Here is a 72,089-nt window from a genome sequence, read left to right on the forward strand (position 1 = left end):
GATTGCTAAAACGAAGTGGCAGAAACACTCGGGTAAGTGCTGTGCCAATTCGTCTCTGATTGTCTTTTCTCAGCTTTCCTCGGAGTGGTGTACAGGCTCAATTGAAAGTCTATGAGTTTGAGGAAAGCCGATTAAAAACAAAGCGGCAGAGCACCCACCTGAGTGCTTCTGTCACTTAGTTTTAGCGATCGTGGGGGTCTTAGCGTTTGGACACCCACCGATCAAAACTTCTATGGTATTTTTGGCGTTCTTTGATTAAAATTACAAGAAAATATGTTTATAATTTTTCCCCCAAAAAAACACATGTTAATGCAAAATAAAGCAAAAACCTAGACAAAAACATCACTGACATTATTGTTATCTAGTATACTCGGTTGATGAAGGAAGTTGAGGCATAAGGGTATGTTCATACGCTGCAGATTTGATGTGTATCCGCCCAGCGGCGTAGCTAAAGGCTCATGGGCCCTGGTGCAAGAATTCAGTGTCACGGCTCTGGGTGTGGGACCCATAATGCAATGTCTATAGTTCAGAAAGGGTACCTGAGGCAATGTAGACAGTAGCGGTGGAGTCAGGCTAAGATGAAGTTCCGACAGTAGACACACACCCGGCGGGGTGCGACACAAGAGAGACTCCAACTCTTGAAGGCACCATAGCACGGACACAGGGTACAGGCAGCAGGAACGGGTAACACTGGGAACTGGAAAACACTAGGAGACCATTTTCAAGGACAAACTTAACCCCTTCCCTCCGCAGCCATTTTTCGGATTTTCACTTTTGTTTTTTCCTCCCGACCTTCCAAAAGCCATAACTGTTTTATTTTTTCATCAATATTGCCGTATAAGGGCTTGTTTTTTGCAGGACGAGTTGTAGATTTTCACAGCATCATTTTTGTTACCATATAATGTAGTGGGAAATGAGAAAAAAAATATTTGTGGGGTGGAATAGGAAAAATATAGCGGTTCCTCAACCATTTGGGTGGTTTTATTTTTACGGCGTTTACCGTACGGAAAAAATGGCATGTTAACTTTATTCTGTGGGTCAATACAATTACAGTGATACCAAATATATATAGTTTTCTTTATGTTTTACTACTTTTACAAGGGAAAAACTGATTGTTAAAAATAAAATTTTAGTTTTCTCGCCACATTCTGAGAGTCATAAAGTTTTTTATTTTTCTGTCGATTTACCCGTGTGAGGGCTTATTTTTTGCGGGGCAAGCTGCAGTTTAGGTACGTGAGAATTTTGAATCACTTTTTATGTAATTTTTTGTGGGAGAAGAAGTGACCAAAAAACAGCATATATGATGTTTTTAATTTTTATTTTTTTTACGCGGTTCACCGTGCGGACTAAATAATGATATATTGTAATAGTTCAGACTTTTACAGACGCGTCGATACCAGTTATGTTAACTTTTTATTTTTTTTACATTTTGCTTCAAGGGAAAATTGGAAAAGGGTTTTTTTTTGAGCTTTTAATTTTTCTTTTTTTGTATTTGTTAAAAAAAACGTTATTTGACTGTTTCTTACTTTTTTTACTTGTCCCCCTAGGGGACTTTAACCAGCGATCGTTAGATTGCTTGCACGATATACTGCAATACTAATGTATTGCAGTATATCGCTATTCTGACAGTCTCCTATGAAGCCCTTATAAGAGTACAAAGATCGCGGACCCGGGGCGACTTCGTCAGACTCCCAGGCAGCCGTGCCGTGCCAACCAATGGGGGGGGGCATAGGGACGTTACAGGGGGTCGCCCCACTGTTTTTTAGTAATTTAAATTCCACATTCGCTATTGAACACGGCATTTAACGGGTTAAACAAGTGCGATCACGCTTGAACGGGATCCCGCTCGTTACCCGCAAGTGTCGGCTGTAACACACAGCCGACACACTCGCTCTATGGAGTGGTCTCAGCCCGTGAGCCCGCTCCATATACCCCCACCAGGCGTGCACAGTATATATACGGCGGATGTCGGGAAGGGGTTAAGGTAACACAACAATGCTCAGGCAAGGGTCGAGAGGGCAGAGCCCCTTTTATAGTCCCAAAGCATTCTGGGCTAATTGCAGTATTCTGCAACTGTGCGCGTACTTGCCCTTTAAGGCCGTGAACGCGCGGGCGTGCGCGCCCTACGGGAGACAGTGTCCGGACTACTCGCTCGTCCATGACCGTGGACATCAGAGCGTGAGTCAGGATGACGGTCCGCAGCCATAGATGTTACAGTATCCCCCCTCTTACGCCTCCTCTTATGCCCCCTCTTCTTGGGGCCAGAGCGGGAGAGAAACTTCTTCAGGGAGCAGGAGCATTGATGTTCTCCTCTGGCTCCCAGGACCTCTCCTCTGGATCAAATCCTCTCCAATCCACCAAATAAAACGTTCTTCCTCCTCCTACTCTCTTGGTGTCCAAGATCTCCCTCACCGCGAATGTCCCTGACGAGTCGCCAAGAGCCACTGCGGAACTAGGAGTCCTGTAGTAGCGGTACAGGACCACAGGCTTCAGCAAGGAGATGTGGAAGGAGTTTGGGATCTTGAGGGTGGGAGGCAGACGAAGCTTGTAAGAGACAGGATTTATTTGCAGCAGAATCTCGAGGGGTCCGAGGAACCTGGGAGCAAACTTGCAAGATGGCACCCTTTTAGTCGGATATCTTGGAAGACAGCCAGACCTTGGTACCTGGAAGAAACTGGGGAGGTTCTCATCTTCTAGTGTCTGCCTTTCTCTTCATGCGGTCGACCGCCAGCAGAATAGAAGATCGGGTCTGATGCCATATCTGCAGAGGGTCCCTGAAAGTAGAGTCAGCTGCAGGCACCTGGGACATAGTGGAAACAGGAAGAGGTATTCGTGGGTGTTGGCCATAGACAATGAAGAATGGGCTGGAGGTGGTGGACACACTAGTATGGTTTTTATTAAGAGAACTCAGCCCAAGGAAGTAGCTGCACCCAGTCATCATGCTGCCTGGAGATAAAGTGCCATAGATAGTTCTCCATAATCTGATTAACCTTCTCGACTTGACCATTGGACTGGGGATGGTAGGCCGAGGAGAAGTCCAACTATACACCGAGGAGACCGCAGAGTGCTCTCCAGAACTTTGAGTTGAACTGAACCTCTCGATCCGAGACAATATGCAGAGGCATGCCGTGCAGACGGAAGATGTGTTGGAAGAAGAGGCCGGCCAGTCGGGAAGCAGAAGGCAGACCAGTCAGTGGAACAAATTGAGCCATTTTGGAGAATCGATCCACCACCACCCAGACCACACTACATCCAGCAGAGAGAGGCAGATCTGTGACAAAGTCCATTGCAATATGTTGCCAGGGGGCATCGGGCACAGGAAGTGGCTGGAGCAGACCAGCTGGTCTGGAGTGGGCAACTTTATTTGCTGCACATGCCGTGCAGGAAGAGACAAAATCTGTGACGTCTTTGGGCAGCGTGGGCCACCAGAACTGACGTGGCAATTAGGTCTCATCAGGACGATGAAGGATTGATGCTGACGTGAAGGCCTTCTTTAAGCTCTTGAATGCGGTCTCTGCTTTTGGAGTCCACACCTTGGCATTCATGCCCTTTTTGGTGAGGGTAGGGATTGGAGCTGTCAGTGAGGAGAAGTTGGGAATGAATAGCCAGCGTCTCCCAGGAGGGAGTTGCTGCCGGGAACTCGCTCGTCCATGGCCGCGGCCGTCAGAGGTTGTCAGGATGACGGTCCGCGGCCATAGATCTTACAGTATCCCCCCTCTTACGCCCCCTCTTCTTGGGGCCAGAGACGGAGAGAAACTTCTTCACGAGGGCAGGAGCATTGATGTTCTCAGGAAAATGGTCCGCAGCCATAGACGTTAGTCAGCTTGGGCCCCCTTACCCTACCCAACACCCCAAGACCTCTGCACGCACTTATGCCCAGCTGCCTTGCCCAACAGCCCCCATCGATACCCACACAATATAATGCCCCCCATAGCCGGCCCACACAGTATAATGCTCCCCATAGCTGCCCCCATACAGTATAATGCTCCCTGTAGCTGCCCCCATACAGTATAATACCCCCATAGCTACCCCCATACAGTATAATACCCCCATAGCTGCCCTCATACAGTATAATGCCCCCCATAGCTGCCCCACACACAGTATAAAGCCCCGATAGCTGCCCCCACACAATATAAGGCTTCCCATAGTTGCCCCCATACAATATAATGCCCCCGATAGTTGCCTCCATACAGTATAATGCCCCCATAACTGCCTACGCAGTATAATGCCCCCTTTGCAGACCCCATAAAGTATAATGTCCCTCATAACTGGCCAACACAGTATAATGCCCTCATAGCTGCTCCACACAGTATAATACCCCGATTGCAGACCCCACACATTATTTATGCTCCCCATAGTTTCCCCCATACAGTATAATGCCGCCATACAGTATAATGCCCCTCATAACTGCCCAATACAGTATAATGCCCCCCATAGCTGCCCCCCACACAGTATAATGCCCCCATAGCTGCCCCATGAGTGACTCGGCCCAGACAGGCACGATGACATCACTAAATCGTGCCTGTCTGCGCCGAGCCGCAAGTGGCTCACGGCACAGTTAATGCTGGAGCAAGGAGCCGTCAACTCCTTGCTTTCTCATTAAATTTAACTGTATCTGAGGACGCATATACAGTTGGAACTGGGACCTCGGTGAGTAGGTCACAACCCCCCGGTTGCAATGTTTTGTATCATGCAGTTTGTGGTGGGGAGAGGAGAGGGGGGCCCTGTAATTTAAAGCCCCACCCTCTCCTCTCTCCACCGCAAACACAGACAGCACAATAAAACACACATACATTACGGCCCCCTCTGCAGCTCACCTGCAGTCTTCCGTGCTCTTCCACACCTGCTCTTTCACACTGGTTGGAACGCCCCTCACGTGACGTCATGGTCACATGGTACACGTCTAAAGGAGCCCTGCCAGTAACCAGGAAGTTCCGGCGTCACGGCATATATAGAATTAGCATTAGCGCACTATGGGCCCCCCTGGTTTAGGGGCCCGGTCGCAAGTGCGACTGTTGTGACCCCTATAGCTACGCCTCTGCATCCGCCTCAATTTACTGTACAATTTGTGTAGATGGGATTTTATTTTTTTCGACAATGTTTTGGGGGAAAAGGGAAAAAGTTTTTTTTCTTCGAACTGTTAATATTTTTAATATAATTAATATATGGAAAAATGTATTTAACTTTTATTATTAGTCCCTCTAGGGGACTTCAACCAGCGATCGTTGTATCGCTTGAATGATAAACTGCCATACTATTGTATATCTCAGTATATCGCCTGAGGCAGGGTTTAATAGGATCACAAAGGTGGCAGACCTGGGGACCTTCATTAGGCCAACAGGCTGCCATGACAACCATTGACACCCTGCAATCGCATCACGGGGGGGAAGCAGGATCCTTCTTGTTGCAGTGAAGTGTCGGCTGTTTCATACAGCTGACACACGCAAGTTATTTGCGGGCTCGTGAGCCCGCTCTATACTTTCCCTCTCGGCCTCCACAGTATATATATGGCAGATGTCGGGAAGGGGTTCAAAACCTCATTTACATGTACTGGAAAAAAAATCAACACTGAAAAACAAGTATGCTGTTGATTTTCAAATCCACGGCATTCCTACGTTATGGATTATGACCGCAGATATCGTCCATTTAATGTATCAGGTGAATTCCACTGTACAATCCATTTAAGAAGTGAAAGTTTTGCTGCAAAATCACTGTGATTTCAGCTGCGGATTTGTGGCAGGATATGAGGGTGAATTTTTCCACTGCATGTGAACTCAGCCTAAGGGCTTGTCCGAACGTAGCGGAATTGCTGCTTTTTTCTCGTCCAGAATTGAGGAATGAAAAAACGCAGCAGAATACAGTAGCAGCAAAGTGGATGAGATTTAACAAATAATGAGCGGAAAAAACGCTCAGAAATGGACCTGCGGTGCAGAATTTTATTCCAGAGCATGTCAATTGTTTTTGCATAATCGCTCCGTATTTTCTGCGGGTTTTCTTGAATTCAATGGGGAGGTAAAACCCTGCAACAAATAACAGTAAAAAAAACACCATGCTTACCTAGGAGTCTGTGTTTCTTCCACCAAGCAGGCCTCCTGGGATGACGCTTCAACCCATGTGACCACCACTGCAGCTAATTACAGGCTGCAGCAGTCTCGTGGGATGAAACTTATTTAGTATGTTTTCCATTACTTAGAGTCCATCTTGTTTCACCAAATTTTCCATAAATCAAGTACAAGTGATGATACATTTTGTAAGGCCTTGTTCACATCTGCGTCGGAGGCTTTGTTAGGGGTCTCCGTCGTAGATCCGGCTGAGATCACCGGAGATCAGCATGCTGCGCTATTGTCTCTGGTAAAACCACCTGACTATGCCCCTGATGTACTGCTGCCATTGTCGCTTCCAGTAAAGGACGGACAGTTCTGCGCATGGAGAGTGTCAGTCTTGAGACATCTGGCAGGACTATGATGTCGGTACCATTGAAAGGGACAGCCCCCTTCTCCCAGGCTCTCCGGGCAATCTCCTCTTTCTGCTTGTAGAAATGTACTCTACATATAACGTCTCTGGGACGGTTGCCATCTCTATTCTGGGGGCCCGCCAGTCTGTGAACTCTGTCCATCTCTATAGGCATATCCCGCGGACGCTCCAGTAGCTTGTTAAAAATGTTTGTCACAGCATCGTAAAGTCCATCTGGGGGTACTGACTCGGATAAACCCCTCAGTTTCAAATTATTATGCCTCCCCTATTCTCAACATCATCCAAATGTAGGGAGAGGTCCCGGAGTTGCCTAGCTTGGGTAGCCAAGGACTGAGAGAGGACCGATATGTCCAGGGAAGACACGGAATGTTGGCGCTCTAATGTTTCCAACCGTGTGGCCAGGGCTCGTACATCTTGTGTGACCTCACCAATGGCCCGGTCATGTTTCTCCTCTAACCAGGCGAGGCGGAGGTCCAAGTCGGTTTTTGTGGGCAATACCCTGACCATCTTCCAGAGTTCTGGCAGGGTCCGTTCAATTGAGAGCGGGGGGCCCGAGGACAGGCCTGTGTGGTGATCCCCTGTGTGCACTGGTGGGGTGGGGGTCCCCCTGAAATTGTCCGGCATTCCCTGACTCTGCTGGCTGTCTGGTGTTGTCGCCTGCCACTGCAGAGGCGGTAGATATGGCGCCTCATGCACCCTGCCCAGTGGCGCCGTGTTAGATGCCCCGCATCCGGGTGCTGGCTGGGGCTGGAGGTGGGGAATGGCCTCTGCCGGGGCCGGTGGGGTTGGCCTTGGGAATTCCGATCCACACTGACCGCTTTCTGCGGACAACATCTCCCCTCCAGGGGCTCGGGCTCGGGAGCGGTCGCCGGTCTGTAGCCAGCCGGAGGGGGAAGAAGGCGGAGTGTGCCCACGCGGCGATGGAGTCTGGGTGTGGCCTGCTGGAGGAGACGATGAGGACCGCTGCGGAGTGCCGTCCAGAGTGGACCGGAGAAACCGGCCGATGGAAGGGGTGCCTGAGGCGTCCGGGAGATTCCTGCGGTGTTTCTCCCTGGTCATTCTGAGTCGGGAGACCAGTGAGTAAGCCCTGTCGGGCGATTTTCGGAGTGGTGAGTCCGGAGCTACAGACACACGCGTCCTCACACCGCCATGCCTAAGCCATGCCCCCTCTTATTTAGGCTTTTTTTATACAGCGTTCACCATGCGTTATAAATTACATTTTAGCTTTATTCTGCGGGTGAGTACGATTCCGGCGATACCTAATTTATAGTACTTTCTTATGTTTTACAACTTTTTGCACAATAAAATTACATTTGTAAAAATAATTTATTTTTTCTGTCGCCAAGTTGTAAGAACCATAACTTTTTAACTTTTTTGTCGACGGAGCTGTATGAGGGCTTGTTTTTTGCAAGACGAGCTATAGGTTTTATAGGTACCATTTTTGGATACATGCGACTTTTTGATCACTTTCTATTCCAATATTTGTAGGACAAAGTGACCAAAAAACAGAAACTCTGGTATAGTCTTTTAAGGTTTTTTTTACGCTGTTCACAGCGTGCAATAAATAATATAATATTTTGATACCTCAGGTCGTTACGGTCGCGGCAATACTAAATACGTATGGTTTATTATTTTTTTTCAATAATAAAGGACTTGATAAGAGAAAAAGTGCGATTATTTTATTACTTGAAACTTTTATTGCTTTCAGACTTTTATTTTTTTCACCTTTGTTTACACTTTTTGATACTTTTTTTTTTTACACTTTTTCAAGTCCCACTAGGGGACTTGAAGGTCCAACTGTCTGTTGGTTTTTTTTCTACTATATTGCACTACCTACGTAGTTCAATGTATTAGATCTGTCAGTTATTCACTGACAGCAAGCCGATTAGGCTTCGCCTCCCGGCGGGGTATAATCGGCTTCCATAATGGCAGAACAGTAGCCAATTTTGTCTCCTGTTGCCATAGCAGCAGTCGCCAGTCCTGATTGCCTGCATCGAAGGGGTTAATGGCAGGGATCGGAGCTAGTTCCAATTCCTGCCGTTACAGGTGGTTATCAGCTGTAACATACAGCTGACTTCCACCGCTGATGACGCCGGATCACCTCCTGAGTCGGCGCCATCTTGCCGGCGGCTACGGAAGCCGATCAGGCTCCGCCGCCGGGCGGGTGCTGACCGGCTTCCATGCTAGGCAGACCGGGAGGCCAGTATTAGGCCTCCGGTTGCCATTGCAGCCACCGGAACCCCGGCAATTTCATTGCTGGGGTTCCGATAAGCTGCAAACACCTTAAGTGCATCGGTCGCGTTTGAGCGCTGCACTTAAGGGGTTAATGGCGGGGATCTAAGCTAATTTCGGTCGCCGCCATTACAACCGGATGTCATCTGTAAGATACCGCTGAGATCCGGTGATTATGGCACCGGCTCAGCTTCTGAGCCAGTGCCAAACATTTGGCGTATGGATACGGCAATTTGCGGGAAGTCATGGCTTTCCATGGCGTACTCATACGCCAAATGTCGGGAAGGGGTTAAAAAAGGCTTAGATAATTTCCTGGAACAAAAAAATATTAGCTCCTATGTGTAGAAATTTTTACCTTCTCTTTTCCCATCCCTTGGTTGAACTTGATGGACATGTGTCTTTTTTCAACCGTACTAACTATGTAACTATGTAAGAAAGTAGGAGAAAGGATCCAGCACTGAGACTAAATATGTCTGTTAAAATTGGAAACTTCTTCCAAGTTTTATTTTGCAAGTAAAGTAGATTAAAAGTGGATAGTCCGTGTTTCTTCAAAGTCCGTGGTTCATTGGGAAGAATGGGCAGGTGCCTACGCGTTTCAGACGCGATCTGCGTCCTTAATCATGGCTTTCTGTGAAACTCTGTCAGATGTCAGTGAACTTTATATCCTTTTAATTCACAAAAATATGGGTGTGGTAGGTATACGTTCACTTGTATTGACTTATATTTACAACTGCCTGTGTAAACGTTTATATCCGGTCAAACAGGTGGATTTGATTACGGTCCAGGCTAATTGCTGTGCTGGAACGCTTCGTCATTTTTGTTCTGACGATTGATCCAATAGATATGAAGACCGGAACCCAGGAGCGGCTAATTTGGTGTAGTATTTTACTTTTAATTTATATTCTTTGATTAACTACGAGTTTAAAAGTTATTTTGGATCATGCCGCAACCTTGATTATTGGTTTGTGGGGAAAAATTTATATAACTCTAAACAGAGTTTGTTGAATAATAGACGGATTGGGTTAAAATACATATATGTGAGAAGTGTTGGATAAAAACTTTGTTGATTGTTGTTGGAGATATAGAAGATGTCGGTATATTATATTGTATATATATCATATTTAATGCTAAGAAATGTATCAGTTTGTTAATTAATTGGAATATATCTTGTAGAAATCCTTTAATTTGTAGCAATTTGGTAACATAATGGCACTGGATTGTATTAATAAAATGTTCCTCATTGGTTATATTTCCGTATTTTAATATTTGTAAAGTAGTGTTATAGGACTTGTATAATAATTCAACAATGAACATATTGTTAATGTATTGATAATTTTATTAATATACATTGTGTATTTATGTCGGCAGTTATTGTCGACATGCATAATGTATTTCCGTTATTTGTTCCCGTTGGTTACATTTAAATTGGTTGGTTTAGTTGTTAGCATTAATTTAAATAGTGGAAACCTAATATTTTGTTTAGTTCGTTGTATATTTCAGTCAATAATGGAACTGTTGTTCCTTCGTCTAGTTGAGATCTTTTGGTACCCTGGTTTGTAACCTGGGAAGCTAATGTGCCTCTTTTATGCGTTTCTTGTGTGTGATATTTCCCCATCTTTTGGGAGGTTGTGTTTTTAAAAATTTATGAAGTAATAGTGTTGAACCCGTACGATGGAAATTTGATACTATACAAATTCGTTATTGGGTTGGTAATTTCGTCAGCATATATTGTGAGTTTGTGTTATATTTTTATTTCAGTTGATATACTAGTAGAAGTTTCAAAAATGAACTTATTTATTAATAATTTTTTAGTAATTTTTTCTATTAATTCCCGGGACATACGTTATACATTTGTGTTTTGTATATTTAATTCTCGTTAGTTAGATTGGATTTATCAATTTATTGTTAATATTGGTTTAAATAATAAGACCCAGGTAATTTGTTTGGAGTGAGGGTAATTGACGATAAGTTGATGATGTTTAAATTGGATACTTGTTCTTGCGTGTACGGAGGTGACGGCTCGGTTCGTGATCCATGCGGTTTATGCTTTCTACCGCCCCTTCTGCCTCGTTTTTTGATGTATAGTTGACATTGACTGTTTTGTGATTATGTCTGTATCCCCCTCTGGGTCCTTCACTATCCGATCCCTCATTTCCCCCGTCTGTCGACTCCAATTCAGTAGAGCTGAAGCTTACTCTGTTTGAATATCCATATTGTTTTCTCTGATGTTTTCGGTGTTTGAGTATAGGTTTGAATTGATTATATTATCTTCCTCGGTTTTTTCATTCATATACCTCGTTATTTGCATAGTCTCGAGTGTCCCATTGAAATGTGCCTCGTTTAACTTCTGCTATTTTTTTATCCAATTTGTCTATATTCTGGGTAGTAAGTGCCTCCAGCAATGTGAAATCAGGTGAGCTAGAATTAGAGTCCAGCGTGCTTTTTATTTTGGAAATGTCACTTTTTAATTCCAATAACTTCATTTCTTCCTGTTTGATGATTAATTCCATCATTTTTAAGGAGCAATTTGATAGGATTTGATTCCATTCTTTGCTGAACTCTTCGAAGTAGTTGAAGGTAGGGGTTTTTTTTCATATGCAGGCCTCCTGGTATCATTTCTTTAGTGGTATAATTCCTGAGGGTTGTCAGGTCCCACCATATTTTAGCCTCCTGAATCATTCGTTTTTCCAGTTCGTGGAAAAGATCTTGTATTTCCACCTTATTTTCTCCCAAATTTTCTATATTACCAAATACTTTAGCAGCCATTTCGGCTCGGGTGTATTGTGCTTGCTGATTCATGATATCCAGTTGATATTTGACTCAAACTTGATTATATCTCCAATGTATGGTTAAAAACAGGTTCGCTTACATCCAGACAAGCTGTATACAGAACATCCTATTATACCCATTATCCATGCACTCCCTAAAATACATAAAAACACTTTTCCCCCTCCTATGAGACCTATAGTGTCTGGTATAGGATCATTCTCAGCGAAAACATCAGAATGGGTAGATTCTCTACTTCAACCTATAGCTCAAAATACCCCAGGATTCCTAAAGGATACAAGAGATGTGCTTCGTTCTTTTCACAGCAAAATATGGTCGGATACCTACACATGGTTAACATGTGATGTCATCTCGTTATACACCAGTATCCCTCACCACATAGCATTGTCAGCACTAAAACATCACCTGTCTATACATAGCACTTACACTGAGGTGTTGCAGGCATTTATCTTGGAGGCATTAATGTTTTTAATGTCACATAATAATTTTTCTATTCGATAGCAATTACTATTTACAATTGAAAGGTGTCTCCATGGGAGCCAATTTTCTCCCTCCCTAGCCAAGTTGGTGATGGCATGGTGGGAGGAAACATCCATCTTTTCAACAAATAATCCCTTTGCAGTCAATATCCACTGGTACGGAAGTTATATTGATGACCTCCTATTTTTATGGGATGGGGACATCTCTGCCATCCCAGATTTCATAACCTTTCTAAATTCTAACACATGCAATCTTGGATTCACCTATACATGGAACAAAGACAGTGTTACGTTTTTGTATCTAGAGTTAATGGGAATGGCAGGAACTCGAATCTGCACAAGAACCTTCCGAAAACCATTAAGTGGTAATACGATATTACATGCAACAAGCAATCATTCCAAGCACACAATTAAATCTATCCCAATCGGGGAAATGAGCCGAGCCAAACGTAATTGTAGCTCAGACATCCACTACGAAATGGAACAAAAACAAATTCATACAAGACTACAGAGCAGAGGATATCCCAATTGGTCTTTAAAAAGAGCACAAAATGCTACCCATAGAAAATCTAGAGACATCTTATTGTTTAAAGAAAAGCCACATACAGCATCGGAATCAAACAAACCAACTCTGGTCCTTCAACAAAACAACCAGTTCAAGGACATAAAAAGGATCATCACTAAACGTTTACCCATGCTTATGGAAGATAACACTCTGGAAGACATCCTCAAAGATGGGTGTAGAATAGTGGCTCGAAAAGCCCCATCTCTAGGCAGCTCCCTCTCACCGTCCTTTTTCAATCCTAAAGAAACTAAAACCACCTGGCTGGAGCAGAAAGGCTTTTACAAATGTGGGAACAATCCATGTAAAGTTTGCCTATATGCACTCCCAAAGAAAGTGTTTCACGATACAAATAATACCAATACCTTCACTATTAATAATTACATTAACTGTAATACAGAATCGGTAATTTATATCATTGAATGCACCCAATGTAACCTTAAATATATAGGATGCACCAATCGAAAATTCAAAACAAGAATTCTAGAACATCTAGGATACATACGTAACCCAAATATTATTAACATCTCAAATGTTGCTAAACACTTCATTCACCAACACAACAGATCGACCAACCATTTCAAATGCTACGTTATTGAAAAAATCCATACTCCCAAAAGAGGGGGAGATATTATACACAAGACACGTACAAGAGAAGCATATTGGATTTTTAGGTTACAGACCAGGGTACCAAAAGGTCTCAACTTGAGGAAGGAATTAATGTTCCATTATTAATTAAAATTTACAAAACGTAGATAGTAATTAATCCAAACAAATTACCTGGGTCTTATTATTTATACCAATATTAACAATCAATTGATAAATCCAATATAACCCCTTAAGGACGCAGCCTAGTTTGGGTCTTAAGGCTCAGAGCCCATTTTTCAAATCTGACATATTTCACTTTATGTGGTAATAACGTCGGAATGCTTCAACCTATCCAAGCGATTCTGAGATTGTTTTCTCGTGACACATTGGGCTTCATGTTCGTGTTAGAATTTGGTCGATATATTCAGTGTTTATTGGTGAAAAATTGCAAAATTTAGAGAAAATTTAGAAAAAATAGTATTTTTCAGAATTTAAATGCATCTGCTTGTAAAACAGACGCTTATACCACACAAAATAGTTACTAGTTCACATTTCCCATATGTCTACTTTAGATTGGCATCGTTTTTCGAACATTCTTTTATTTTTCTTGGACGTTACAAGGCTTAGAACATAAAACAGCAATTTCTTATATTTTTAAGAAAATTTCAAAAGCCTTTTTTTTAAGGTACCTCTTCAGTTCTGAAGTGGCTTTGAGGTGCCTATGTATTAGAAACCCTGATAAAACACCCCATTTTAAAAACTAGATCCCTCAAAGTATTCAAAACAGCATTTAGAAAGTTTTTTAACCCTTCAGGCATTTCACAGGAATTAAAGCAAAGTGGAGGTGAAATTTGCAAATTTCATTCTTTTTGCTGAATTTCAATCTTATTCAATTTATTTTCTGTAACACAGAAGGTTTTAGCAGAGAAACACTACTAAATATGTATTGTCCAGATTCTGCAGTTTTTAGAAATGTCACACGTGGCCCTACTGCGCTCGTGGACTAAAACACAAGCCCTAGAAGCAAAGAAGCACCTAGTGCATTTTGAGGCCTCTTTTTTATTAGAATATATTTTAGGCAGCATGCCAGGTTTGAAACTACACCCCTCAAGGATTTCATTTATGGTTGTTGTTACCATTTTGACCGCACAGTTTTTTCACAGCACCTATTTGAATTGGGCTGTGAAATTAAAAAAATGTCATTTTTTCCAATAAGATGTCATTTGTGATCAAAATTTCTTATTTTCACAGGGAACAAAATACCCCATTTTGTTGCCCAATTTGTCCTTAGTGCGGCAATACCCCATTTGTGGTGATAAACTGCCGTTTGGGCCCGTGGGAGGGCTCAGAAGAAAAGGAGCGCTATGTGTTTGTTGGAGTCCAGATTAGCTTTATTGGTTTTCGGGTGCAATGTCGCATTTGCAGAGCCCCAGAGGTATCAAAGCAATGGAAATCCACCATAAGTGACCCCATTTTGGAAACTACACCCCTCAAGGAATTCAAATATGGTTGTTGTTACAATTTTGACGGCACAGTTTTTTCACAGCACCTATTTGAATTGGGCTGTGAAATGGAAAAAATTATATTTTTTACAATAAGATGCCATTTTTTCGAAATTTCTTATTTTCACAAGGAACAAAATACCCATTTTGTTGCCCAAATTCTCCTGAATGCAGCAATACCCCATTTGTGGCGATAAACTGCCGTTTGGGCCCATGGGAGGCCTCAGAAGGGAAGGAGCGCTGTGTGTTCTTTGGAGTGCAGATTTTGCTGATTTGGTTTTCAGGTGCCATGTCGCATTTGCAGAGCCCCAGAGATATCAAAGCAATGAAAACCCACCATAAGTGACCCCATTTTGGAAACTACACCCCTCAAGGAATTCATTTATGGGTAATGTGACCATTTAGACCCCATGGTTTCTTCACAGAACTTATTTGAATTGGGCTGGGAATTAAAAAAATAAAACTTTTTCCAATAATATGTCGTTTTAGCTCAAAAATTCTTATTTTCACAAGAAATAAAATACTCCATTTTGTTGCCCAATTTGTCCTGAGTGCGGCAATACCCCATTTGTGGTGATAAACTGCCGTTTGGGCCCATGGGAGGGCTCAGAAGGAAAGGAGCGCTATTTGTTCTTTGGAGTCCAGATTTTGCTTGATTGGTTTTCGGGTGCCATGTCGCATTTGCAGAGCCCCAGAGGTATCAAAGCAATGGAAACCAACCAGAAATGACCCTATTTTGGAAACTACACCCCTCAAGGAATTAATTTATGGGTGTTGTGACCATTTTGATCTCATAGTTTTTTCACAGAACTTATTTGAATTGGGCTGGGAATTAAAACAAAATTAATTTTTTCCAATAATATGCAGTTTTGGCTGAAAATTTCTTATTTTCACAAGAAACAAAATACTGCATTCTGTTGTGCAATTTGTTCGGAGTGCCGCAATACCCCATTTGTGGTGATAAACTGCAGTTTGGGCCCATGGGAGGGCCCAGAAGGAAAGGACCACCATTTGGCCTACTGGGGATTTTCTGGTGCGAAGTCATGTATGCAGAAGCCCCTGAGGTACCAGTACAGTTGAAACCCGTAAGAAGTGACCCCATTTTAAAAACTACACCCTTAAGGCATTCATCTAGAGGTGTAGTGAGCATTTTGACCGGAGACATACACCCCATAAACTGTAATGTGGGCTCTCACGGGTATTGCAATACCCTACATGTGGCTGTTATCAGCTGCCTGGGCACACAGCAGAGCCCAGAGGGGAAAGACGAGGGGGGATAAGCTGTGCGGAGTGCATCAGGGTAAGTAAAATAGGGGTAAATTATAAACCAAGGGATGTATGATAAATTTGAAAACACTCTTTCATACAGAGCTCTGGTTTTCCGGGACACGTGTCACATTGATATATTGTGTCCTCCCTTATCCCCCTCTTATAGCAGACTTTGCACCTCTTTTGACTTTTTCCCTTCTTGCCAGTTTGGGGAACTTCTCCTGGAAAGTGTTGCCCTGGTACGATGCGTGTGGCCTCGCTTCCAGAAGTACTGGGTGCCCCCCCCCTTCTTGGTCCCTAAAGATTAGGTGCTTGATAATCACCTCTTGAAATTCCAGGAAAGCTCCCGTCTGGCCTGCACATCGACGTAACACGTACGCATTGTACAATGCCATCTGTATGATGTGCACGGCCAGCTTCTTATACCACACCGCATGGCGCTGTAGGGCTTCAGGACTTGATCTTACAAGTCCACCACTCCAATATACCTATTGTAGTCCAGGATGGTTTGGTTTGGGGGTCTATGTACTGGTACCTCGTACTGGTACATGGGTACTGGTGTGGCCATGTATTGTTGTCAATACAAGGTCATCTCTCTTGTCCTTATACTTGACACACAATATATTGCTGCTGGATTGTGCCTTTCTCTCACCCCTTCTTGTTTGCCCAAGCAGAGTCTTAGGGAGGCCTCTCAGATTTCTTCCAAATCCCACACAATTTTTGCATTAACTCCCAGTAAAGGGGGGCATTCTGGGGGCTGAATACTGCTGTCCTTCCCTTCATATATCCTAAACCTGTAGGTATACCCTGATGCACTCGCACAGCTTATACATCTTCACGCCATACCTTGCCCTCCTACCCGGCAGGTACTGGCGGAATTGAACCCTCCCTTTAAAATGTACCAAGGACTCATCAATAAAAATACACTTCTCGGGGGTGTATGCTTGGGAAAACCGGGCACTGAAGTAGTCTAATAGGGGTCTCCGTTTATACAAACGGTGAAAACTGGGCTCATTGCCAGTATAATGTAAGAAGCGAAGTATTGCCTAATCTATTTATTTTTTTAGGTTCCAGTTCAGTTCTGAAGTTGCTTTGAGGGGCCTATATATTAGACACCCCCATCAAACACCCCATTTTAGAAACTAGACCCCTCAAAGTATTCACAACAGCATTAAGAAAGTTTATGAACCCTTTAGGTGTTTCACAGAAATTTAGAGCAAAGTAGAGGTGAAATGTACCTATTTTTTTTTGTCCGAAAATCCTCTTTATACCATTTTTTTTATAACACAAAAAGTTTTATCAGAGAAACGCACCCTAATACGTATTGCCCAGATTCTGAAGTTTTGAGAAATATCCCACATGTGGCCCTAGTGCGGTAATGGACTGAAGCACCGGCCTCCGAAGCAAAGGAGCACCTAGTGGATTTTGAGGCCTCTTTTTTATTAGGCACCATGTCCGGTTTGAAGAGGCCTTGTGGTGCCAAAACAGTGGAAACCCCCCAAAAGTGACCCCATTTTGGAAACTAGACCCCTTGAGGAATTCATTGTAGTTTTCCTGGGGTGCATGCGGCTTTTTGATCAGTTTTTATTCTATTTTTAGGTGGCGTGGTGACTAAAAAACAGCAATTCTACTATTGTTTTTTTATTCAATTTTTTTTTTACAGCGTTCACCGTGCACTATAAATGACATATTCACTTTATTCTGCGGGGCGATACGATTATGGCGATACCATATGTTTATAGTTTTTTTTTATGTCTTGTGGCGTTTGCACAATAAAATACTTTTTGTAAAAAATCATTAACTTTTTGTGTTACCATATTCTAAGAGCCAGAACTTTTTTATTTTTCCAACAATAATGCCGTGTGGGGACTTATTTTTTGCGTAACGAACTGTAGTTTCGATCAGCACCATTTTTATGTACATGCGACTTTTTGATCTCTTTTTATTCCATTTTTTGGGAGGTGAAGTGAGCAAACAATTGTGATTCTGGTACGGTTTATTATTATTTTCTTTTACGGCGTTCACCGCGCGGGATAAATAATGAAATAATTTTGTAGTTTAGGCCGTTATGGACGCGACGATACCAATTATTTATAGTTTATTTGTTTGTTTATATATTTTTATTAATAATAAATGACTGATAAGGGAAAAGGGGGGATTTTTACTTTTATTACTTTGAAATCTTTTATTTTCTTATTTTTCCACATCTTTTTTAACTTTTTTTTTAACTTTATTACTTTGTCCCATTAGGGGACTTGAGGGAAGGAGGCCCTGATCGCTATTCTAATACACTGCACTACATGCGTAGTGCAGTGTATCAGAGCTGTCAGCTATTCACTGACAGCAAGCATAGTGGGTCCTGACTTCGTCCCACCAAAAGATCTCAACTAGACGAAGGAACAACAGTTCCATTATTGACTGAAATATACAACAAACTAAACAAAATATTAGGTTTCCACTATTTAAATTAATGCTAACAACTAAACCAACCAATTTAAATGTAACCAACGGGAACAAATACATAAAACGGAAATACATTATGCATGTCGACAATAACTGCCGACATAAATACACAATGTATATTAATAAAATTATCAATACATTAACAAATATGTTCATTGTTGAATTATTATACAAGTCCTATAACACTACTTTACAAATATTACAATACGGAAATATAACCAACGAGGAACATTTTATTAATACAATCCAGTGCCATTATTTTACCAAATTGATACAAACTAAAGTGCCAACATATTATCAAATTGCTACAAATTAAAGGATTTCTACAAGATATATTCCAATTAATAAACAAACCGATAAATTACTTAGCATTAAATATGATATATATACAATATAATATACCGACATCTTCTATATCTCCAACAACAATCAACAAAGTTTTTATCCAACACTTCTCACATATATGTATTTTAACCCAATCCGTCTATTATTCAACAAACTCTGTTTAGAGTTATATACATTTTTCCCCACAAACCAATAATCAAGGTTGCGGCATGATCCAAAATAACTTTTAAACTCGTAGTTAATCAAAGAATATAAATTAAAAGTAAAATACTACACCAGATTAGCCGCTCCTGGGTTCCGGTCTTCATATCTATTGGATCAATCGTCAGAACAAAAATGACGAAGCGTTCCAGCACAGCAATTAGCCTGGACCGCAATCAAATCCACCTGTTTGACCAGATATAAAGTTCACTGATATCTGACAGAGTTTCACAGAAAGCCATGATTAAGGACGCAGATTGGTCCGCGTCATACACTCCTCTGTACAACGCCCACTTGGTCTAAAGTAAAAACACGCCCACTTGGGCATTAAGAAACTCATTAGCATAAAGCTAAAAATCGCTCATAAAGTGGTTTAAAATAGATTGTTTTTCGAAATAAAAAGCATTATTGTCACCTACATTACAGCGCCGATCTTCTTATATAGGAGATAGGGCACTTATAATGTGGTGACAGAGTCTCTTTAAATAGATGCAGATGTGTGCAGTAAAAGTAGATCTGGTTTTGCAAACCAGTTGAGTTAGAATTTTCTTTAAAAAAATGGCCAACAGTGACATAATAAACTTAGCAGAGGCAACAATAAGCCTTTCAGGAGGCTCTTGTAGATTTTCATGAATCTTAGGCAAAGTATAGAAAACATGATCCTGTTTGTGAAGAATAGAGTATTTATTTTTTTGGCTATATTGCCTGTTCTCAATGCCTCCTCCAAGATTTTGTCAATGTTAATCCGTACATCATATGTAGGATTGGATGTTACAAGTTCATAGGTAGTATGAACAGATAATTTTGATTTCATTTCATTAATATAGAATTCTCTCTCCATAACAACGATTGCACCACCTTTGTCAGCAGGTTTGATTATAAAACTCCTATCCCATTGTACAGATTGTAAAGCAGGGGATTACCCAGCACTAAGGTTAGAATTCAAATGGAAATGTCTCATTTGATTAAGCAGAGGCGTAGCTAGGTTCTCCTGCACCCGGGGCAAATATTCAGATTGGCGCCCCCCCCCCCCCCCCCAATTCATTTCCCGACATCTCCTTCCCCCTCACCATTTTTTCTTTCCCTACAAATCAATGAGGTGTAATTTTCACAATTTTTTTAATGTAACTCGAGTATAAAAGCATTTCTACATTTTACAAGCGATGTAGTTCTATAATGTAATTAACATAAAAATAAATTAAAAGAAAATAAATGAAAGAGGCCACACACAGCCCCCTGTAGATAGCGCCACACACAGCCCGCTGCCCCTTTGTAAATAGCGCCACACTCCCCCCCCCCCCTTGTACTTAGCGGCACACTGTGAACAGAGTGGTGAGCGGTAGCCTACCGCTACCACTCTCGGCTCTGCTTGGTGTGACTTACCGGAGGAGCTGAGGAGGTCATTCGGCGCAGGCAGCAACGGAGTTCCTTCTGACTAGGGTTGGTGACAGCCAGGGCCGGCCTTAGCTTGGATGGCGCCTTGTGCGGGACTCTCTATTGCCGCCCCCTACACAAACCAAAAATTAACCACATATATGGACACGCTGGAACATATATACTCTACATACATAAAGACAGATATTTAGACATACAGGCAAATATACATACACACATTCTGGAATATATACATACAGGTAAATATATAGGCGTACAGACACATATACACACACACACACACCGGCAGATAAATACACAGACAGGAACATATACAAATACATAAAAGGCACAAATATACAAGCACAAAGAGACATTCACAAACAGACCCATATATACCCACACAGGCACATATGTACACAGCACAGATAATGTAGTAGATGTTACCTGCAGTCCTATGTAACACCACAGATAACACAGTGATAACTCTGATGACAGATAATGTAGTAGATGTTGCCTGCAGTCCTATGCAACACCACAGATAACACAGTGATAACTCTCTGAGTACAGATAATGTAGTTATGTCACCTGAAGTCCTATGTAACACCACAGATAACACAGTGATAACTCTCTAAGTACAGATAATGTAGTAGTATTACCTGCAGTCCTATGTAACACCACAGATAACACAGTGATAACACTCTGATTACAGATAATGTAGTAGATGTAAGAGACAAACACATGCAGAGACACAGACAGAGAGACACACACACACACACACACACACACACACACACTGTAACATATACACATACAAACCCAGAGACACACACTGTATACACACTACACACACATAAACACACAGACACTCACCATGTCTCCTTGCTGACAGCATCACAGGTCAGGACGGGCTGTGGGCGGAGCTTCCTCTCTGCTTCTCGGCAGAGCACAGAGTAGAGGCAGAGCTGGAAGGCTGCAGCACGGGAGTGGACCTGCCCCTGACCAGAGACATCTGACCTCATGTCACTGACGTGAGGTCAGGTGACAGGTAAGGTGACTGGACTGGTCCACTCCCTGGCCGTCACAGACCCCAGTCAGAACGCTGTAATTTCCTGGCTCTTCCTAAAGCTGCTACAGGTGTCCGACATACGGGGCGCCTATCAGCAGCGATCAGCTGCTGATAGGCGCCCCCCCCCCATTCCCTACCACTGGGTTGTGCCCGGGGCACATGCCCCGCCTGCGCCCCCCCTAGCTACACCCCTGGGTTAAGTAGATGGCTGATATCTTTGGATGCCGAGCTAATAAATTTCTCTACTATAAGATGAATTCTGGGAGGTTTAAACAAGCTTTTGAAATGAAGTCCCAATTAAGATATAGATAATATGTTCAGATGTGTAAATTCTGGATCAGAATTACTAATAGCTACCATGGAAATTCTTGCTCTAAAGTAAAAGAATCCAGAGTTGTTCTTGGTCAGAAAGACAATCCCTTCTGAGGGAGAGCATATTGTAATGGAGTTGCTATATTAATAACCATGTTTGGGCTCATACCTTGGATCGAGTCTAAATCCCATGACTCGGTTGGGTGGCGGTGTCTCGTGCCATGACTGGTTGGTTTCTGCAGGATCCTTCACTTGGTCTGTATCACAGTACCAAATATTGGAACATATTAAGATGCTGCGGTTCCAGAACGTGGTAGTAACCGCATGTCTATGTTGAAAAGATGTGAATCCCATTGGATTCACGACTTACAGTCTCTTTCCCCCAAAGGTCTCAATTGTGAATTCGATTTTTATTTTTGAAGTAACTGATGACATAAATAATAAGTTAGATTTGTTCTTTTTACAGATCTTTTCAGACCCAGTAACTTTGCCCAAATAGCAGGTATTGATATCCATTTGTTACTTTATGTAAAATAGTGCAATATATGTCATTTTTGCTGCATAATTGAGACAGTAATATATTACATAACTTTGCCATTGTTGTTTAAAGCTTTTATACGGTGCCAGCGCGTACATGCATAATATTTATTTTCACCATGGTAACCTCCGGCGCCGGCGTTAATAGGTTTTGCAGAGACTGATCTGTGTGCGTAGGCATCTATGACGCAGGCGCACTGGACATTTAGAGACGCCTTAGAGAGTATCTGTTGTAAGATATTGTTGCTTCTATTTTTTCATAGCAGACCACAGGTATGTAGCTATTACCATGTATACTTGATTTAGATCTCTTATATTGTGTATTAACAATGAGAAATGCTGCCCAAGAAATAATATATTAATACATGTGTACCACAAAGCACCTTATGTATAGTTATTTATATTGTTGATACTTCCTTGTTTCAGGTCACTCAATCACTACTGATGATATGCTGCTAATCCTTTTGAATTAAAGGGCTTGACCAGTTTTTATTTATTCTTTTACTTATTTGTAGAATAGGCAATCAGAGTTTTCTATTATACATGTATTAGGAATTCTGCTCACATTACATCACAGTAGAATGGCATAGCCCACAGATAAGTCCTGTGTAATACATCCACAGGCTAGCTGAATATGACTAAACTTGGCATCAGTCATGTAACCCACCACACATACACACACACACACACACACACACACACACACACACACACAATGTGTTGGGGCAACATGGGCTATGTGAATAGGACTAATGGTGGTATAATGATAAACAATCACCGTCCCTATATGATTTATAAAATAACTGCCTGTCTCTAGGTGATGTTGTCATGTTGTTAATAAGGTTACATTAAAAAACAAACACAGAGAACACAATGAGTGAGAAGAATGAAAGACAGCTCCTCACAGAGACTTACAAACATGATGATGAGATGTTGCTATAGGTAGAAATACTTTATAACTTCCTCTCCTCAATTTGTATTTACCTGTCAGATACCTGGACAGTGTTACATGTATGCCAGTGGCAGTGGCAGATTAAGTAGACCATTGGCCCTGGGCTGTTACCCAAACTTGGGCCGCCCTTCTCCACTGCCGCCCTGCCGCGCCGTAAATATTGTTAACACTACCTTTTTGTGCAAGCTTTAACAAATGGGTGTTACAATTCCCCTTGTCAAAGGGCTGTATCCCTACATACTGACAGTATCACACTGTGCAGGGACACATGCTCCTGACAAGGGGAATGGTAACACGCATTTTTCTTATTAGTCATGGACTGCACAAATACTTTTTGTGAAAGTATTTCCTATAATAAACATGTCAGGAGGTGACAGATTCTCTATAAATCTAGTGAATTACAGGTGATGACTTCTCAGATTCTAGTATTTTTTTTCCTCTTTTCTTCTTCATACGGTCCAGACTTCATTACGACTTCTCCCGGCCATGGCCCATTTCTGCAGAATTTGCCACTCAGATGTATTCGACTCCTCACTTGTCCAATATTTCCACACCTGTAAATGAAGATAAAATTATCATGGTGCCACACCCTATGCCCCTAAATATACAAGCACCATACACTGTGCCCCTGAACATAATGGTACCAAACTCTGTGCCCTGAATATAATAATAACAACCATACACTGTGTCCCTGAATAAAATAGTACCAAACACTGTGCCCCTGAATATAATTGTGTCACACACTGTAAAGTAAAGCACCACATGCACACAGCCCCCTGTAGACAGCGCCACACACTGCCCCTGTAGATAGTCACACACCGCCCCCTGTAAATCGCGCCACACATATCCCCCTGTAAATCACGCCACACACATCTCCCTGTAAATCGCGTCATACACATCTCCCTGTAGATAGCGCCACATTTCCCCTATAGATAGCGCCACACATAGCCCCCTGTAGATAGCGCCACACACATCCCCCTGTAGACAGCATCACACACAGCCCTACCTATAGATAGCGCCACACAACCCTCCAGTAGAGAGTCACACCCCCCCTGTGGATAGTGCCACATACATTGCCCTGTAGATAGTGCCACACATAGCCCCCTGTAGATAGTGCAACATAGCCCCCTGTGGATAGCGCCACACACAACCCCCTGCAGATCATGCCACACACCCACCCATGTAGGTAGCATCACACACAGCCCCCCTATAGATAGCGCCACACAGACCCCCTGGAAATAGCTCCACTCAGCCCTCCCCCTCTTGTAAATAGTGCCACACAGCCCCCCTTGTATATATAGTGCCACACAACCCCCCTTGTATATAGTGCCACACAGCCCCCTTTGTATATAGCGCCACAGAGCCCTCCTTTGTATATAGTGCCACACAGCCCCCCCTCTTGTAAATAGTGCTACACAGCCCCCTCTTGTAAGTAGTGCTATACAGGCCACCTTGCATATAGTGCCACACAGCCCCTCACTTGTAAAGAGTACCACACAGCCCCCCTCTTGTAAATAGTGCCACACAGCCCCTCTTGTATATAGTGCCACACAGCCTCACTTGTATATAGTGCCACACAGCCCCCTGGTAGGTAGTGCCACACAGTCACTTGTAGATAATGCCACACAGCTCCTTGTAGGTAGTGCCACACAGACTCCCTCTTGTAGATAGTGCCACAAAGCCCCCCTTGTATATAGTGCCATACAACCCCCCTTGCATATAGTGGCACATATCCCTGCTTTTTTTTTTTTTTATATATATATTGTAATGGCAGGAAGGAGGTGAAGGGAACAAGTGAGCCCTAATCTACCCACCGCCCTGTCCCTGCCTACTTGCAACGACCCGCCCTAGGCGACGGGGTACAACTTGGCGGCGGTCCCTACGCTGTCTAAGTGCAAGGGAGTACAAACAGGGAACACGCAAGGGAAGGGGCAGTAGCCCACGGAACGCCACGAGGAAATGGAGCGGTGAATGAGACAGTCAGGATCAGGATGTAGTGGAGTATACCAACGAGAGCACGGAGCAGGAAGCAAGCCAGGGGCAAAGCGAAGCAGGATAGCGGAACTGAAGCAAGGCAGAAGCACGGCAGAAGCAGGCTGGAGCAAGGCAGCAGTGGGGCCAGGAATCCAAGAAGAATAACAAGCACTGAGGAAGAGAACATGGCAGGTATAAAAGGACAGGGGGCGGAGCTAACTCCGACTGACCAGGCCGCGATAGGCTCTCCCACTCCTGAGCCTGCCACCCTGGTTGGTGGGAGCCGGTGTCAGTCTAAGAGGTCTGGCCTCAGGTGTCGACTGATTAATCCCGGGAGTATACACAGACGTAGTACCTGGCAGATCCTTTACAGTACTCCCCCTTTTATGAGGGGCCACCGGACCCTTACTAAGAGGACCCGGTTTAGTGGGGAAGAGTAGGTGGAACCTCCTGATCAATACCCCAGCATGAACATCACGAGCAGGTACCCAAGTCCTCTCCTCCGGCCCGTATCCTCTCCAATGGACCAGGTACTGGAGGGAGCCCTGGATCATCCTACTGTCCATAATCTTGGCCACATCGAATTCCACCCCCTCAGGGGTGAGAACGGGAACAGGAGGTTTCCTCGAGGGGGACCAGGACGGGGAGCAGCGTTTAAGGAGGGAGGCATGGAAGACGTCATGTATGCGAAAGGATGGGGGCAGCTCCAGACGGAAGGATACAGGGTTGAGGACTTCAATGATCTTATAAGGTCCAATAAATCGGGGAGCAAACTTCCTGGACGGGACCTTAAGGCGCAAGTTCCTGGACGACAACCAGACCAGATCCCCGACGACAAACCGTGGGTTAGCAGAACGTCTACTATCAGCCTGAATCTTTTGTACGCTCTGGGACGCCTCTAGGTTCTTCTGAACCTGGGCCCAGACTGTGCACAGTTCCCGATGAACGTCCTCTACTTCGGGATTATTGGAGCAACCAGGAGAAACGGAGGAGAACCTTGGGTTAAACCCGAAATTACAGAAAAACGGGGAGAGCCCTGACGAGTTACTGACCCGGTTATTCAGGGAAAATTCGGCGAGGGGAAGGAATGAGACCCAATCAAATTGACAGTCAGAGATGAAACACCTTAAATATTGTTCCAGGGATTGGTTAGTCCTTTCCGTTTGGCCATTAGTTTCGGGATGGAAGGCGGAGGAGAAGGACAGATCAATCTCCAACTTTTTACAGAAGGCTCTACAAAATAAGGAAACAAATTGTACCCCTCTGTCAGAAACGATATTGACTGGGGCCCCATGGAGACGCAGAATGTGTTTAACAAACAAAGAAGCTAACGTCTTGGCGTTAGGTAGTTTCTTAAGGGGCACAAAGTGGCACATCTTGCTGAAGCGGTCTACTACCACCCACACCACCGACTTGCCCTGAGATGGAGGCAAATTGGTGATAAAATCCATGGAGATATGGGTCCAAGGTCTCTGGGGAATGGCCAAGGAATGTAGTAAGCCCGCAGGTCGGGACCTAGGGGTCTTGGACCTAGCACAAACCTCACAAGCGGCGACGTAAGCCCTAACGTCTTTAGGCAACCCAGGCCACCAATAGTTTCTGGTAATGAGGTGTTTGGTACCCAAGATGCCAGGATGACCAGATAGTGCGGAGTCATGGTTTTCCCTGAGTACCCTTAGCCGGTATTGCAGGGGGACAAACAGTTTGTCCCCAGGGAGGTTCCCGGGAGCTGAACCTTGATCAGCCGCGATGTCAGAAGCTAAATCAGAATCAGTGGCAGAAACGATTATACCAGGGGGTAAAATACAAGCAGGATCCTTCACGGAAGGAGGATTGGCCATGAAACTACGTGACAGTGCATCAGCCTTAATATTTTTGGACCCAGCCCTATAGGTAACCAAGAAATTAAATCTGGTAAAGAATAGTGCCCAACGAGCTTGTCTAGGATTAAGCCTCCGGGCAGATTCTAGGAAAACCAGATTCTTGTGGTCAGTAAGGACCGTTACCTGGTGTCTGGCCCCCTCCAGGAAGTGACGCCACTCTTCAAAAGCCCATTTAATGGCTAAAAGTTTGTGGTTGCCAATATCATAGTTACTCTCCGTGGGCGAAAACTTCCTAGAGAAGTAAGCACAGGGGCGGAGATGGGTGAGGGAGCTGGTACCCTGGGACAAGACGGCCCCCACTCCCACCTCGGATGCGTCAACCTCCACAATAAATGGCTCCCTTTGGTTGGACTGAACCAGCACGGGGGCCGAGATAAAGCACTTCTTGAGGGTCTCAAAGGCCTGGACAGCCTCAGGGGGCCAATGGAGGACATCAGCACCCTTGCGAGTAAGGTCCGTAAGAGGCTTAGCGACGACCGAGAAGTTGGCAATAAATCTCCTGTAATAGTTAGCGAACCCCAAAAAACACTGTAGCGCCTTCAGGGATACAGGTTGGACCCATTCCGCCACAGCCTGAACCTTGGCAGGGTCCATGCGGAATTCATGAGGAGTGAGGATTTGACCTAAAAATGGTATCTCCTGTACCCCAAACACACATTTTTCGGTCTTCGCAAACAGATTATTTTCCCGGAGGACCTGGAGGACCTTCCTGACATGCTCCACGTGGGAGGACCAGTCCTTGGAAAACACCAGTATGTCATCAAGGTACACTACAAGAAAATTACCCAGGTAATCTCTCAGAATTTCATTAATAAAATTCTGGAAGACGGCAGGGGCATTACACAACCCAAAGGGCATGACCAGGTATTCGAAATGACCTTCGGGTGTGTTGAACGCAGTTTTCCACTCATCCCCCTCTTTGATGCGGATAAGGTTATATGCCCCCCGTAGATTGAACTTAGAAAACCATTGGGCCCCCTTGAACCTGATTAAAAAGATCCGGAATCAAAGGAAGGGGATACTGGTTCCTTACGGTGACCTTATTCAGGTTCCGATAATCAATGCACGGCCTAAGACCACCATCCTTCTTCCCCCGAAGAAGAAGCCAGCAACTACAGGAGAAGTCGAGGGGTGAATGAAACCCTTGGCCAGGCATTCTTGGATATACTCCCTCATAGCTTCACGTTCAGGACATGAAAGATTAAATATCCTACCCTTAGGAAGCTTGGCAGCAGGCACCAAATCGATGGCGCAATCGTAATCTCTATGAGGGGGCAACACCTCGGAGGCCTCCTTAGAAAACACATCAGCGAAGTCCTGAACAAACTCAGGAAGCGTGTTTACCTCCTCCCGGGGAGAAATAGAGTTAACCGAAAGACATGACATCAGGCATTCACTACCCCATTTGGTGAGATCCCCAGTATTCCAATCAAACGTGGGATTATGCAGCTGCAACCAGGGAAGACCTAATACCAGATCGGACGATAATCCCTGCATCACCAGTACAGAGCACTGCTCCAAATGCATGGAGCCAACAAGGAGTTCAAAAACAGGAGTATGCTGAGTAAAATAACCATTAGCAAGAGGAGTGGAGTCGATACCCACTACCGGGATAGGATAAGGCAAATCAATAAAAGGCATTTTTAGAGACATAGCAAATTCCACAGACATGATATTAGCAGATGAGCCAGAATCCACGAAGGCACTGCCAGTGGCAGACCGGCCAGCAAACGAGACCTGAAAGGGAAGCAAAATTTTATTGCGTTTCATATTAACGGGAAATACCTGTGCGGCCAAGTGACCTCCCCGATGATCACTTAGGCGCGGAAGTTTTCCGGCTGTTTATTCTTGCGCCTGGGACAGGTGTTAAGTAGATGCTTGTCGTCCCCACAATAGAAGCAGAGACCATTCTTCCTGCGAAACTCTCTACGTTGTCGAGGGGACATGGAGGCCCCGAGTTGCATAGGTACCTCCGCGTCCTCCGTGGAAGAGCGAGGAGACGGGACCTCGGGGGGAATCGCAGGGAAGTCAGAGGGGAACACATTGAAACGTTCAAGCTGACGTTCCCTGAGACGTCGGTCAAGTCGTACTGCTAGGGCCATAACCTGGTCTAGGGAGTCAGAAGAGGGGTAGCTAACCAGCAGATCCTTCAGGGCATCAGATAATCCTAACCTAAACTGGCACCTTAGGGCCGGGTCGTTCCACCGAGAAGCTACGCACCACTTTCTAAAATCAGAACAGTATTCTTCAACAGGTCTCCTACCCTGACGTAAGGTCACCAGCTGACTCTCGGCTAAGGCAGTCCTGTCAGTCTCGTCGTAAATGAGTCCGAGGGCAGAGAAAAAACAATCAACGGAGGAAAGTTCAGGGGCGTCAGGAGCCAAGGAGAAGGCCCATTCTTGGGGCCCTTCCTGGAGTTGGGATATAATGATACCCACCCGCTGGTTCTCGGAACCTGAGGAGTGAGGTTTTAGGCGGAAATAAAGTCTGCAACTCTCCCGGAAGGAGAGAAAAGTCTTACGGTCCCCTGAGAACCGGTCAGGTAACTTGAGGTCGGGTTCTAGAGGTGAGGTGAGGGGTACTACTAAGGCAGCGTCACCCTGGTTGACCCTCTGAGCCAGGGCCTGGAGCTGTAGGGAGAGGCCCTGCATCTGCTGGGTCAGGGTCTCAAGGGGGTCCATGATAGCGTCAGCGTAGGAGAAATGGTAGACTAGGTATGGGCTTGTTATTATGTAATGGCAGGAAGGAGGTGAAGGGAACAAGTGAGCCCTAATCTACCCACCGCCCTGTCCCTGCCTACTTGCAACGACCCACCCTAGGCGACGGGGTACAACTTGGCGGCGGTCCCTACACTGTCTAAGTGCAAGGGAGTACAAACAGGGAACACGCAAGGGAAGGGGCAGTAGCCCACGGAACACCACGAGGAAACGGAGCGGTGAATGAGACAGTCAGGATCAGGATGTAGTGGAGTATACCAACGAGAGCACGGAGCAGGAAGCAAGCCAGGGGCAAAGCGAAGCAGGATAGCGGAACTGAAGCAAGGCAGAAGCACGGCAGAAGCAGGCTGGAGCAAGGCAGCAGTGGGGCCAGGAATCCAAGAAGAATAACAAGCACTGAGGAAGAGAACACGGCAGGTATAAAAGGACAGGGGGCGGAGCTAACTCCGACTGACCAGGCCGCGATAGGCTCTCCCACTCCTGAGCCTGCCACCCTGGTTGGTGGGAGCCGGTGTCAGTCTAAGAGGTCTGGCCTCAGGTGTCGACTGATTAATCCCGGGAGTATACACAGATGTAGTACCTGGCAGATCCTTTACATATATATTGCCACACAGCCTCCCCTATTGTAAATAGTGCCACACAGCCCCCCTTGTATATAGTGCCACACAGCCCCCCTATTGTAAATAGTGCCCTACAGCCCCCCTCTTGTAAATAGTGTCACACAGCCCCCCTTGTATAAAGTGCCACATGCCTCCCTTGTATATAGTGCCACAAAGCCCCCTTGTATAAAGTGCCACACAGCCACCCCTTGTGCATAGTGCCACACAGCCCCCTCTTGTAAATTCTGCCACAAAGCCCCCCTTGTATATAGTGCCACACAGCTCCCTTGTATATAGTGCCACCCAGCCCCCCTTGTATATAGTGCCACCCAGCCTCCCTTGTATATAGTGCCATACAGCCCCCTTTTATGTAGTGCCATCCAGACCCCTTCTATATAGTGACACCCAGCCCCCCTTGTATATAGTGCCACACAGCCTCCCCTCTTGTAAATAGTGCCAGACAGCCCCTCTTGTATATAGTGATACACAGCCCCCCTTATATATAGTGCCACACAGCTCACCCTTGTATATAGTGCTACACAGCTCCCCCTTGTGTATAGTGCCACACAGCCCCCCTTGTATATAGTGCCACAAAGCGCCCCCTTGAATATAGGGCCACCCAGCCTCACTTGTATATAGTGCCACCTTTGTATATAGTGCTACCCAGCCCCTTTCATATAGTGCCACACAGCCCCCTTGTATATAGTACCACACAGCCCCCCTTGTATATAGTGCCACACAGCCCCCCTTGCATATCGTGCCGCCCTGCCCCTCTTGTATAAAGTGCCACACAGCCCCCCTTGTATATAGCGCCACACAGCCCCCCTTGTATATAATGCCTTGCAGCCTCCCTTGTATATAGTGCCACATAGCCCCCTCCTCTTGTATATAGTGCCACACAGCCGCCCTCTCCTTGTATATAGTGCTACACAGCAACCCCCCTCCCCTGGTATATAGTGCTACACAGCAATCCGCCCGCCCCTTGTATATAGTGCCACACAGCCACCCCTCCCCTTATATATAGTGCCACACATCCCCCTCCCCTTGTATATAGTGCTACACAGCAATCCCCCAACCCTTTCGATATAGTGCCCCCCTCCCCTTGTATAAGCAATCCCCCCTCCCCTTGTATACAGTGCTACACTGCCTCCGGGCGGGACACATGCGCAAACCAGCGTGATGCGGTGACCTATCACGGCGGCCTGTGCAGGGAGTCTTCCCAGTGTCTTATAGGCTGCAGGCCTAACTTGGCCATTTGTATTCATTTGTATCTGCATCCTGAGGACGCAGATACAAGTGAATGTGGCTGTCGCTAGCACCGGGGCCCTGTCAAGTGCTGTCGACGCCACCGGGCATGAGGTGACCCGTGCATTGGGCCCCCTGCAAACTGCCCTAACGATGATCTGCCATTGGCCAGTGATCACATGATGTGGGTCCCATGACTGTCTATTCAGTTATCTTATGGGTGCATTTTTATTGACAAATCTGTGGGTTATACCTTTTTTATATTTTTAGATAGAGACAACTGTACTGATATAAGAAAGTTTTGTGAGCAGAATTTTAAATACATGTATATTAGAAATCTGTATGATTTCCTATTCTATAAATAAATTACTAGAAAAAATAAAAAAGTGGAACACCCCTTTAATGTATCCTGATAATTTATAGGTGTTCTCTGTGTTTAGGTAGATATGCTTCGAGATAGACATGTATTAAGTATTACTGGAATGTTCTGCTCTTTCAAATAGTTATTCTTTTTATTTTTAATGTGAATTGTAATAGTATTAGTAATTGCAATATTTAGGCGTTTTCACAGAGTATTGCCGTGATCAAGGTCCTGGAAGGACTGAAACATTGGCAGCCTTTCACTACTGTGGCATTTCTAATTCTAAGTTCCATATATATTGAAGAGTACCAATATCTTGAATAAGTTTATCCACCAACAAAAATTCTCCCTTGCATTAAAGAGGATTGCTGTGGTTTTTCTAGTCTACATATATGATGAACAGAGTTCCTACCATGTGGCACCATTATAGTACAATCTGGAGTGCTGACAATAAATTTAATTTTGTGTATTTAGTAATAGTCTTGTTCAACATTCATTTGGGGGTTACTAGAGAAATCCCACGTTACACACTCTTTTGGAAAGGTTTTTCACAAATTTTGTATTATGTGGGAATTTGTGCCCATACAGCCAAAAGGGCATTTGTGAGGTCAGACACCGATGTTGGACGAGAAGGTCTAGGTTTCAATTAGTGGAATAAATAAAGTTAAAAAACAAGGATATCTGGGCGCTGCTGGATGAAGAACATAGACTGAAATTAATTTCATAGGGCTATGTGTTTCAACACCGAACAGGTGTCTTCCTGAGGCAAGTGCTAGATTTTATGCACAACCAGCCAAGGAGGAGCTGCAATTGGTCCTAAACTGCTCAAAGCTAGTGTACAGAGTTGTGCCGGTTATTAGCACATCTCGCCCAGGTGAGCAGTTATATCTTCCTCTGTCCATTCTCAACATAGCAAAAGATTTCTTCACTATGGAGCGCCGTGTTTTTATTTCTTAAAGGGGTTGCCAGGAATAATTTTTATTTTGACTTAATTTCCCATTTACAAACATTTTTTTAATAGACTACGTGTTTCACTGTCCCAGCATTCCTGTGTTTTTTTAATGCGGTGACGTGACCACACCTGCTGTGAATTTTTTACTTTCTGTGATGTTCCGTGCTTCTGCCCAGGTAGCACTTTTTGGCTGAGCCAAGGCATGGCTCGTCATCAATTATGTGTAGAGGCAGTGGGTCGGTGGATATTCCCTGAGCTCTTCAAAGCTCCACCTCTGGTCCCACTGCCTGGGGATTACAGACTTAGTTCGAGGAACGTTGTGTCCTAGTATAAAAGGGGTTTTACCATGAAAAGACATTTATGACATATCCACAGGATATGTCATAAATGTCAGATAGATGCGGGTCGCCTATATGCCTGCATCGCTGGAGGACAGTGTGAAAATCGGGACAGGTGAGTATATAGTGTTTTTATTTTTAAGGCACTGTGTGTGGCACTATCTACATCTACAGAGGAACAGTGTATATGGCACTATCTCTGTACTTAGCTGTATTGGTTCTGAATATATGTCCTGAGCTTAGTTTTGGTACTTTATATATGTACAGAGCTTTGTTCTGGTGCTGTATATATGTACAGAGCTTGTTCTGGTGCTGTGTATATATATATATATACTGGGATTGATTCTGGTGCTGTATATATGTACTGAGCATGGTTCTGGTGCTGTATGTATGTACTAAGCTGGATTCTGGTGCTGTATTTATATACTGGGCTTGGTTCTATTACTGTATTTGTGTACTGAGCTTGGTTCTGGCGCTGTATTTATGTACTGAGCTTATTTCTGGTACTGTATACATGTACTGAGCTTGGTTCTTCTGCTGTATTTATGTATTGATCTTTGTTCTGGTGCTGCATATATGTACTGAGGCTGGTTCTGGTGCTATATATATGTACTGAGGTTGGTTCTAGTTCTGTATTTAGGTAATTATCTTGGTTCTGGTGCTGTATATATGTCTTGATCTTCTATTAGTGTGGGAACCCACTCTAACAGTTTGCTGAACCCGTCTATTTGTGTTTGCCCCGCCTACAACATGAGGCCACTTTTAGCTTTTCTTCCAGGGCCACTTTAGGTTCCCAAGCCGCCCCTGCTTATAGTTGACCAGGGCAGATCTAACAGATAACAAATTTCACAAAGTAACATTCTATAACAATGCCATGTTCATAGTCACTGAGCTCTTCAGTACAACTCATACTACTAAACATGTTTGTCTATGAATATTGCATGACTGTGTGCTTGATTTTATGAACCTGTGTGGCTGAAACACCTGACTTAGTTAATTAGGTAGGGTGTCCACATACTTTTGGCCATATAGTGTACATTCTCATTTGTCCATTTTATTCAGATGTTAATACAGTTTGAAACTGGAACACGTTATTTGTAATAGAAGTCTTTATTTCCTCTCCAACTGGGCTAGATGTTCTGATCAGATATTTAATGGTGGTTAAACACCAATAACCCTTTTCTGCCACTAAACTCATATCTACTTCCTCAAGCTTGGACTACTTGATACACTCATATACTTTAACAGTCCAATTCAGTAGTATAGTCCTTATTTGCAGCAATGTCCCCATGGGCCTCTACCCACTATAGCCTCAATTTCTTGTTCTTAGCAGGCAGAAGAGGAATTTAGTGTGGTCTTCTGCTGTTGTTGCACCTCTACTTCAAGGTTTGATATGATGTGCATGTTTATTTGAGTTATTGTGATGGTTCTTTCAGCTTGAACATTCTCTTAGTAAGTGATAATTTTTCCCCACATAACCAGCACTCGCTTATAGTTTTCTTTTTTTGTTTACCATTCTATCTAAAACAATTTCTGGCATACTGAATCCACCTTGTCTGGCACAAACAATCATTCCAAAGTCAAAGTAAATCAGAAAATATCACTTGCCCATTCTGGTGATTGATCTGAATAGATGAACCACATACTGTGTTTGTAGGTTTTTATGTATTGTGTTGCTGCAACATAAGTTGATCAGATATTTATATGGACAAGGAAGAGTACAGATGTACTATTAAATGTGTCTCTGCACAACGGAATCATTTTAATGCATTATTCCACCCTTTTATGGTACCGTTGACACAACAGATATTCTTTGTCTGAGTTTTAAGTTGCATCATAAAAATAACCTTATGGTTTAATTCTATCTACTGATATGAAAACCATAAAACTACACACTAGACACAATAAATTGATTACACAACTTTTATTAATGGCACATCAAACGACTCGGACATATACCAATTCTGCATACTGATTTTTACTTTGGTAGTACTAAGTGATACAATCACACTGATGACCATTTAGATCAGCATGTCTATGCCGCACTAGCAAAACCAACTTGATTGTTGCCCAAATCATACACAGAGTAGTAAGACCTGAGGAAGACATCACCAAGGATCCATAATGGTTGTCCACTCTGAGAAGGCAGGTAAGTTGGCATAATACCAATGGTGCAGTATCCATTGCTCTAAATATGAAAGCACAATAAAATGTAATATTAATAATACTATTTGATTTGTGGCACATAATAAAAAATTGTCTTTTAAGAAAGAATTCTACCTGAAGAACATAGGCAGATGGTGGAAGTGGAAATGAAACTCCACTAATGGTAAAGCTAATTGTGGGGAGACCCTGAATGTTACTACAGCTCACAGCATACTGCAAGAAGAAATAAAAATATTAATACAATTTAAGGTGATCAAGTTAAAATAAAATATCTACACACATAATGAAAACAGTTATATGATCTCTGTGAGGAGAAAAAATGTGTATGTGAGTGCATTTGGAACCAAAAATGCATATTGTAGAATGGTAGAAATTGCTTTTTGTTAAATAACAGTAAGTAGACATTGCTTATCTAATGTTTTGCATCCCACATTTCATTCTTAGATAGATATACAGAAAAATAAAATTTTTAGCATTCCAATGACTACCTTCTGTTCAGACTATTCAGCATATCCAGCTAATATAACTTACCTGTCCATTCTGATCTTCTTGTGCCCCAATGTATTGCATGAGGGTGGAGAAGACTCCTTGAGGAGCAGTCAGCAAAGAAGTTCCAGTGTCTACGATACCCTGGCATCCTTGGCTACACCAACCAGAAGCTTGTCCATTGATGGAGAACCTAAAGAAGATAGATATATTTAGCTACTGAATCAGTAACAATGTTAACATTAAAATGGTTTGCAACAATGTGTAGTATTGGAAAGTGTGGAGAACACATTTTTTTTTTTCAAATCTATTTCAAAACTTGAGTAACTACCCTTGTATTCCAATTTGCCAGTATGTTTGAGATGTGACAGGAGTCCAATAGATTTGTCCTGAGTAGTAGTTTTGATCAACTCCTCCAAAAGCTACTTCTCCACCGTTCTGAGAGTTCTCTCTGCAAGATGATGCAAATGAATTTATGTTCAGGTTACGTGTTATAACATAGAGTAACTAAACAAGAAACTACAATCTTACCCACTAAGGTAGAAACCAAACATAGGTTGATCAATGAGATTCTGTTGGATCATTCCCTGCATCACAGTGGTAGCTCCTCCCTCGGCAATAGATGGATAAGCCAAACCCAGGATGCCATCAAACTGAGCGTAGACAAAGTTGGTTCCAGGTTCAGTCTCACTCAAGCCAAACTCTTGCTGGGAAATAGCTATATTTTGGATCTATGAAAAAGCAAATTATTTGAGATGAGAATATGTATTAACCATTACCAGGACATTTGTAGTTTAAGCATAACTCTGTTAAGGAAAACTAAGCTGAAACTTAACATTTATGTTTGAAGTGTATAGAAATTTGTAGGCTCATAAAGAGGGGGTCTTATTGCACTACCTGACAGCAACAGACATTTATCCACAGCTGGGACGGTAGTATCACAGGTTGATTTTGCCACTGATTTAGTATCACTACCTGCAGTATAAAGCCTTTCCATCCCTAATGCGTACTACATTTATTCTTTTCGGAGAATGAGAATTCTAAAAATGGGTACACGTATCTGCTGTCACCAATGATTGTAATTGAGGGATTGGCTACAGGCCACCAATCTATTTAGGAAGTGTCCCATGGATAGCAAAGAAAAAGGACAATGGTGGTAGTAAAAGGGTAGACGAAGACCAAGCCTATACCAGCTATTGGTAGTGACGACATGGTCTGCAGTCCGAATTTTTAATGAATTGTGGAAAAACCTCCATAACCACTACTAGAATCTATATATATATATATAGTTGAATTAACAACTGTTCGCTGTTTTTTTGTAACTGGGATAATGGCCAGCAAGATTGGAGGTTTTCTTCAGTGCACAGTTTGCCATATGTATGCATGACTGGAGCCTGAGTTCCAGGGTGAATTTCTCTGTGGCAGATCGGAGCATGTTAGTCACCTGGAAGCTCGCATTAGAGATCTCGAGGAGAAAAATGCAACACTGAGGGCGATAGACAATCTTGAGCAAAGCATGCTGCTCACGGAGCATGCAGTTAGTGGTTTAGAACTGGAGGGTGAAGACATAGGTTAGCAGGATCAGGCCAGTAGCTGGGTTGATGTAGTTAGGGGCAGTAGAAAGGGGTCCAAGAAAAGGAAGGCCAATCCTGTTTCTGACATTCGAAGCAAAATTGCCAAGTTGAGTGATGATGCGAGGGTGTCAGTCTCAGAAATGGCAGCACTAGTGGATACTGATCTCCCTAACAGCTGGGAGAACAGCCCAGCTAGTAGTCGGCGGGATGGTAATGCAGGTAAGCCAAGACAATTAATTGTCGTAGGGGATTCTATAATCAGGAAGACGGATAGAATAATTTGTCGCCAAGACCACGTCAACCGAATGGTTTGCGGTCTCCCTGGTGACAGGGTTCGGCATGTGGTACAACGGGTGGACAAATTGCTGGGAGGGGCTGGTGATGATCCAGCTGTTGTGGTCCAGGTCGGTACCAGTGACAGAATAAATGGTAGGTGGAGGAGCCTTAAGAATAATTTAGAAGAACTAGGCTACAAGCTGAAGGGAAGGACCTCCAAGGTTGTATTCTCAGGAATACTGCCTGTGCCATGCACATCACAGGAAAGACAGCGGGAGCTCAGGGAGTTAAATGCATGGCTTAAGTCTTGGTGTAGAGGAGAAGGCTTTGGGTTCCTAGAGCACTGGGCTGACTTTTCATTGGGGTGCAAACTGTATTCTGAAGATGATTTGCACCTAAATGGAAGGGGGTCCGCTGTGCTGGGGGAGAGAATTCTATCTGGGGTGGTGGAGTATTTAAGCTAGGGCTGAGGAGGGAGGTCAAAGTAGAAAAAAAAGGGATAGTCAGGTTAGAGAGGGGTCAGACTATATTGGTGGGGGGAGAAACAATGTGGGGAGAGGACTAGACAACAGGATAAGGAGATCCTTTTGTTAGAAAACAGCAGTGTAAATAAAAAAGCACAAATAATGTCAAATCACATTTCTGATAATAAAAAGGCAAGTTAAAGTGTATGTTCACAAATGCCAGAAGTCTAGCAAGCAAAATGGGGGAGCTGGAGGCCTTGGTACTGGAAGAAAATATAGATATAGTTGGTGTTGCTGAAACATGGCTGGACTCTTCACATGACTGGGCTGTAAATCTACAGGGTTTTACACTGTTTCGGAAAGACAGGACAAATAGGAAAGGCGGTGGTGTATGTCTGTATGTGAGAAGTGATATGAAGGCGAGTGTGAAAGAGACAATAGTGGATGAATACTGTGAGGAGGTGGAAACCTTGTGGGTGGAACTAGAAAGGGAGGTAAACACTGAAAAAATTACTTTTGGTGTAATCTATAGACCCCCCAATATAACTGAGGAGATGGAAGGTCAGCTATATAAACAGATGGAGCGGGCTGCACAGGCGGGTACTGTAGTGATAATGGGAGATTTTAATTTTCTGGATATTAATTGGTGTCATGGTTCGGCTTTAACTGCAAAGGGGAGACATTTCCTCAACCTGTTGCAGGAAAATTTTATGGGCCAGTTTCTGGAAGACACGACTAGAGGTGAAGCTCTGTTGGATCTGGTCATTTCTAATAATGCAGATCTTGTTGGGAATGTCAATGTTCGTGAAAACCTTGGTAACAGTGATCACAATATAGTTACATTTTACCTATACTGTAAAAAACAAACGCAGGCTGGGAGGGCAAAAACATTTAATTTTAAGAAAGCCAATTTCCCTAGGATGAGGGCTGCAATTCAGGATATAGACTGGGAAGAACCAATGTCAAATAATGGGACAAATGATAAATGGGAGATTTTCAAATCTACTTTGGGTAATTATAGTGCAAAATTTATTCCTATAGGTAAGAAGTATAAACGACTAAAATTAAATCCCACATGGCTTAAACCTTCTGTGAAAGGGGCAATACATGACAAAAAAAGGGCATTTCAAAAATACAAATCTGAGGGTACATCTGCAGCCTTTGTAAAATATAAAGAGCTTAATAAAATCTGTAAAAATGTAATAAAATTAGAAAAAATACAAAATGAAAGGCAGGTGGCCAAGGATAGTAAAACAAATCCCAAAAAATTCTTCAAGTATATAAATGCTAAAAAGCCAAGGTCTGAACATGTAGGACCCCTAGATAGTGGTAATGGGGAGTTGGTCACAGGGGATCAAGAGAAGGCAGAGTCACTAAATGGGTTCTTTAGCTCTGTATATACAACTGAAGAAAGAGCAGCTGATGTAGCCGGTGACAGTGCTATTAATATATCAGTTGATATACTGAATTGGATGAATGTAGATATGGTCCAAGCTAAATTAAATAAAATAAATGTGCACAAGGCCCCGGGACCAGATGGGTTAAACCCTAGAATTCTTAAAGAGCTTAGTTCAGTTATTTCTGTCCTCCTTTTCATAATATTCAGAGAATCTCTAGTGACTGGTATAGTGCCAAGGGACTGGCGCAGGGCAAATGTGGTGCCTATTTTCAAAAAAGGCTCTAGGTCTTCCCCGGGTAATAATAGACCAGTAAGCTTAACATCCATCGTGGGGAAAATGTTTGAGGGGCTATTGAGGGACTATATACAGGATTATGTGACAAAAAATAGTATTATAAGTGACAGCCAGCACGGTTTTACTAAGGACAGAAGTTGTCAAACTAACCTAATCTGTTTTTATGAAGAGGTGAGCAGAAGCCTAGACAGAGGGGCCGCTGTGCATATTGTGTTTTTGGACTTTGCAAAGGCATTTGACACTGTCCCCCATAGACGCCTAATGGGTAAATTAAGGACTATAGGTTTAGAAAATATAGTTTGTAATTGGATTGAGAATTGGCTCAAGGACCGTATCCAGAGAGTTGTGGTCAATGATTCCTACTCTGAATGGTCCCCGGTAATAAATGGTGTACCCCAGGGTTCTGTGCTGGGACCACTATTATTCAACTTATTTTTATTAATGATATAGAGGATGGGATTAATAGCACTATTTCTATTTTTGCAGATGACACCAAGCTATGTAATATAGTTCAGTCTATGGAAGATGTTCGTGAATTGCAAGCAGATTTAAACAAACTAAGTGTTTGGGCATCCAGTTGGCAAATGAAGTTTAATGTAGATAAATGTAAAGTTATGCATCTGGGTACCAACAATCTGCATGCATCATATGTTCTAGGGGGAGCTACACTGGCGGATTCACTTGTTGAGAAGGATCTGGGTGTACTTGTAAATCATAAACTAAATAACAGCATGCAGTGTCAATCAGCTTCTTCAAAGGCCAGCAGGATATTGTCGTGTATTAAAAGAGGAATGGACTCGCGGGACAGGGATGTAATATTACCACTTTACAAAGCATTAGTGAGGCCCCATCTAGAATATGCAGTTCAGTTCTGGGCTCCAGTTTATAGAAAGGATGCCCTGGAGTTGGAAAAAATACAAAGAAGAGCAATGAAGCTAATTAGGGGCATGAAGAATCTAAGTTATGAGGAAAGATTAAAAGAATTAAACCTATTTAGCCTTGAAAAAAGATGACTAAGGGGGGACATGATTAATTTATATAAATATATTAATGGCACATACAAAAAATATGGTGAAATCCTGTTCCATGTAAAACCCCCTCAAAAAACAAGGGGGCACTCCCTCCGTCTGGAGAAAAAAAGGTTCAACCTGCAGAGGCGACAAGCCTTCTTTACTGTAAGAACTGTGAATCTATGGAATAGCCTACCGCAGGAGCTGGTCACAGCAGGGACAGTAGATGGCTTTAAAAAATGGTTAGATAATCTCCTAGAACCAAAAAGTATTAGCTCCTATGTGTAGAAATTTTTCCCTTCCCTTTTACCGTCCCTTGGTTGAACTTGATGGACATGTGTCTTTTTTCAGCCGTACTAACTATGTAACTATGTGTATATATATATATATATATATATATATATATATATACATACATGCTTGAAAAAGGTCCCATAGTAGGACAGAAACGTTGCGGCTGTGTTGGCTGAATAAACCACTCTTTTGATTACTCCGGTGTGCTGTGGGATTTCTTCTATATATATACATATATATACATACATACATACATATTATTTTTTGCTACTGTTAGAATTTGAATGGAAGCATGACATACATTGACAGTGTCATATCCCAGGATTCCTGTCAAGCTTCCAGTCCCATACTGAAGAGAGAATTGCTGGTTGTTTGAAGTATAGGAGGAAGACTGACTTGGGTTAAACAAAGGGTGATTGGCTGGGAAAATAAATACACATATTAGTAAACTAACATTCTTTAAAAAAAAAATATTAAAAAAGAACAATGATTCGTCTAGATGAACAATGTTTATCATGGTGCCAAATCAGCATGCTTACCAGTTATAATCCACAATATAATATTTCCTTTATAAATCATTATATTGCATGTTTCTCTGATATACTAGAGATTAATTTAGAGTGCATATAGCTGATAACTACACATCTTTCTAAACACCAGGATAAAACAATGACCTATGTAACCTATAAGTCAACAAATGCTTTGGTGTTTCATTTTAATATTCTGTGGACCAATACCTGTCCAATACTGTCATGTGTATTAACTATTTGTGACTATTAGTTATTAGAACAATAACGTTCCTAACTGATATTCTATAAAGTATTTTAAATAAATCGCAGAGAGAATGGGATTAGATGTGCTTAAAATCACAGAAAATAGTCATGCTCAGTGATACAAGGACAGGTTCCTAACGGGATGCAGAAAGGGCATAATGTTATATGAGGGCGTAGGCACAGGTGCAAAGTACTGATGAACAGCCACTCACACACCTACTATTCACGAGGGGAGTGGCTGCTTAGTATTATAATTGCACACGGGTTGCGAACGTGCGTGTTTTGACCAAAATACCTAATAATACCTGATATTTATTCATTTTGCAGGATGCAGTCCGGCCTTGTGATGTTAAGAGAGATGGAGTATCAGTTCTAAGTGGGGTGAACTTCTTAGTTGGGCAGCCCATCTAATCTAATAGTATAGGCACGATCAATAGGCTGTAAGCCAGCCTGGTGTACTACACGTATCCGTGTGACTGGCTCTTTATAGAAGCCTTATGTGTGTCCATGCTCTTTTCCCTGCATTGACTATAGATCTTGGAGACAGATGAGAGCACCCTCAGATGGCTGCTCATATGTATTTTCCATGTCAGGGAGAACAAGAGAAATGCACAGAGTGCAAGCAGGAAAAGGTGAGTGCTAATTGTGTAATGTGTGGCTGGCACTGTAATAGGGCACACTCTGTGGCTGGCACTAATAGAGGATACTGCGGCTAACACTGTTATGTATGGCACTGTGAATGGCACCTTAGAATAAAGTTAAGTTGTATGAGTTCTACTTAAAGCAAATTAAATGAGCAATCCAGGCACATTTTTAGTGTGTTATACCTAGTACATGCCTGACTGGTATTCTCTCTGTGGCCCTCTTTGAGACCTATGTCATGCACCAACCCCTCAGGCCTTGCACTAGGCATAACAGAGTGTGTTAATTTTACCCAGAGAGATCATTTTTTGTTCTTTGCTGCCATTAATAGACAATGACAACATTGATTTAAATCAATCTATAGTTACTTACTGCATGCCTGGCTTTGACAGTAGGTTGAAGCTACCCACAAGTTAGAAGATCCAGTATCAAACAGAACCAAGAAGTTCTGGGGTGGTGTGCCAATGCTAATTTCTCCATAGTATGACATCTATCCAGAACGAGAAAACAAAAATATTGAGTAATACTATTTGTTCTATAACTACTATATCGCTCCGTGAAAACCTACAGCCAAGTTAGTTTTCTAATCTGTTAACTAATGTTAGATCATTACTACTCACATCCATATAGTTTTCCAAAGGTTCATAAGCAGTGGCAAACTGGTTGTAATACTTTGTAGCGGGGTCAACCTTTGGGGCTTTGATGCCATGTTCACTCATCACCTCTCTCATGGATTTGAACCTCTTCAGGGGGACTCTGAAAAGAAAATCTCAGAGTTATTATAGGAGAAATCTTCACAAGAATCTATATTGATATGTATTTCTTAGGATTGATAAACAACATACAGCGTTTTCATACTACAGATGTAGCATTCCTTGTCTTGACTCTGTTTAATGCTGCAGCGTGAAAACTTATAACTTAAGCCATTGAAAAAGTCAAGTTAAAGTTTGTTGCCATAGTGTATTTAACACGTCAAGAGTCAAAGTAAAGAATGCTACATCTGTGATATCTCTTTTCACACTAGACGTTTTAAGCACAGAAGGTATTAGATGATCTATTGATGTAATGTAGAAAAAATAAATTTATTGGGAGAAATATATAAAACTCAGGGATCAGTTGTCAATTCCTGGCAATTCAAGTATGACTTCAATTAACCCCAATACTTTATTGTCAATTATTTACAGGGTCCAGTAAGCTGAGAAAATAATGTATTTCCAAGGTTAAATGGGTTATCACTTGAATATAACCCCTTTTTAAATTGAAGGCAACTATCTGATATTGCAGAGGATGGCTGCGGCCAGCTATATAGGGGAAATGGCCAAGCATTTGATAAATGGACAGGCAGGATCCAGTAGAGCAAGAGTGGCTTTACTAAGGGTTGTATTCCAGATACAACACTTTTGAAGAGTCAAAAATAGATTTTTTGTAATTTTTTTTTACCCTACTTAGACATTATTTTGTTAGTGACAACTGGCTCTCTAGTGTAGAACCTTGCCAAACAAATCACAAAATCTTGACTTATTTGACTCCTGTGAGAATGTGTGACATGGTGGGGGTGGGAATTGGGGTGATTTGCAATCACATCTTAATTTTCAAGTTTTGAGTTCGGTTACAGGGCAATCCGTGTGCTTATGCCTGGAAGAGGGGTACAAAAACAGCTCTCACTTTGGAGGACTCAATAGAATGGGATTGAGTTGTCATGCCAAACAAAGCCCATGAACAGGAATGGTGCTAGAAAAACTGACCTATTTTATCTCATTCAACACCTTTATTATTCTTATAAAACCATAAGGTGTGAACTTCAATATCTAAGGAAATTAAGCTACAATACATGTAAAAGCTTGTAACGCTAGTTCTGCCTATGTGTCATGTCATAAATTTTTGCTGCTTACGAAATTTCTTTGACAATTTCTTGCCAATCATTTCCTTTACCCACAAATGTCCATATCTCATTAAAAACAACTTTATATTAGGGCTACGGAGTCTTTTTGTAGCATGACTTTTTCTTATTTTAACTATCGAGTTACAGCTGCAGGAATGCAATTTGAAAAGTGGCCATGTAGTTTTAGCCTCAATAGGACATTAAGCTTTAAAAGTGAAAAAGTGAGATTTAAAGAGTTCTAGAAACTATATAATTGTAATGATCAAGCCTAAAAAAAACAAAAGCTTCAAAAAAAATCAATATGTACATACAAATTTAGCTTAATAGCCCTATAGCTTGTATACTTACTATATACACTTACAATATGTGTTATTATGGCTGCATGGTAAATAAATGGGTTTGAAATAATTTAGCCCTTAACTAACAGATTCAATATTGGGTAGAGTGAAAAAGTTCTGAGAAAACATCATCTATGAAATATATTTTTTATTTATCCATTTAAATTGGAGCAATGTGTCTTTTTTTGGGCCATGCAGTTAATAGTATAGGTCCAATCAAAAGAAAGATGTATATGACTGTAATTTCTCAGTTACACAATCTGTCCATTTGTAAAAACTAAGAAAGGTCACACATTCCAGTAAAGATACATTTGTGTCAGGAATTGTGACACGAGAGCCTCAATGTGTCTGACTGATCAACATGCGGCTCTAATGAAAAGGAAAAGCTCTATTTCCTATGGAATCTTGTCTGTTTTGAGTCGTGTCGTTTTATAATTACTCTATGTACAGAACAATAAGAAGATGATAGAACTATAAAACGATTACAATAATAAACAATGTTTACTTACTTAACAATCCCCTCTGAGAGCTGAAGACAAATGAGAGCAAGAATTAAACACTTCATGTTGATGGCTAACCTTCTACTTGTGTGTAGACCTATACACCTACCTCTGTTTTATATACTCCGAGAACTTTTACTATCTTATTGATATAAAGTGTTATCAAAATGTCAATGTCATTACATTTCCCTTATAAGTGATTTGAGGCTCTTAATTTTTTTTATATCCATTAAAGTTAGATTACAAATTCATTCAGGTTTATATAAATAAAAATAGAGTTCTCTCCTTAAAACCTTAAACCCTTCCCGCCGCAGCCACTTTTGACCTTCCTGACAGAGCCTTATTTTTAAAATCTGACGTGTCAATTTATGTGGTAATAACTTTGAATGCTTTTACCTATCCAAGCGATTCTGAGATTGTTTTCTCATGACTCATTGGACCTTGAGTTAGTGGTAGAATTTGGTCGATACATTCAGTATTTAATTGTGAAAAACACCAAAATTTAGCAAAACAATTACAAAATTTGCATTTTTATAAATTTAAATGTATCTGCTTGTAACACAGAATATTCCACACAAAATAGTTGCTAATTAACATTTTCCATATGTCTACATAATGTTGGCATTGTTTTTTAAGCATCCTTTTATTTTTCTAGGACGTTACAAGGCTTAGAACTTTAACAGAAATTTCTCACATTTTCAAGAAAACTTCAAAAGGCTATTTTTATGGGGACCAGTTCAGATGTGAAGTGGCTTTGAGGGGCCTATACAATACAAACCCCCATAAATCACCACATTTTAAAAACTGCACCCCTCAAAGTATTCAAAACAACATTTAGAAAGTTTCTTAACCCTTTAGGCGTTTCACAAGAATTAAAGTAATGTAGAGGTGAAATTTACAAATGTTATTTTTTTTTTGCAGAAATTAATATTTAATAAAAAAAAATCTGTAACAGAAGGTTTTACTAGAGAAACGCACTTAAATATTTATTGCCCAGATTCTGTAGTTTTTAGAAATATCCCACATGTGGCCCTAGTGTGCTAATGGACTGAAACACAGGCCTCAGAAGCAAAGGAGCAACTAGAGGATTTTGGGGCCTTCTTTTTATTAGAATACATGTTAGTCACCATGTCAGGTTTGAATAGGTCTTGTGATGCCAAAACAAAGAAAATACCCCAAAAAATACCCCATTCTGGAAACAACACCCCACAAGGAATTCATCTAGGAGTGTAGTGAGCATTTTGACCCCACAGGTGTTTTATAGATTTCAGACGTGAAAATGAAATCCACAAGGAATAAAGAAGAAAAAGCCCGCTAACATTTTTAAAGCAACTTCTCTGGAGTACAGAAATACCCCATATGTGGTCATAAACGGCTGTTTTGGCACACAGCAGGGCTCAGAAGAGAAGGAGCGCCGCCTGGCTTTTGGAGTACAGATTTTGCTGGATTTGGTATCTTGGCACCATGTTGTTTTTGCAAAACCCCTAAGCTACTAGTACAGTGGAAACTACCCAAAAGTGACTCAATTTACGAAACTACACCCCTAGGAATAAATCTAGGGGTGTAGTAAGCATTTGACCCCACAGGTGTTTCATAGATGTGATTAGAATTGGACAGTGAAAATAAAAAAATCCTTTTTACTCAATAAGACGTAGCTTTAGCTCAAAATTTAAGAACCCCAACATTTGTAAAGCAATTTCTCCCGAGTACGGCAATACCCCATATGTGGTCATAAACTGCTGTTTGGGGATACGGCAGGGCTCAGAAGGGAAGGAGCGCCATTTGGCTTTTAGAGTTCAGATTTTGTTGGATTGGTTTTTGGACGCTATGTCGCATTTGCAAAGCCCCTGTGGATCCAAAACAGTGGAAACCCCATTGAACCCCATTTTGGAAACTACACCCCTCAAGGTATTAACCTAGGGGTCTAGTGAGCATGTTAACCCCGCAGGTGTTTTGCAGAAATTAGTGTGCACTCGATGTTGCAGAGTGAAAATTAGAATTTTTCAGATATGCCAGTATGTGGTGCACAGCTTGTGCCACTGTAGAAAGACAGCTCTCTAACTATTACGCTGTGTTTCCCGGTTTTAGAAACACCCTACATGTGGCCCTAATCTTTTGCCTGGACTTTCAATCGGGCCCAGGAGTGAAAGAGTACCATGCGAAATTGAGGCCTAATTTGGCAATTTACAAAATTGCAGGGTTCTGATGGGAAATAATAAAAGAAACCCCTGAGAAGTGACCCCATTTTGGAAACTCCAACCCTCAAGGCATTTATTAAGCGGTGTAGTGAGCATTTTCACCCCACAGGTCTTTTCCATAAGTCAATGCGCTACGGATAGTGCAAAGTAAAAATTTAATTTTTTTTTCTAGATCTGTCATTTCATTGGCAAATATGTCATGCCCTGCTTGTGCCACTTGAGGCACACATCCCAAGAATTGTTGAAAGGGTTCTCCCAGGCATGGTGATGACATATATGTGAAAGTAAACAGCTGTTTTGGCACACTTTAGTGCTCAGACGAGAGGAAGCGCCATTTGGCTTTTGGAGCGTGGATTTGTTTGGAGTTTTACTGGTATTTCAGTTTATAATGTGGGGGTATATGTAAGCTGGGCAGAGTATATTAGGGGCATAGTCATGTGATATAATATAGGGTTAAAAAAAAAACAATAAATAATCCATAGATGTGTGTTACGCTCTGAAGCAATCCTTTCTGCACTGGCCAGTGTCGCACTGATAAATGATGTTGTTTCTTATCTCCCTTTTGGTCCACACTCGGCACCTTTACAGTTTGGGGAATTTTGGTGGGAAAGTGTTGACCTGGTATAATACGATACCCTCTCTTCCAGTAGATATGTTTGGGCTCTACCCTTCCTGGTTCCCTAATTTTAGGGCCTTGATAAATCGCGTCTTGAAAACAGAAGAAATGTTCCCCTCGGGCCTGCACAACTGCATATTCTTTCTTTTGTCATAGACGCAGTGGCATGAAGGCTGTTTTCTTGTGGGACGAGCTGTAGTTGTTATTGGTACCACTTTGGGATATATGTGACTTTTTGATCACTTTTTATCCCATGTTTTGGGAGGCAAGGTGAACAAAAAACAGCAATTCTGGCATATTTTTTTAGTTTTTTTTATACAGAGTTCACCATGCATTATAAATTACATGGTAACTTTACTCTGCGGGTCAGTACGATTATGGCGATATCAAATTATAGCGCTTTTTTATGTTTTGCAACTTTTTGCACATTCAAATTACTTTTGTAAAAAGAATGTATTTTTTATTTTGCCATGTTGTGAGAACCATAATTTTTAAATTTTCATCGTCGACGGAGCTGTATGAAGGCTTGCTTTTTGAGAGACGAGCTATCGTTTTTATTGGTACCATTTTTGGTTGCATGTGACTTTTTGATCACTTTTTATTCCAATTTTTGTAGGGCAAAGTGACCAAAAAACTGAAATTCTGGCATTGTTTTTACGGGGGTTTTTTTACGCTGTTCACCGCGTGGAATAAATAAGATTAAACTTTTATAGTTCAGGCCGTTACGGTCGCGGCGATACCAAATGTGTATGGTTTATTTCTGTTTTTTCACTAATTTTTATTAATTGTTTTTTCTAATACATTGCACTATGTATGTAGTGCAATGTAGTCGATCTGTCAGTCGTTCACTGACAGCAAGCTGATTAGGCTTCGTCTCCAGGTGGAGCCTAATCAGCTTCCGTAATGGCAGATTGTAGGAGTCGGCAGCCCTGCGATCGCATGGCAGGGCTGCCAATCTACTACCAATATCTAAGATGCACCGATCGCTGCACCTAAGGGGTTAATGGCAGGGATCAGAGCTAACTCCGGTTCCTACCGTTACAGGTGGATCTCAACTGTAATATACAGCTGACATCCAACGCTCTATGATGCAGGCTCAGTTCCTGAGCCGTCGCCATCTTCCCATCGGCTACGGATGCCTTTCAGGCCCCGCATCCGGGCGGGCCTGGAAGGCTTCAGTACTAGGCAGTCCGGGAGACCAGTATTAGGCCTCCAATTGCCATTGCAGCCACCGGCACCCCGGCAATTTCAGTGCTGGGGTGCCGATTACCTGCAAACCACTTAAATGCAGCGATCGCTTTTGACCGCTGCATTTAAGGGATTAATGGCGTGGATCTAAGCTAACATTGGTCCCTGCCATTACAGTGGGATACAATTTGGCTAAATAGATCAAAGTCCAGAGCATTAACCGGTCACTGCCTGCTCCATGTTTTCGTTCACTGTAATTGACATCAGCACCAAAATCAGTTAATGTGTATAACGTACAAATGTGAGCACCATACTTTCCATTGCCCACCCACGGTAATGGAGGGGGGGCTAGACATCTTGGCTGTATGGGGCCCAGAAATACCTGATGGCGGCCCTGAATGCACAGAACAGCATGAGAATGAGTTAGGAGCTTTATTTGGAATGGCTATTGACTTTACCTTCAGCTCACCGAGATCTGAAGGTCACCAAGTTTCTGCTCATTGTTGCATCTCATATTTCTTTTGTATTCCACAGTGATTGAATCATTCTCAATCATTGTGGACTGGAAAATTTAAATTAACACTAGCTTTTCAAACAACTTATGCTGATCTAATAGTATTGAAAAATTAATATTGCCCTTACAGAATAAAATTAAAACAGATCTGAATCCTGAACTCCTGGCTAAATTTGAACAAGAGTTGAGCACCGAGTATATTAAATGGGAGAATGACATCAAAGAATTTAAATCTAAAAAATTCCAACGTGACTTGTTGGATTTCCAAGAACAGAGGGTATATAAATGGCAACGGAGGGGTCCCTCTATGTTGACACGCTCCGAGTCTGTGTCATCATTTGAGAGTACGACCTCTGGGGCATCACATGGGAGTGTCCCTATGAGAACTATGAGATATGAGAAAAGACAGACCCCAACCAAAAGAAAATTTAATTCTGTGGAGGAAAACATGGGAGGCGAGATGAAGGTAATTAACCTCTCTGACCGAGTATTAACTCCGTGTCAAATCTCTGTGCTTTCCTTGGGCTTAACTTTCTGTCCTGTATCAGGATTTGATGATTTCACAGCCATTAAGGATGTTTTCCTGTTTGCACGCAAATTAATATATAAGAAATATTTTTCTAAAAATGATCCTCATAACTTGTTTACAGCACAGGAGGAATTGGAAGCGGTCCGGGCGTTAGAATCCCTTCTTCAGGAGCAGGAGGTGAGCACTGGCAAATTCCCAACAACTATTCGCCCCCGGTCTACCACATTTCCATCCTTGTCTCTTAACCCATCAGTTGACATGTTTGTTAAAATGGTCACCGATGAATTGCGCAAACTTCCACAGCAGCGGAGCCATGATAATCTATCGTGGGCCCAACGCAAGGCGCTTTTTGAACTAAAAGAGATGAAGGGTGTGGTATTCAAACCAGCAGACAAGGGTGGAAATGTGGTGATTTGGCCGGTGGAGATGTATGAATTGGAGGCATACAGACAATTGCGTGATGCTAGATGCTATAAACGCCTGACCTCCAACCCTACTGAAGGTTTTAAGGAACAGTTGGATAAAATGCTTGCGGATGCATTGGTGGACAATATTATCACTAAAAAAGTTCTGGATGGGCTTATTGTGAAATTTCCCATCACCCCTACACTATACTTGTTGCCCAAAGTGCATAAAGACCAAAAGAGACCTCCCGGTCGACCAATTGTGTCTGGCTGTGGTAGTTTATGTGAATCGGCATGCCGTTTTTTAGACTTATCTCCGTCCATGTGTGGAGGGACTCCAATCATACATCAAGGATTCTACGGATGTGCTGAAACGCCTTGATGGTGTAACAATGGAGCAGGATATGTTTTTGGTATCCTGTGATGTAGAATCCCTTTACACTTGTATAGATCATGATTTGGGTCTATCCGCGGTCTCATATTTCCTAGGAGCAGGCAACCTTGATCAGGATTTGGTCCACTTTCTCATCCACCTTTTGCGTTTTGTCTTGGAACATAATTATTTTCTGTTCAGAGACAAATTCTATTTACAGTTACGTGGGACGGCGATGGGTGCTACCTGTGCGCCGTCCTATGCTAACCTATTTCTGGGCCATTGGGAACAGGAGATTGTGAGAGCAGTTATGGATACGGTTTCGGGTAGCGTTGTCAGTTGGATGCGCTTTATTGACGATATACTGTTTATTTGGCAGGGTACGCGAGCTGAGCTTGATCGATTTCTAACCATCTTAAATACCAATACATGTAACATCAAACTGACAAATGTGATTAGTCAGGACTTTATGGAATTTCTGGACATCAAGATTTCTGTACAAAATACGGGTAAGCTCAGTACCACTATTTTTCGCAAAAAAACTGCTGTAAATGCTCTTTTACATGCATCTTCGTTCCACCCCTCACACACTATACGCGCCATCCCCACAGGACAATTCCTGCGGGCACGACGTGTATGCGATTCACAATCAAACTGAATCCCAATGTTTGAAGGCTCGGTTTGCACAACGAGGATACCGTAAAAATGATATTGAGAAAGGGTATCAGAGAGCATACCATACTGACCGTAATAGTCTTCTTGTTCAACAACAGCGCAAAAAGAAAAACAGTGAGGACACGGTAAGGCTTATCACTACCTACAATACACAATGGTCTGAGATGCACAAAATTGTTACTCGCTTTTGGCCCATACTGTTGACAGACCCTGATCTTAAAAGGCTTTTACCCCCCAAACCCCAACTTACAGCCAAAAGGAGCAAGACCTTAAGCGACCATCTAGTTCGGAGTCACTATAGTGCCCCAAACTCTGATATGTATCTATATGGTTCCAAGGGACCAAAGTGGGGATCATTCCCCTGTGGCCATTGCTCTATCTGCAATTTGATAGTCAAAACGGATACTTTCCCGGACTCTGAAAACAAAAAATGCTACAAAATTGTGCATTTTATTAATTGCAGTACATCGGGGGTTGTCTACAGGGCAACATGCCCGTGTGGTCTCTCCTATATTGGCATGACCACAAGAGAGCTTAAAATAAGAATTCAGGAACATGTAAGAGACATTAAAAAGGCTGAAAAAATTGCGGATAATGATTGGGAGATGATTAATAAACTTAAATCTATCCCCAGACATTTCCGGGACCATCATAACAACAGGTGGCAAGATCTGAAAGTACATGGCATTGATAAAATCATCATCGGAACACGTGGTGGAGACACTTTTCGCAAGCTTGAACGTATCGAGTGCAAGTGGATAACAAAGCTTAACACTAGTTCACCATATGGTCTAAATGAAAAAATGTCCTTCGCTTCCTTCTTGTAATTTACCCCGTGGGTTCCATGGCGTCACTTTTATGGAATATAGGTAGTTTTATGATATTTTAATTGTGTGATGGGATTATTTCTGGTTGATACATTTCTGTGATCATGCTGTTGCGGTGGGGACGCAATGTTCTGTCGGTGTGAGTTATATATACTCAGGTCGGACTATTTTTGAGTATTCTACACTATCTCAAATTCTCAATCTCTTTGCAGGCGATATGGATACATTGGCTCATTTGTCCAGTTATAGCGGAGGTGCTTTATGATGCCCAAATTGTGCCCGTTCCCGCTTTCTTCTGCGTGCTATTATCATATGTGGGCTTAGTGTATGCATGGGAATGTCATTTCATGTATACATTGCTATACATTTATACCCTTTTTTTGTATATGTTTGGTATTTTGGGATGTTCTCAGCTTTCTCAAGGGGTAGGTATTGTTGGTACTGGTACACGTACCTTATCCATATTTCTCTCTTACTGACACATGTTTATATGAATTTACATATTGTTATTATTGTATTTCTTGTATGATATCATGTTTACTACATGCACATATTATGTATACACTTTTAGTGTACCAACTTTATATATTTGTATATTTTTACTACTTTATATACACTAATTAATTAACATATTTATATACCTAAGTCTATACACGTTATCACTTTTTATATATCATGCATGAATCTATATATATTGTTTCATGTTTCTTATCCATTATATTATATCCACGTATACTCACTACACATTTTTTTGAATATATATATATATATATATATATATATATATATATATATATATATATTTTGCACATGTATGGATTTTAATTGTATACATGTGTTCAGTTATATTTATTAGATCACTTACATTTTGATGACTTTCAGTCATGATGCATTGATTATTTTTATGGTCTCTAACACGCTCATATTGAGTCGCATCATTTTCATATTTTTATATAGGTTTTCACATTTTTGTCATTTATACAATACATTATATAATGATTCATATTGAATATGTTTATATTTCTGCATGTTTAATAATGGCTATATATTTTTCAGGTGCAGTCCTTTTTTTACTCCTTCACATAATCTAACTATTTATTTATTTATTTTCCTCACTTCTTTTCACTATCACGAGCACGTGTGTTCACTCACCTCTCCTCACTCCCCTTGCACTTTATTTACACTATTTACTATTATTTGTTTATATGGGGGTACACTGTATATTTATATATGTCAAAAAATTATTTTTTTTACGATGGTATTTATTGTAAAATAAAGTGGAATTTTTAATTGTATGGTGCTATTTACAGTGATGTACTAATATGTGTAGAATATTGATATTGTTGTGTATTTATGTATATTCATTCACGTCTATGTATATGGGATTTTTATGTGCGTGCTCCAGCTGTCCAGTGATAATGTCTCAACTACCTTGAGAGATACCCAGGTACTCGGGAGTACCGACTAATGTATTAACTATGCTTTCACTATTTATATGTTTTCCCGGGGTAGATTGTTTTAGTGCTATATACGGCACTCCTGGTCAGTACATGACCTTTATCCCGTGTTTGGGTCTCCGGCTTAACTGCCAGGCTCTAAAATGGCCACTAACCCTTCCCTGTATAATGCCAGCCCCTCCCTTTAGTCTTTTTGCAGTGTGCATGCGCAGTTTGTAGTTTAAGTCCATGGCACAGTTTCCGACATCCGGATCAGTGCCGGTGCGCATGCGCCAAGCAGGTATGATGGCGTCCGCAGAGACGAATGTGGCTTCCGTCGTCCGTGCACATTGAGGCTGTGTTCGCACAGAGTATTTTGGCGAGTTCTTTTGACGCGGAAACCGCGTCGCAAGACTCTGCAAAAACGGCCCGAAAACGCCTCCCATTGATTTCAATGGGAGGCGTCGGCGTCTTTTTCCCGCGAGCAGTAAAACTGTCTCGCGGGAAGTGGAAGCGACATGCCCTATCCTCGGGCGCTTCCGCCTCTGACCTCCCATTGACTTCAATGGGAGGCAGAGAAAGCGTGTCTCGCGCTGTTTTTTGCCCGCGGCGCTCAATGGCCGCGGGCGCAGAGCGGCGCGAGAATTGCAGCGTAAATCGGCGTGCAGGGAGAGGAATATCTGCCTCGGACTTCCAAACAGAATTTTGAGGCGGATGTTCCTCCTGCAGGGTGCCCTGTGTGAGCATAGCCTAATGGTGCCTGCAGCATGGTAGGTGTAATTTGATCTGTGATTGCAGATCTCCATATGCTGTGAACACTGCTTAGTGTTTGGCTATTCGTGTAGTCCCCTCCCTCTGAATTTTATATTTAAAACAACCACTATCCCATCAGTCAGTACCCCTTGAGAAAGCTGACGGCGAAACGTGCGTCGGGAGCGGTCAGTGTGGAGTGTTCCTGCGTGCTTCCAATCATGCAGTCCATGGGTTTGTGCAATATCCTTTATTTATAAAGCATGGTCTTTGTTTTGGGTGCAACTTGGAGCTCTAGCTGTATACTTTTATATGCATGCACAATTGTGTGCTCTTCTGTCAGGTGCTAAATATATTTATGTGCTTCTGTTGTCCAAATACTTGATCTATATGATTATCTTTTCTATAGATATCTGCATTTGTTACCACATCACAGGATGTTTATAGTATGGTAGCATATATATTGGATTATTCACGCAGCTCCTCCATACTCTCCTTTTTAACTGTGTGCTATATTGTTTTTATATTTTGATGGCCAATGTGTTATGTATATTTCAATAAAGTTTATTTTATATTGTCATGGTACATGACTTGTGCTATGTGTGTTTCATTTTCTGGATATACTAGTAGTCTTCACAGTCTGGTATAGGTATTGATCTAATAGTATACCTGATATAGATCAACTTTGTATTTTACTTACTGTTACAATGTAGTCATTTTATCCATGCAAATTCTGTGTGAAGTTACTGCCACTAGGTGTCTCCCTTCCTGTAATCTGCTGTTCATCGCCGAGCAAAGTCTGTCCCTGGTTATAGAGCAGAATTGACGGGCTGCAGAACGTGGGGTGTGTCACTTCAAAGCCTCACCATAAAAGTCAATGGAGAGGGGAGGAGAGAGCAGGAGGAGAGAACAGGAGCAGAGTGAGTAAACAACGGACATGCTGCATACAAGTTAATGGAGAGGGTAGGGGTGAGCAGGGGGAGGAAGTAGTAGCAAAGAGAGAGAGAGAGAAAAAGACACAGGCTGCTGCTAAGATTTATATGTCAGCCCATTGCTGGATTCTCAGCTACATTGGTCTGTACTGCTGTATAATGTCCTCCTTGCTGCTGAAGCTTATATAAATGTGATAGATAGAGATAGCATAGCAGGGTTCTACTCTTTTCTGTGTGCAGTATATAGAATACATGATAGCCGTTCGCTCAGCTCAGCACAGAGTACTAGCTAATGCAGAATACAAGTCAAATATTGGTCAAAAATAGAGTTATTCCTCATATATACACATATGACAGCTTATTCTGAAAAGTCACCTGAAAAGTTAGGTATGCTTTAAGGCATCTTTCGTAGCTGTATTATAGCTCCACATAAGAGTCGTGCCAAAAATAGAAAAATCCGTGCCAGTGTGCACAGAGCTACATGATAAATGATCAATATTTTATTAGGGTAACATGCTTAAAAAATCAGGCAAGATATATGTATTTTCAACACTTAAAAAGCACCAAGAAAGTACCAAGAAAAAAACGTTAGGCGTTCAGATGATAAGCTGACACCTCTTCACCCATCCCAAAGAGAATTGGTAGCTACCACATATAGTCTAAAGAGCAGTGAGCATGAAATTAATAAATATACTTGACAAATGTTCATCAAAATTCATATTGCGGGAAACTGCACTAGAACAGCACAATAAAACAATGTTAGTGCAACAGATATAATGTCAAAAAGTATCATTTGTAAACCACTTGAAATAATGGGGTATCAAAATAGGATCATTGCCATATACTCCACGCCTATCGCCACAAACTGTGGCTACCTCAGGGGTAATATCTGTTTGACCATATGGCCCTTATATACCAAATTGAATTAACATACATTACTTTGCAAATGTTTTAGGAAGTTGTTTTTTTCATCAATTAACAAAAATGCAAAGTGAATGAGCAGAAGAGAAATCTAAATCAAATCATTATTTGGTGTGACCACCCTTTGCCTTCAATCAGCATCAATTCTTCTAGGTACAGTTGCACACAGTTTTTGAGGGAACTCGGTAGGGCGGTTGTTCCAAACATCTTGGAGAACTAACCACAGATCTTCTGTGGGTGTAGGCTTCCTCAAATCCTCCTGTCTCTTCATGTAATCCTAGACAGACTCAATGATATTGAGATCAGGGCTCTGCGGGGGCCATATCACCACTTCCAATTTTCCTTGTTCTTCTTAAAGCTAAACATAGTTCTTAATGACATTGGCTGTATGTTTGGGGTTGTTGTCCTGCTGCAAAATATATTTGGAGCCCATCAGACTCTGATGGTATTGCATGATGGATAAGTTTGTGTCTGTATTTCTCAGCATTGAGGACACAATTAATCCTGACCAAATCCCGAACTTAATTTGCTTAAATGTTTCCCCAAACTTACAAGGAACCACCACCAAGCTTCACTGTTGCCTGCAGACACTCATTAATGTACCGATCTCCAGCCCTTTGGTGAACAAACTGCCTTCTGTTACAGCCAAATATTTACAATTTTGACTCTTCAGTCCAGGACAACAGTTGCCAATTTCCTGCACCCCAAACCTATGTTTTTGTGCATAGTTGAGGCACTTGGCCTTGTTTCCATGTCGAAAGTATGGCTTTTTGGCGGCAATTTTTCCATTAAGACCACTTCTGACCAGACTTCTCTGAACAGTAGATGGGTGTACCTGGGTCCCACTGGTTTATGCCAGTTCTGAACTGATGGCACTGCTGGATATCTTCCAAGGAAGTAAGCATGATGTGTATTTGATCTGCTGCACAAAGTTTCCTTAGTCGAGCACTGTGTCTACGGTTCTCATCATTGCCCGTTTCTTTGTGCTTCTACAAAAGAGCTTGAACAGCACATCTTGAAACCCTAGTCTGCTTTGAAATCTTTGCATGGGAGAGATCTTGCTGATGCAGTATAACTACCTTGTGTCTTGTTGCTGGGCTTAGTCTTGCCATGGTGGACCTGTGACATGAAACTGTCTTCCACAACCTCACCTTTGCAGCAGAGTTTGGCTGTTCCTCACCCCGTATTAAGTCTCCTACCCAGTTGTTTCTGTTACAGTTAATGACTATGTTTCAACCTGCATATGAAAATGATGATCATTATCGCCTGTTTGGTATAGTTGGTAATCACACACCTGACAATAATTCACATGTAGCATAAACACTGCAGATTTTGCACAACGGATTTAATTGCGAAAAATCCCAAGTGTAATACAGTGGCAGCAGACTGGATGAGATTAGATGGCAAGTCTGATGTGCCTGCTGTAAAAATCCTATTGACAAATCTCCTCTACACGCTGCGTAAATAATCAGCCGAAAAAAAGATCATAAATTGACCTGCGGTGCGGTTTTTTAATCCACAGCATTTCAATCTGTGCTTCAGAATCACCTTATTTTCTGTTGAGGGTTTTCCCGATTGAATTCAATGGAGAGGTATAACCCGCAACAAATAGCAAATGTTGTGGTTTTTGCGGCGGAAAAGCTGCAAAAAGAAAAACGTATACTTACCCCGTTCTCTATACTTCTCCGTCCAGGCCGGCCTCCTGGGATGTGGTTTCATCCCATGTGACTGCTGCAGGCAATCACAGGCTGCAGCGATCACATGAGATAAAACGTCATCTCAGAAGGTTGGGCTGGACGGACATCAGAGGGACACGTTGCCTTTACTACGGGTAAGTATAAGCTTTTTCTTTCAAAAAAATTCAATAAATAATTAACCTGCTGTTTTCCGCAGCATATATTCCAGCCAAAAAACTGCACAACAATTTGGTGCGGTTTTTTGGCTGGAACACCCTGAGTCTTGGGCGGGTATGCTGTGTACTTTTACGCAGTGTATCCACCCTGTGTGAGTATGGACTCACAGTTATTGACTGTGTTTCAACCTACATATGAAAAAGATGATCATTATCACCTGTTTGGTATAATTGGTTAATCATACACCTGACTTTAAAGTGTAGCTAAACGTTTGACAAACTTCTGACATGTCTTAGCGACATGTCAGAAGTTTGGATTGGTGGGGGTCCGAGCACTGAGACCCCCAACAATCACTAGAACGAAGCAGCAGAAGCGCTCGTGTGAGCGCTCAGCCGCTTCGTGTCTGTTCGGCTTTTTCCGGAAAGCCGATGTATAGGTGCATGGAATTATAGACTTTCTATTAAGTCTGTACACCAATACATTTATTATGCTCGGACCCCCACCAATCTAAACTTCTGACATGTCACTATGACATGTCAGAAGTTTGTCAAACGTTTAGCTACGCTTTAATCCTACAAAATCCATGACTTTGTGCAAGTGCACCTAGAATTGATGCTGTTTTGAAGGCAAAGGGTGGTCACACCAAATATTAATTTGACTTAGATTTCTCTTCTGTTCATTCACTTTGTATTTTGTTAATTGATTAAAAAAAACTTCCATTTTTGCAGCATTCATACTTTGCAGCATTTTTCCACAACTGCCTAAAACTTTTGCACAGTACTGTATGTAAAAATATCTAAATGTAATAGCATAAAGTTAAAGGCTATGTGTACACCTTTGAATAAAAAAAAATTCTATTAAATCAATGTGTTATGTTTTAGCAACTTTTCAAATTGACTTTTATTTAATTAAAAAAAAAAAAGAATTACGTTCTACGATACAGCTATCCTGTATGCATAGAAGCTGTATCGTTCTCCCTCAGCTGATGCGTCAGTTCAGCTGAACTCGTGGCTCGGCTGACAGTGGGTTTTGGGTGTCTATGGCACACAGGTTCCACCTAATATCGATCACAAGATCTAAATTTATAAGTAATGAACTAAAATTAATTAACTAAAATTAGTTAGAATCGAAATAACAAATGTTAAGTCTATTGCAATAGGTGTGTGCGTGTGCGTGTGTGAAAAATTAGTAACCTCTAACAACCACATAAAATTCCGTGAGAAGTGAATGGGTGATCGAGACTCTATGGTTGTTTCAGTACAACTCCGTTAATAGGAGTCCTTACTAATACAAAATTATAATTTTTTATTATTGCATACATATGAATTCAAAATATAACACTATGAACATTTCATAAACCGCCCTGCTCAACAGAAAAAAAATAAAATAAGACAGACAGATAAAGAACAAATAATAAAAAAGTGCAGACAAAAGGACAGGGATAATCAAATATGATTACCACTATGTAGCTCCAGGTCCTCCACCAAACAAGCCCATTTGTTACTCAAGTCTCTAATATGGTTGACAACATTTTCTTCCATACATGTTTCATGGAAATAATATTCATTTTCGTTTGGGATCTCCCTATTTATCCTTAAAGAAATGTAAGTTTTCCACTTGAAACTTGAAACCTGAAACCTAAAAATTAATCTAAATGTGTAATGACAGAAATTCACTATCTTGGGACATTCCCACCAGATATGAATGAAACTGCCTTTACTTTACACTGACGCCAGCACCGTAATAGGGAGGATAAGATATAGCTAATCTGACTGGGGTAAAATACCATCTCAGTTGCAATTTTATAATAGCCTCTATATGGGGTTTATACAGTGTGTGTATATACTGGACCACCTCAAAGCTTGGTGTCAGCTCTATAAAGAGAATTTTAAATTCAAATGTTTTTCCTAGTTGGCCATATAGTTCATTTAACACCTGGATTCGGAAAGTAGCATTTCTGCATAGATAATAAAGAAACCCGCCTTTGCATGTTCTCTCCGGTGCTAAAATTGCTAAATTTAGATAATCTTGCTACCGAATCATAGATCTTACAAACCGGCCTATAAATTCCACCAAAGACCCTAATCTAGAAGTACTGGATGATTGTTAATCTTGGAAGACTATGTATAGTGGATAATTCAGAGAAAATTCTAAGTTTATTAAAACCATCCAGCAATTTTTATACCCACTTCTAAGTGTTACGATTTATGTCTGGGATCAAATCTCTAAAATAGATTAATTAAAAATCTGGGGTAAGATTCCCCAGTGGCACAAGCTAGGCACAACATATTGAGTAGTAATATGGCATACCAGTGGAAATATTGCAATTTTCACTTTGCATCATCCACTGCGTATTAATTTCTGAAAAACACCGGTGATGTCTAAATGCTCACTACACCCCTTAATAAATGCCTTTAGCGGTATAGTTTCTAAGATGGGGGTCACTTTTTTTGGCACATCGGAGGTTTTGCAAATGTGACATGGCGTCTGCAAACCATTCCAGCAAAATCTACGCTCCAAAAGTCAAATACCACGCCTTTTCTTCTGAACCCTCCCGTATTTCCAAACAGCAGTTTATAACAACATATGGGGTATTACCGTAGAACGGAGACATTGCCTTACAAATTTTGGGGTGCTTTTTCTCCTATATTCCTTGTGAAAATGAAAAATGTTGATCTAAACCTACATCTTATTGGAAAAAAAAATATTTAATTTTCACGGGTAAATTAGAATTAGTTCAGCAGAAAAATGTTGGCGTCAAAATTCTCACTATATCCCTAGATGATTCCTCAAGGGGTGTAGTTTTCAAAATGGAGTTACTTTTAGGGTGTTTCCACTAAACTAGTACTACAGGGGCTCAGCAAATGCGACATGGCGCCTAGAAACCATTCCAAAAGCCAAATGACACTACTTCCCTTCTGAACCCTGCTGTATGCCCAAACAGCAGATTATGACCAGATATAAGGTATTGCCGTACTTGGGAGAAATGGTTTTATAAATGTTGGATTGCTTTTTCTCCTTTAGTTCTTGTGAAAATGAATACAATTTGTTAAAATTAAATTTTTATTGTAAAAAATATAGATTTTCATTTTCACGGCCTACTTTCAATAATTTCTGCAAAAAAACTGTGGGTTCAAAATGCTTACTATACCCCTAGATAATTTCCTTGAAAAGGGATCACTCGTTTTCACTGTTGGGGGTTTCCACTGTTTGCTTTGCAAATGCGACATGGCCTCCACAAACCATTCCAGCAAAATTCGAGCTATATAAGCCAAATGGCGCTCTACCCTTCTGTGTCCTGCCGTGTGTCCAAACTTCTGTTTATAACCACATATGGGGTACTGCTGTCCCCGGGAGAAATAGCTTTAAAAATGTAGGTGTGTATTTTCTCCTTAAGTCCTTGTGCAAATGAAAAATTTCTATGTTTTATTGGATAAAATTTAATTTTTCATTTTCACAGCCAAATTCTAATAAAATCTATGAAAAACCTGTGGGGTCAAAATGCTCACTACACACCTAGATAAATTCCTTGTGTGGTGTAGTTTCCAAAATGGGGTATTTTTGGGGGGTTTCCTTTGTTTTGGTGCCACAAGACCTCTTCAAACCTGACATGGTGCCTAAAATATAATCTAATAAAAAGAAGACCCCAAAATCCACTAGGTGCACCTTTTCTTCTGATCCCTGTGTTTCGGTCCACTAGCACACTAGGGCCACGTGGGATATTTCTAAAAACTGCAGAATCTGGGTAATACATTTTTAGTTGTATTTCTCTGGTAAAACCTCCAGTGTTACTTAAAAAAATGGATTAAATATTAATTTCTGCAACAAAAAAAATTAAATTCGTAAATTTCCCCTCAACTTTGCATTAATTCCTGTGAAGCGCCTAAAGGGTTAATAAACCTTCTAAATACTGGTTTTGAAGACTTTGAGGGGTACAGTTTTTAAAATGGGATAATTTATGGAGGGTTTTAAAGTATGGGCCCCTCAAAGCCACTTCATAACTGTCCCTGAAAAAATAGCCTTTTGACATTTTCTTCAAAATGTGACAAATGTTTGCTAAAGTTATAAGCTGTGTAACGTCCTAGAAAAATAAAAGGATGTTAAAAAAAATTATGCCAATCTAAAGTAGACATATGGGAAATGTTAATTAGCAACTTTTTTGTGTGGTATTACTATTTGTCTTACAAGCGGATACATTTACATTTTTAAAAAAATGCAAATTCTTGCTGCATTTTGTTGTTTTTCACAAAAACAATACTGAATGTATCTAACAAATTTTACCACTAACATAAAGTTCAATGTGTCACGAGAAAACAGTCTCTGAATCGCTTGGATGAGTAAAGGCTTTCCAAAGTTATTACCACATAAAGTGACACATATCAGATTTAAAAAATAATGCTCTGTCAGGAAGGTCAAAACTGGCCGCAGCGGGAAGGGGTTAAATGCAGTTTTAAACGACATATTTTGCAGTGTGTCCCGTTTATGTTTTTTACTCATATTCTAAAAACAACAAGGTATCTGATGCTATTATCTCATTTGCAAATGGATATTGTAAAGGATCTGCCAGACACAACTTCTGTGTCGACGCCCATAGGTAATCAGTCTGCACCTGCTTCTATGTCTGTGAGACTGACTCCATCTTCCACCACCCAGGATGGCAGGCTTAGGAGTGGGAGAGCCTATCACAGCCTGGCCAGACGGAGCTAGCTCCCGCCCTCTGTCTATTTATACCTGCCTTTCCTGTTCCTCCTTTGCTTGTGATTCTTCTTTGTTGGTTTCCTGGCCCTGCTGCAGCTTCTTGAACTACTGATCCTCTGCTTGTGATTGACCTTGGCTTTTCTGACCACTCTTCTGCTCTGCGTTTTTGTACCTCGCTCATCTCCTGGTTTGACTCGGCTCGTTCACCTCGCTTGTTGCTCACGGTGTTCCCGTGGGCAACTTCCCCATTTCCCTGGCTTCTTTGTACCCTTGTCTGTTTGTCTGTCGTTCATCGGGAACTGTGCACAGTCTGGGCCCAGGTTCAGAAGAACCTAGAGGCGTCCCAGAGCATACAAAAGACTCAGGCAGATAGAAGACGTTCTGCTAACCCCTTGTTTGTGGTCGGGGATCTGGTGTGGCTATCGTCAAAAAATTTGCGCCTTAAAGTCCCGTCCAAGAAGTTTGCTCCCCGGTTTATAGGGCCATACAAGGTCATTGAAGTCCTTAACCCTGTCTCCTTCCGACTGGAGTTGCCCCCGTCTTTTCGAGTACACGACGTGTTTCATGCCTCCCTCCTTAAACGCTGCTCCCCGTCCTTGGCTCCCTTGAGGAAACCTCCGGTCCCTGTTCTCACCCCTGAGGGGGTAGAATTCGAGGTTGCCAAGATTGTGGACAGCAGGATGGTCCAAGGCTCCCTCCAGTACCTGGTCCTTTGCAGAGGATACGGGCCTGAGGAGAGGACTTGGGTACCCGCCCGGGATGTTCACGCTGGGGTATTGCTCAGGAGGTTCCACCTTCGGTTCCCCAATAAACCAGGTCCACCTAGAAAGGGTCCGGTGGCCCCTCATAAAAGGGGAGGTACTGTAAAGGATCTGCCAGACACAACTTGTGTGTCGACGCCCATAGGTAATCAGTCTGCACCTGCTTCTATGTCTGTGAGACTGACTCCATCTTCCACCACCCAGGATGGCAGGCTTAGGAGTGGGAGAGCCTATCACAGCCTGGCCAGACAGAGCTAGCTCCCGCCCTCTGTCTATTTATACCTGCCTTTCCTGTTCCTCCTTTGCTTGTGATTCTTCTCTGTTGGTTTCCTGGCCCTGCTGCAGCTTCTTGAACTACTGATCCTCTGCTTGTGATTGACCTTGGTTTTTCTGACCACTCTTCTGCTCTGCATTTTTGTACCTCGCTCATCTCCTGGTTTGACTCCTGATTTGACTCAGCTCGTTCACCTCGCTTGTTGCTCACGGTGTTCCCGTGGGCAACTTCCCCATTTCCCTGGCTTCTTTGTACCCTGTTTGTCTGTCGTGCACCTATTGAGTGTAGGGACCGTCGCCCAGTTGTACCCGTCGCCTAGGGCGGGTCGTTGCAAGTAGGCAGGGACTGAGTGGCGGGTAGATTAGGGCTCACTTGTCTGTTTCCCTACCCCGACATTACAGATATTTAGTGAACAGTATACAGTTCTGTGAAAAGTGATTCCTTTCCAATATTCTTGTATATTTGTCAAACTTCAATGTTTCAGATCAAACTAATTTTAATGTTCGATAAAGATAACCCAAGTAAACATAAAATGCTGGTTTCAAATTATTTTATTTATAGAAGGAAAAATGCTTTTCAGCCCTACCAGACCCTGAAAAAGTAATTGCCCACTTAACTATTAAATCAACCAGTTAACCAAATGCAATTGAGAATTATGTTTATATTTACAAGTAACACACAGGCATGACCAGGCCTGTTGAATCTTGATGAATCTTAAAGGCTATGTAGACCATTGAGGGGCATTTTTATATATATCTTGCAGCACTCCAATAGATAATAAAAAATTGTAGTTTATTCAGGCAACACCAGACAGTGCAATATTTCAGTCCTGCAATAGGACCTCTCTCAAGCATAGTGTTACACAGGCACATAATGATTTATATAACATGTAATCAATTAGTATCATCAGCCTCATTATAATAAATATAAAACTTGTAAAGTGCAAATGCAGTGAAATAAACAAACATTAAGGTATCAACGAAAAGAAAAATTGATACATAAAGTGAAAGTGACAAATACAAATATAAAAAATATAAATATACATATCCATATACTGTGAAAAATACATGATTTGGAACATAATCAAAAAGTATATACAGTGAAGGAAATAAGTATTTGATCCCTTGCTGATTTTGTAAGTTTTCCCACTGTCAATGTAATGGCAGGAAGGAGGTGAAGGGAACAAGTGAGCCCTAATCTACCCACCGCCCTGTCCCTGCCTACTTGCAACGACCCGCCCTAGGTGACGGGGTACAACTTGGCGGCGGTCCCTACGCTGTCTAAGTGCAAGGGAGTACAAACAGGGAACACGCAAGGGAAGGGGCAGTAGGCCACGGAACGCCGCGAGGAAATGGAGCGGTGAATGAGCCAGTCAGGATCAGGATGTAGTGGAGTATACCAACGAGAGCACGGAGCAGGAAGTAAGCCAGGGGCAAAGCAAAGCAGGATAAGCGGAACTGAAGCTAGGCAGAAGCACGGCAGAAGCAGGCTGGAGCAAGGCAGCAGTGGGGCCAGGAATCCAAGAAGAATAACAAGCACTGAGGAAGAGAACACGGCAGGTATAAATGGACAGGGGGCGGAGCTAACTCCGACTGACCAGGCCGCGATAGGCTCTCCCACTCCTGAGCCTGCCACCCTGGTTGTTGGGAGCCGGTGTCAGTCTAAGAGGTCTGGCCTCAGGTGTCGACTGATTAATCCCGGGAGTATACACAGACGTAGTACCTGGCAGATCCTTTACAGTACTCCCCCTTTTATGAGGGGCCACCGGACCCTTACTAAGAGGACCCGGTTTAGTGGGGAAGAGAAGGTGGAACCTCCTGATCAATACCCCAGCGTGAACATCTCGAGCAGGTACCCAAGTCCTCTCCTCCGGCCCGTATCCTCTCCAATGGACCAGGTACTGGAGGGAGCCCTGGATCATCCTACTGTCCATAATCTTGGCCACCTCGAATTCCACCCCCTCAGGGGTGAGAACGGGAACAGGAGGTTTCCTCGAGGGGGACCAGGACGGGGAGCAGCGTTTAAGGAGGGAGGCATGGAAGACGTCATGTATACGAAAGGATGGGGGCAGCTCCAGACGGAAGGATACAGGGTTGAGGACTTCAATGACCTTATAAGGTCCAATAAATCGGGGAGCAAACTTCCTGGACGGGACCTTAAGGCGCAAGTTCCTGGACGACAACCAGACCAGATCCCCGACGACAAACCGGGGGTTAGCAGAACGTCTACTATCAGCCTGAATCTTTTGTACGCTCTGGGACGCCTCTAGGTTCTTCTGAACCTGGGCCCAGACTGTGCACAGTTCCCGATGAGCGTCCTCTACCTCGGGATTATTGGAACAACCAGGAGAAACGGAGGAGAACCTTGGGTTAAACCCGAAATTACAGAAAAACGGGGAGACCCCTGACGAGTTACTGACCCGGTTATTCAGGGAAAATTCGGCGAGGGGAAGGAATGAGACCCAATCAAATTGACAGTCAGAGATGAAACACCTTAAATATTGTTCCAGGGATTGGTTAGTCCTTTCCGTTTGGCCATTAGTTTCGGGATGGAAGGCGGAGGAGAAGGACAGATCAATCTCCAACTTTTTACAGAAGGCTCTACAAAATAAGGAAACAAATTGTACCCCTCTGTCAGAAACTATATTGACTGGGGCCCCATGGAGACGCAGAATGTGTTTAACAAACAAAGAAGCTAACGTCTTGGCGTTAGGTAGTTTCTTAAGGGGCACAAAGTGGCACATCTTGCTGAAGCGGTCTACTACCACCCACACCACCGACTTGCCCTGAGATGGAGGCAAATTGGTGATAAAACCCATGGAGATATGGGTCCAAGGTCTCTGGGGAATGGCCAAGGAATGTAGTAAGCCCGCAGGTCGGGACCTAGGGGTCTTGGACCTAGCACAAACCTCACAAGCGGCGACGTAAGCCCTAACGTCTTTAGGCAACCCAGGCCACCAATAGTTTCTGGTAATGAGGTGTTTGGTACCCAAGATGCCAGGATGACCAGATAGTGCGGAGTCATGGTGTTCCCTGAGTACCCTTAGCTGGTATTGCAGGGGGACAAACAGTTTGTCCCCAGGGAGGTTCCCGGGAGCTGAACCTTGATCAGCCGCGATGTCAGAAGCTAAATCAGAATCAGTGGCAGAAACGATTATACCAGGGGGTAAAATACAAGCAGGATCCTTCTCGGGAGGAGGATTGGCCATGAAACTACGTGACAGTGCATCAGCCTTAATATTTTTGGACCCAGCCCTATAGGTAACCAAGAAATTAAATCTGGTAAAGAATAGTGCCCAACGAGCTTGTCTAGGATAAAGCCTCCGGGCAGATTCTAGGAAAACCAGATTCTTGTGGTCAGTAAGGACCGTTACCTGGTGTCTGGCCCCCTCCAGGAAGTGACGCCACTCTTCAAAAGCCCATTTAATGGCTAAAAGTTCGCGGTTGCCAATATCATAGTTACTCTCCATGGGCGAAAACTTCCTAGAGAAGTAAGCACAGGGGGCGGAGATGGGTGAGGGAGCTGGTACCCTGGGACAAGACGGCCCCCACTCCCACCTCGGATGCGTCAACCTCCACAATAAATGGCTCCCTTTGGTTGGGCTGAACCAGCACGGGGGCCGAGATAAAGCACTTCTTGAGGGTCTCAAAAGCCTGAACGGCCTCAGGGGGCCAATGGAGGATATCAGCACCCTTGCGAGTAAGGTCCGTAAGAGGCTTAGCGACGACCGAGAAGTTGGCAATAAATCTCCTGTAATAGTTAGCGAACCCCAAAAAACACTGTAGCGCCTTCAGGGAGGCAGGTTGGACCCATTCCGCCACAGCCTGAACCTTGGCAGGGTCCATGCGGAATTCATGAGGAGTGAGGATTTGACCTAAAAATGGTATCTCCTGTACCCCAAACACACATTTTTCGGTCTTCGCAAACAGATTATTTTCCCGGAGGACCTGGAGGACCTTCCTGACATGCTCCACGTGGGAGGACCAGTCCTTGGAAAACACCAGTATGTCATCAAGGTACACTACAAGAAAATTACCCAGGTAATCTCTCAGAATTTCATTAATAAAATTCTGGAAGACGGCAGGGGCATTACACAACCCAAAGGGCATGACCAGGTATTCAAAATGACCTTCGGGTGTGTTGAACGCAGTTTTCCACTCATCCCCCTCTTTGATGCGGATAAGGTTATATGCCCCCCGTAGATCGAACTTAGAAAACCATTGGGCCCCCTGAACCTGATTAAAAAGATCCGGAATCAAAGGAAGGGGATACTGGTTCCTTACGGTGACCTTATTCAGGTTCCGATAATCAATGCACGGCCTAAGACCACCATCCTTCTTCCCCACGAAGAAGAAGCCAGCACCTACAGGAGAAGTCGAGGGGCGAATGAAACCCTTGGCCAGGCATTCTTGGATATACTCCCTCATAGCTTCACATTCAGGACATGAAAGATTAAATATCCTACCCTTAGGAAGCTTGGCACCAGGCACCAAATCGATGGCGCAATCGTAATCTCTATGAGGGGGCAACACCTCGGAGGCCTCCTTAGAAAACACATCAGCGAAGTCCTGAACAAACTCAGGAAGCGTGTTTACCTCCTCCCGGGGAGAAATAGAGTTAACCGAAAGACATGACATCAGGCATTCACTACCCCATTTGGTGAGATCCCCAGTATTCCAATCAAACGTGGGATTATGCAGCTGCAACCAGGGAAGACCTAATACCAGATCGGACGATAATCCCTGCATCACCAGTACAGAGCACTGCTCCAAATGCATGGAGCCAACAAGGAGTTCAAAAACAGGAGTATGCTGAGTAAAATAACCATTAGCAAGAGGAGTGGAGTCGATACCCACTACCGGGATAGGATAAGGCAAATCAATAAAAGGCATTTTTAGAGACATAGCAAATTCCACAGACATGATATTAGCAGATGAGCCAGAATCCACGAAGGCACTGCCAGTGGCAGACCGGCCAGCAAACGAGACCTGAAAGGGAAGCAAAATCTTATTGCGTTTCATATTAACGGGAAATACCTGTGCGCCCAAGTGACCTCCCCGATGATCACTTAGGCGCGGAAGTTTTCCGGCTGTTTATTCTTGCGCCTGGGACAGGTGTTCAGTAGATGCTTGTCGTCCCTACAATAGAAGCAGAGACCATTCTTCCTGCGAAACTCTCTACGTTGTCGAGGGGACATGGAGGCCCCGAGTTGCATAGGTACCTCCGAGTCCTCGGAGGAGACGGGACCTCGGGGGGAATCGCAGGGAAGTCAGAGGGGAAAACATTGAAACGTTCAAGATGACGTTCCCTGAGACGTCGGTCAAGTCGTACTGCTAGGGCCATAACCTGGTCTAGGGAGTCAGAAGAGGGGTAGCTAACCAGCAGATCCTTAAGGGCGTCAGATAATCCTAACCTAAACTGGCACCTTAGGGCCGGGTCGTTCCACCGAGAAGCTACGCACCACTTTCTAAAATCAGAACAGTATTCCTCAACAGGTCTCCTACCCTGACGTAAGGTCACCAGCTGACTCTCGACTAAGGCAGTCCTGTCAGTCTCGTCGTAAATGAGTCAGAGGGCAGAGAAAAAACAATCAACGGAGGAAAGTTCAGGGGCGTCAGGAGCCAAGGAGAAGGCCCACTCTTGGGGCCCTTCCTGGAGTCGGGATATAATGATACCCACCCGCTGGTTCTCGGAACCTGAGGAGTGAGGTTTTAGGCGGAAATAAAGTCTGCAACTCTCCCGGAAGGAGAGAAAAGTCTTACGGTCCCCTGAGAACCGGTCAGGTAACTTGAGGTCGGGTTCTAGAGGTGAGGTGAGGGGTACTACTAAGGCAGCATCAGCCTGGTTGACCCTCTGAGTCAGGGCCTGGACCTGTAGAGAGAGGCCCTGCATCTGCTGGGTCAGGGTCTCAAGGGGGTCCATGATAGCGTCAGCGTAGGAGAAATGGTAGACTAGGTATGGGCTTGTTATTATGTAATGGCAGGAAGGAGGTGAAGGGAACAAGTGAGCCCTAATCTACCCACCGCCCTGTCCCTGCCTACTTGCAACGACCCGCCCTACGCGACGGGGTACAACTTGGCGGCGGTCCCTACGCTGTCTAAGTGCAAGGGAGTACAAACAGGGAACACGCAAGGGAAGGGGCAGTAGGCCACGGAACGCAGCGAGGAAACGGAGCGGTGAATGAGCCAGTCAGGATCAGGATGTAGTGGAGTATACCAACGAGAGCACGGAGCAGGAAGCAAGCCAGGGGCAAAGCAAAGCAGGATAAGCGGAACTGAAGCTAGGCAGAAGCACGGCAGAAGCAGGCTGGAGCAAGGCAGCAGTGGGGCCAGGAATCCAAGAAGAATAACAAGCACTGAGGAAGAGAACACGGCAGGTATAAATGGACAGGGGGCGGAGCTAACTCCGACTGACCAGGCCGCGATGGGCTCTCCCACTCATGAGCCTGCCACCCTGGTTGGTGGGAGCCGGTGTCAGTCTAAGAGGTCTGGCCTCAGGTGTCGACTGATTAATCCCGGGAGTATACACAGACGTAGTACCTGGCAGATCCTTTACAGTCAAAGACATGAACAGTCTAGAATTTTTAGGCTAGGTTAATTTTACCAGTGAGAGATAGATTATATTTTAAAAAAAAACTGAAAATCACATAGTCAAAATTATATATATTTATTTGCATTGTGCACAGAGAAATAAGTATTTGATCCCTTCGGCAAACCAGACTTAATACTTGGTGGCAAAACCCTTGTTGGCAAGCACAGCAGTCAGACGTTTTTTGTAGTTGATGATGTGGTTTGCACACATGTTAGATGGAATTTTGGCCCACTCCTCTTTGCATATCATCTGTAAATCATTAAGATTTCGAAGCTGTCGCTTGGCAACTCGGATCTTCAGCTCCCTCCATAAGTTTTCGATGGGATTAAGGTCTGGAGACTGGCTAGGCCACTCCATGACCTTAATGTGCTTCTTTTTGAGCCACTCCTTTGTTGCCTTGGCTGTATGTTTCAGGTCATTGTCGTGCTGGAAGACCCAGCCACAAGCCATTTTTAATGTCCTGGTGGAGGGAAGGAGGTTGTCACTCAAGATTTGACGGTACATGGCTCCATCCATTCTCCCATTGATGCAGGGAAGTAGTCCTGTGCCCTTAGCAGAGAAACACCCCCAAAACATAATGTTTCCACCTCCATGCTTGACAGTGGGGACGGTGTTCTTTGGGTCATAGGCAGCATTTCTCTTCCTCCAAACACGGCGAGTTGAGTTAATGCCAAAGAGCTAAATTTTAGTCTCACCTGACCACAGCACCTTCTCCCAATCACTCTCAGAATCATCCAGATATTCATTTGCAAACTTCAGATGGGCCTGTACATGTGCCTTCTTGAGCAGGGGGACCTTGCGGGCACTGCAGGATTTTAATCCATTACGGCGTAATGTGTTACCAATGGTTTTCTTGGTTACTGTGGTCCCAGCTGCCTTGAGATCGTTAACAAGTTCCCCCCGTGTAGTTTTCGGCTGAGCTCTCACCTTCCTCAGGATCAAGGATACCCCACGAGGTGAGATTTTGCATGGAGCCCCAGATCGATGTCGATTGACAGTCATTTTGTATGTCTTCCATTTTCTTACTATTGCACCACCAGTTGTCTCCTTCTCACCCAGCGTCTTACTTATGGTTTTGTAGCCCATTCCAGCCTTGTGCAGGTCTATGATCTTGTCCCTGACATCCTTAGAAAGCTCTTTGGTCTTGCCCATGTTGTAGAGGTTAGATTCAGACTGATTAATTGAGTCTGTGGACAGGAGTCTTTTATACAGGTGACCATTTAAGACAGCTGTCT

At 42.7% G+C, this 72,089-nt stretch overlaps 1 protein-coding gene across 1 annotated transcript; it reads right to left on the bottom strand.

Annotated features, from left to right (window-relative positions):
* Positions 1-35,153: 35,153 nt before the first annotated feature.
* LOC142741238 (gastricsin-like) lies at positions 35,154-45,392 on the bottom strand. Its single transcript, XM_075850641.1, has 9 exons — positions 45,324-45,392; positions 43,215-43,350; positions 42,967-43,084; positions 41,481-41,599; positions 36,399-36,598; positions 36,199-36,318; positions 35,913-36,060; positions 35,496-35,594; positions 35,154-35,403 (listed from the first exon to the last, which is right to left on the bottom strand). Exons 1-9 carry the CDS (start codon positions 45,377-45,379, stop codon positions 35,251-35,253), a joined length of 1,149 nt encoding a protein of 382 aa, XP_075706756.1. The 5' UTR covers positions 45,380-45,392; the 3' UTR covers positions 35,154-35,250.
* Positions 45,393-72,089: the final 26,697 nt, after the last annotated feature.

The sequence above is a fragment of the Rhinoderma darwinii genome, chromosome 2 (assembly GCF_050947455.1).
Source record: "Rhinoderma darwinii isolate aRhiDar2 chromosome 2, aRhiDar2.hap1, whole genome shotgun sequence".
NCBI classification, from domain to species: domain Eukaryota; kingdom Metazoa; phylum Chordata; class Amphibia; order Anura; family Rhinodermatidae; genus Rhinoderma; species Rhinoderma darwinii.

Bases quoted from the DNA above. Each gene is read 5' to 3' on its own strand.
- LOC142741238 (XM_075850641.1), bottom strand. From the start codon at position 45,379: ATGAAGTGTTTAATTCTTGCTCTCATTTGTCTTCAGCTCTCAGAGGGG. The intron at 36,599-41,480 runs GTATGTCATGCT...GCTTTTTCATAG, and splicing joins TGGGATATGACACTGTCAAT to ATCCAAAATATAGCTATTTC. The intron at 35,595-35,912 runs GTAAGTTATATT...TTCTTCTTGCAG, and splicing joins AAGAAGATCAGAATGGACAG to TATGCTGTGAGCTGTAGTAA.